Here is a 72089-nt window from a genome sequence, read left to right on the forward strand (position 1 = left end):
TTATCACAGCAACAGGAAAAGAAACTAAGACAACCTTCAAGACATTTTCTTTCTGGGATTCTGTACTATTCTTATCTGGAAACACGAGTCTGTTTGCATTTGTTGATGAATATAATTTTAACAGGCACTTAGAAAGAACTGTTCAAACGTGCTGGTTCTTTGCCAGTTCTCACAGATGCCCAGTTGGCAACTAAACCAGTCGGGTGTGCACCCTGTTACTGGCTTCCCAGTTGTTCCTAAAAGGATCAGAGCCTTGGGAAGGCTGCAGCTGCAACTGAAGTCCCATTGTGTGCCGGGTTTTCCACACAGAAAGGAGGGTCTGGAAACTTTTTTCTTAGTCCTTCTATGCTTTTTAAAAATATTTGTTAATTTAATTTTATTTTATGTGTGTATTTTACTTGAACATATGAGTGTACATCACATGTGTGGCTGATACCTGTGGAGATCAAAAGAGGACATCAGATCCACTAGGACTGGAGTTACAGACAGTTGTGAGCCACCATGTGGGTGCTGGGACCTGAGCCCAGATCCTCTGCAAGAGCAGTGAGTACTCCTAACTGGTGAGCGCTCTCTCCAGCCCCACTTTCTGTGACTTCTAAAATATATGTTCTGTGAAATAGTATGTTTATTACAGAACATTTGGAAAATAAAGTATAGAGAAGCATATCTAGCCTCCTCCTACTCCCTCACTGTCAAAAGATGAACACTTCTTATTTTGAGTTGCAGGATGGTTAGAAAAATAAGTGAGTAGATACTATGCAAAACATTGCACAGTATAGAACACTGATTGCCTTATTTAATACTATCTATCACCTTGTTAACCATCATCTTAATGGCTTTAAAATATTCTATAACATGAATTTTATTTATTCGTTTACCCACTACTGAAGATTTAGATCTTAGATGTTTTCATTTGTTTGTTTGGTTTGGTTTGGTTTGGTTTGGTTTGGTTTGGTTTGGTTTGGTTTGGTTTGGTTTGGTATAGGCTACTTAAGAGACCTAGGCAGGAGAATTATAAATTCAAGACCTATCTGAGCTACAGGGTGAGTTTAGTCTGGGCAGTTTATTGAAACTAAGTATCAAAGTAAACTTAGTGTTTGATTATAACTCAGTGGCAGAGTGCTTGCCTAACATGTACAAGGTCCTGTATTTGAGTTACCTACCCTGGAGTTACTTTATCAGGAAGTTTCTGATTACTGGTTCAATACTACTCTGTTCAGAGTGTTCTATGTGTCTGGTTCTCTTCCCATGCTAAATTCCTCATTTGTATCCCCTCATTTGTACGAGGGGAGCTGAGGGACAAGTCCGTGAGCATGCAGGAGTGGAAGGCCGCAAGAATGAATGAGAAGTAAAGAACCCCTTTTGTAATGACAACCCCTCTCTCTGGGGAGCAGTGTTTGCAAGGATGTCTTGTAGCGCAGGTACGGCATAAGAGGCTGGGGAGTCCAGAGCCCATGATCGAAAACGTGTGCATTTTAAAGAATTACTGCACATTTCCTGCTGGGCCTTATTAAAAACCATCTGTGGCATTTGATACCCAACTTCTCAAACATATAAACGTCTCAGAGCTGGCAAACACGAGGTGCAAGAACACAGTTCTTGTAAACTTCCTATGAAAGAAGGCACCGCATTGGTGTCAGCACCCATCAACCTGCTTCCAAGTCTGAACTCCTTTGTGCATCCGGCTCGGTGTGGTCCGAGGCTCCCGGGGGCTTTAGGACGTCATTACATTTTGATATGTCCACCTGCAACGTACACTGAAACTAAGAGGAAACAGCCTACGTGCCATTGCTTGAGGTCTACATTTAAGGTTAATGATAACAGCGAGCCTGATTGAACACTCTCATACTCAAAGCTGGCCCAGATCCCTACTTTCTGTCGATCAGTCTCAGTAGGAGATGCACTGTTATTCTTAAGACCTCTTGTAAGTCTCTCTCAAAAAAGCTTCAATGAAGCTAAAAGTTACTAAAGGGCAAGGTGTTTTCAAGTGTGGACACTGGGCAGAGGGAAGTAGTCAGCAAGAGTGTGCTGTGTGCTACTGAGCTAGCTGCCCACCTCCTCATCCACTCCCTCCCCCTTACTGGGCACTGGCATTAACCCTTTCTCTTAAGAATGTTCCAGGCCATGATAAAAACTGCATGGTATTGGTACAGAGACAGACAGATAGACCAATGGAATAGAATTGAAGACCCAGAAATGAACCCACACGCCTATGGTAACTTGATTTTTGGCAAAGGAGCCAAAACCATCCAATGGAAAAAAGATAGCATTTTCAGCATGTTCAACTGGAGGTCAACATGTAGAAGAATGCAGATCGATCCATGCTTATCACCCTGTACAAAGCTTAAGTCCAAGTGGATCAAGGACCTCCACATCAAACCAGATACACTCAAACTAGTAGAAGAAAAACTGGGGAAGCATTTCGAACACATGGGCACTGGAAAAAATTTCCTGAACAAAACACCAATGGCTTATGCTCTAAGATCAAGAATCAACAAATGGGATCTCATAAAACTGCAAAGCTTCTGTAAGGCAAAGGACACTGTGGTTAGGACAAAACAGCAACCAACAGATTGGGAAAAGATCTTTACCAATCCTACAACAGATAGAGGCCTTATATCCAAAATATACAAAAGAACTCAAGAAGTTAGACCACAGGGAGACAAATAACCTTATTAAAAATGGGGTTCAGAGCTAAACAAAGAATTCACAGCCGAGGAATGCCGAATGGCTGAGAAGCACCTAAAGAAATGTTCAACATCTTTAGTCATAAGGGAAATGCAAATCAAAGCAACCCTGAGATTTGACCTCACACCAGTGAGAATGGCTAAGATCAAAAACTCAGGTGACAGCAAATGCTGGCGAGGATGTGGAGAAAGAGGAACACTCCTCCATTGTTGGTGGGATTGCAGTCTGGTACAACCATTCTGGAAATCAGTCTGGAGGTTCCTCAGAAAATTGGACATTGAACTACCTGAGGACCCAGCTATACCTCTCTTGGGCATATACCAAAAAGATGCCCCAACATATAACAAAGACACGTGCTCCACTATGTTCATTGCAGCCTTATTTATAATAACCAGAAGCTGGAAAGAATCCAGATGCCTTTCAACAGAGGTATGGATACAGAAAATGTGGTACATCTCCACAATGGAATATTACTCAGCTATCAAAAACAATGACTTTATGAAATTCATAGGCAAATGGAGGGAACTGGAAAATATCATCCTGAGTGAGGTAACCCAATCACAGAAAAACATACATGGTATGCACTCATTGATAAGTGGCTATTAGCCCAAATGCTTGAATTACCCTAGATGCCTAGAACAAATGAAACTCAAGAGAGATGATCAAAATGTGAATGCTTCACTCCTTCTTTAAAAGGGGAACAAGAATATCCTTGGGAAGGAATAGGGAGGCAAAGATTAAAATAGAGGCAGAAGGAACACCCATTCAGAGCCTGCCCCACATGTGGCCCATACATATACAGCCATCCAATTAGACAAGATGGATGAAGCAAAGAAGTGCAGGCCGACAGGAGCTGGATGTAGATCGCTCCTGAGAGACACAGCCAGAATACAGCAAATACATAGGCAAATGCCAGCAGCAAACCACTGAACTGAGAATAGGACCCCCGTTGAAGGAATCAGAGAAAGGACTGGAAGAGCTTGAAGGGGCTCGAGACCCCATATGAACAACAATGCCAACCAACCAGAGCTTCCAGGGACTAAGCCACTCCTCAAAGACTACACATGGACTGACCCTGGACTCTGACCTCATAGGTAGCAATGAATAGCCTAGTAAGAGCACCAGTGGAAGGGGAAGCCCTGGGTCCTGCTAAGACTGAACCCCCAGTGAACGTGATTGTTGTGGGGAGGGCGGTAATGGGGGGAGGATGGGGAGGGGAACACCCAAGTAGAAGGGGAGGGAAAGGGATTAGGGGGCTATTTGCCCGTAAACCGGGAAAGGGAATAACAATCTAAATGTAAATAAGAAATACTCAAGTTAATAAAGAAAAAAAGGAGAGAGAGAGAGAAAAAAAAAAAAAGAATGTTCCAGGCCTTGTATCTGAAAGCTCCAACAAGGAACGGGGGCTACTTGGTTTTAGGACTGCATCAGAAGTCTGCAAAGAGATCGATCCATGCTTATCACCCTGTACAAAGCTTAAGTCCAAGTGGATCAAGGACCTCCACATCAAACCAGACACACTCAAACTAATAGAAGAAAAACTAGGGAAGCATCTGGAACACATGGGCACTGGAAAAAATTTCCTAAACAAAACACCAATGGCTTACGCTCTAAGATCAAGAATCGACAAATGGGATCTCATAAAACTGCAAAGCTTCTGTAAGGCAAAGGACACTGTGGTTAGGACAAAACGGCAACCAACAGATTGGGAAAAGATCTTTACCAATCCTACAACAGATAGAGGCCTTATATCCAAAATATACAAAGAACTCAAGAAGTTAGACCGCAGGGAAACAAATAACCCTATTAAAAAATGGGGTTCAGAGCTAAACAAAGAATTCACAGCTGAGGAATGCCGAATGGCTGAGAAACACCTAAAGAAATGTTCAACATCTTTAGTCATAAGGGAAATGCAAATCAAAACAACCCTGAGATTTCACCTCACACCAGTGAGAATGGCTAAGATCAAAAACTCAGGGGACAACAGATGCTGGCGAGGATGTGGAGGAAGAGGAACACTCCTCCATTGTTGGTGGGATTGCAAACTGGTACAACCATTCTGGAAATCAGTCTGGAGGATCCTCAGAAAATTGGACATTGAACTGCCTGAGGATCCAGCTATACCTCTCTTGGGCATATACCCAAAAGATGCCCCAACATATAAAAAAGACACGTGCTCCACTATGTTCATTGCAGCCTTATTTATAATAGCCAGAAAATGGAAAGAACCCAGATGCCCTTCAACAGAGGAATGGATACAGAAAATGTGGTACATCTACACAATGGAATATTACTCAGCTATCAAAAACAACGACTTTATGAAATTCGTAGGCAAATGGTTGGAACTGGAAAACATCATCCTGAGTGAGCTAACCCAATCACAGAAAGACATACATGGTATGCACTCATTGATAAGTGGCTATTAGCCCAAATGCTTGAATTACCCTAGATGCCTAGAACAAATGAAACTCAAGACGGATGATCAAAATGTGAATGCTTCACTCCTTCTTTAAAAGGGGGACAAGAATACCCTTGGCAGGGAAGAGAGAGGCAAAGATTAAAACAGAGACTGAAGGAACACCCATTCAGAGTCTGCCCCACATGTGGCCCATACATATACAGCCACCCAATTAGACAAGATGGATGAAGCAAAGAAGTGCAGGCCGACAGGAGCCGGATGTAGATCGCTCCTGAGAGACACAGCCAGAATACAGCAAATACAGAGGCGAATGCCAGCAGCAAACCACTGAACTGAGAATAGGACCCCCGTTGAAGGAATCAGAGAAAGAACTGGAAGAGCTTGAAGGGGCTCGAGATCCCATATGAACAACAATGCCAACCAACCAGAGCTTCCAGGGACTAAGCCACTACCTAAAGACTATACATGGACTGACCCTGGACTCTGACCTCATAGGTAGCAATGAATATCCTAGTAAGAGCACCAGTGGAAGGGGAAGCCCTGGGTCCTGCTAAGACTGAACCTCCAGTGAACTAGACTGTTGGGGGGAGGGCGGCAATGGGGCAGGGTTGGGAGGGGAACACCCATAAGGAAGGGGAGGGGGGAGGGTGATGTTTGCCCGGATACCGGGAAAGGGAATAACACTCGAAATGTATATAAGAAATACTCAAGTTAATAAAAAAAAGAAAAGAAAAGAAAAAAGAAGTCTGCAAAGACATGCTGAAAGGGTCAATGTGACTCTGTCATTGGCCTCTTACTCCTTTACATTTGTCCATTATTTGTTTTTAATTTCTCCTTAGAAAATAGTCATTGCCAGGTAAAATACATATATGAGTGTCTTTATTCTGAATATTATGATCTAAGTGATCTCTTGTTGCACATGATCAGTTTTCCAGTGGGTGGGGCTCAAACTGGATTATGCTGGGGTTCCCAGTTTTCTTTCCTGGAAGTCAAACTTGCAAAGATTAAGGCTGGTAGAGTGCTTGCCTAGCATAGATGGTCCTGTGTTTAATCCATTATTTAAATTTCGGTTCTTTCTTGTAGTGGCAGCATATATATTTTATGGCATAGTACTTACCTTTCCTGCATGAGATGGTGTCTGGAAATTTCAATTCTGGCCTCCAACTTGGAAGATAAACATTTTCTTTACTAAGGATTCCTTGGCCTTGAAAAGGAACAGAAATTACCATCAAGCCATTGACAGATGACAATAAGAACATCTGGGGTAAGGTCCGCTCTCCGAGCATTAGTCCCACTAAACACAACCAAGACCTTCGAAAGAAATAGGTCAGGTTAAGGACAAAAAGTATGAAAAGTGGCCAAAAATATATTGTTCTACAGGAAAGTGTCACACAGCACCAGAATCAGGTCATAGTGACCTAAGGGCCAACGAAGGGCCTCACTCACCGAAGATGAAATGGCTATGAGTTTCATAAGAGCAAAAAATCCTAATTCAATTGTCCATGGAAGATAATATGTAACCAATTTCCTAGAAACCCATAAATGAAGGAAATAATTAAGTATTTAACCCTTCTTTCCTGTATCGACCATTTTCACAGTCCCTTGAGGATGTCATGTATCTCTCTTCTTAGTGGCTATTAAAATAAATGACCTACATATTAACCATCAATGATGTCAGGTATGACTAGGTCAAAGGGGAATGCCCGAAGCAGGTGGACTCCAGTGTAATCACTGACAACTTTGACTTCAGGCAAACCAGGCACCGTGTCCTGTAATAAAAAGTTTATATCTCCAGAAAGTAGTGCTGCGGACATGGGACTTCATGCTCACCTTACTCCCGTATGTAATACTGTTATTGTTTTACTGCAAACACAGGAGATATAAGAACACAATACTGGTAAAAAGTATTAAATATTGGTAGATGTACCAATGAAACGAGTTCACCTAGCAACAATCTTAGTTTTAGGAGGTTTGTGACATAAATCTTAGCAGACAAAAAATATATGGCAGGGCATCCTCAACTGCTGTGGGCCCTTTGGATTCTGACTAGAGCTAACAAAGAGTCTTGAAAAAAAGACCGATCAGAAAGAGAAATTTAAATACAATTTGTTGAAAATTTGACTTGGTTGACTGCTTATGCGTGTTATGTTTTTTAAAATCAGGGTGCTTAAATTTTAGACACACTAATTAGTTTTATGAAAGTTACAACTGCTTGGGAATTATCTAGCATCTGCAGCTAAGAGGAGCAGGAAGGCAGATGTGCAGAAAAGAAGCACAACTGGCCTGAGGTGACGACCATCAGGCTGAGTAATTGCTTGATGGGTTACTACAGGCTTATAGTAGTAATCTCCTAGTTTTTTGTATGTTTCAAAGATTCCATAATAGACACAAAAGCAGCTGGTCCCGTTTGGACAAGCATTGATTAATAGCCTTGGAGAGGGCTTGCAGGGCAGGTCCATGCTAGAGAAAATACTCTCCAGAAAACCGGGGACATAACAGATGAGAACAGAGGCCAGGCTGTTGTCAGAACCAAAGACTGGCATTTGTTTCAAACAAATTTGGGCCACCAAGGAGAGAGAGAGAGGAGAGAGAGAGAGAGAGAGAGAGAGAGAGAGAGAGAGAGAGAGAGAGAGAGAGAGAGAGAGAGAGAGAGAGAGCAGGGGTCCTGATCTAGAAGGACGTACAGTCGGAAAGGAAAGATGATCAGCCACTGATGAGAAGCTGAGAGGAACTGTAAGCTGTTATTTACAGGTAAAGGTGAAGGGTTCCATGAGGAAAACCCCAAAGAGCCCACAAAAGCAGGTCAAGGAGAGAGGGAAGATTCGAGTCCCCTGACTGCAGGAAACTCAGTTTTGCAAGAGGTAACTAACATCAGATTACATGGACAGCAAACACACACTTCTCTTGACCGCAGCAGTCCATGCTCCTCTGCTTCGATCCTAAGGACCCCACAACATCCTAGTGGGGAGTAGAGGACAATAGAGGGTGGGCTCAGTGTCTTCAGTCTGGTCTAAGCAGGCGGGGGAGGAATCTTCGCACTAATGGAAACATAGTGCTCTCCCTCAGTCCCGTCGGTCTAACCACAGTAGTTTAGACCATCCCCAGGCCTCTTTCCCATACTCCTCGTTTTATTTCTGAGGAAGCTACAGGATCTGACTACAGACCCAGGCTGCTCTCAACCTTACTTGCAGAAGCTTCTTTTTGCAGTGGGCAGCAAGCAGCCGATGAAGAAATGGATAAGTCTTCGAAGAGAGGAGAATAAAGACCAAGTTCCCAGTCTGTATCAGCCCTCACCGCCCCCCCAGGCTCAGAAAACATTGAAGAAGAGGAGCCCTTGAAAAGAATGCAGGAGCTGGGGCTGGGGATTTAGCTCAGTGGTAGAGCGCTTGCCTGGCCCTGGGTTCGGTCCCCAGCTCCGGAAAAAAAAGAACCAAAAAAAAAAAAAAAAAAAAGAATGCAGGAGCTGAAGGAGGGAGTGAAGTGCAATAGGTGCTGCCTTGGGGACATGATGTGGCTGATACACGCATGCACTCACAAGTAGCTTTGGTTATCTGTACAAGGCCTGCAGAAGATCAAGCCAGCCGACATTCCGGCATACATAGTGGGGATGATCTCCAGACTCTAGCACTTGCTGGGAAGTTGCTGGCAGGTTTTAGTTACTGAGGGAAGGAAAATCACTCTTTGAAGATGTGACCAACCGATAGGCTTCTCACACTCCTGTGATGGCCCCCACAACCATGCACGTGTGAACCACACTAATTGAACTTGGTTGGTTACAAAAAAGAATGGGGCTGGAGAGATGGCTCCTTGGTTAAGAGCACCGACTGCTCTTCCAGAGGTCCTGAGTTCAATTCCCAGCCACCACATGGTGGCTCACAACCATCTGTAATGAGATCTGATGCCCTCTTCTGGTGTGTCTGAGGACAGTGAAGGTATACGTACATACATAAAATAAATAAAACTTTTTAAAAAGACATAAAGTTGGGAGGGGGAATCTTGGAAGGAATATAGAAGAATTAGAGGAGGAAAATGAGGGGTACTTCTTTATATGCATGTATGAAAATCTCAAGACAAGGAATTCTTTCAAAATTCATCATGAGACATAAGAAAAACAGAATCGCACAGGGCAGGTTTGACTAGTGAGTGAGGAGAAGGAAGAGAGAGTAACTGAGCTGTTTTCTACCTCAAAATCCATTCATTTCTAGATACATCTACGTCCAATAATGGTCAGCAATGTGGTACCTTCAAAGATACAATGTTTAACAATCAAATATTCAAAGTTTTTCTCTTGGTCACTGTCCACACATCAAGGGAGAAAAATGTCTCCCACAGTCACAAGAAGGAGAGCTTCATAATGACTTGGGAGAAGTGCTTTGATAACTCAAGGTGGAGTGCTATTTAGACTGTGTCTTAGTCAGGGTTTCTATTCCTGCACAAACATCATGACCAAGAAACAAGTTGGGGAGGAAAGGGTTTATTCAGCTTACACTTCCACATTGCTGTTCATCACCAAAGGAAGTTAGGACTGGAACTCAAGCAGGTCAGGAAGCAGGAGCTGATGCAGAGGCCATGGGGGGATGTTTCTTACTGGCTTGCTTCCCTCGGCTTGCTCAGCCTGCTCTCTTATAGAACCCAAGACTACCAGCCTAGGAATGGCACCACCCACAATGGGCCGGATCCTCCCACTTTGACAAGTAGTTGAGAAAATGCCTTACAGCTGGGTCTCATGAATGCATTTCCACAACTGAGGCGCCTTTTCTGTGATAACTCCAGCTTGTGTCAAGTTGACACACAAAACTACCCAGTACAGACTGCAAACTTAATGCTCAGCTCCTGCACAAAGAAGTTGGGGACAGAGAGGAGAGCAAGGCAGGTGTAGGGGACAGTGAGAGACTATGTGTTGTGCTAAGTGTCCTCCTACCTGCATTCCCATAGCTTTAGTTGGCTGGTGTAAGTAGTTAATCCCTCCGCTCACCATGAAGAGCTGAGGCTTGGCACTTTGCTAGTCCATGTAACACTTTTCTACAAATTAGGGAAGACAAGCCCCCAGGTGAAACAAAGTTCAAGTTGGAGTGCACCCTCTCTATTGAGGGGTGAATACAATTTCCTTCCTCTACGCTCTTTCTGAGATGAGCCAGGGTGGATTTCATTGCAACTCTGCTCAGGGTCGAACCTGGCTCTTTGGCCAGTGGAGACAGCCATCCTTGGTCCAGGTTCATGTCAGGAAAGAAAAAAAATGGACAAAGAGCTAAAAGGCAAAGAAGGCTAAATATTCACGTATAAGATCCCAAAAATGTGCAGGAAAAAGAAAGGCTGAGACCTGGGAATTGAGGCAATTTCATACAAGTCCTCCACGTCAGTCTGGTTTTATGTATGTCAGCTTGCTCTGTTCTCTGTCGGTTCTCCAGTCCTGTCAGAGTTTAAGTAACTCAAGAGGAGTCAAATCTCGGGATACCTCATCTGTCACTGCTCAACCCTCTCAGAAAATGCATAGTAGAGGCTCATCACGTGTACTAATGAGGTGTGTGGCCATCCCTGGATGCACATTTCCTGACATCCTGCTTCTCCCTCTACAGCTGCTCTGCCCATCGAGCGACATCTCGATTCCCAAGGGCCCATGTGGAGTCGGGCATATTCAGGATCCCATCAACTGCCTCTGTGTACTCCATACTTGGTTTAAAGAAGAGACAGACGACAGGTCTGGGTGAGGGTCCCCTGAAGAAAATCAAATTGTGCAGGCAAAGCAAATCGCTATGCTGGAGGAGAGCAGAGAGGACTGTGAACAAAGGCCTGGGGGTTGACAGTTGCTGGTGGGACTTGGTTAGCGGCTATTGGAGAGCACTTGCAATGCAAATGATTGGGCACCTCCCAGATGAAGCTATCTATGGCCAAAGACATGTCATGTCAAGCATTTGCTTAGACTGTGAAATTGTGCCGTTTGTGTAGTCGGAGGCTGGGTTACAAAAGATTGTTTCTAACTGAAAGTTAGCATGGGTGGTTCCAGGTAGAAAAACAAGGAAGAGTGACCAGAACCATGGGAAGTCACGTGTTAAATTTTTAATGGGAGAGGTACATTTATGATGGCGTGGGATTAGTGATTACTCTACAAGTTTCGAGAGGAAATGCTCAGGGCTCTGCTTTGGTGGGTAAGTGAAGGGTTGGCCCGCGCAATCACACTGAACCTCACTTTGCTAGTCTTATAGATGTACACTTGGAGAATTCTCTGTGAATTATTTCAGTAGTAGCAGGAGCTAGAGCACAAGTGCTATGGTGGCTGGACACAGAAGGCGGAAGAGATGGAGACTGAAGATGTTGGGAGTCAGTCAGTGTTGGAGGTGCTGTGTCCTCAGGTAATAGGACTACAAAATGTGTCTCTAGACTCCCCTTTGTATATTCTACACCCCCACTCTCTTTGGGAATGAGGAACTGTGGGAAGCTACAAGCATGGTATTCTGTGGTGTTCATAATCAAGAGGTATTCAGTGGTAACTTAGCAGTCTGACTCTAGGCTGTTCACACTGACTCAAAACTGCTTCCGGGTCAGAATCTCCTCGGGTCTTTCTCTTCTCAGCATGGGTGTGGGCTTCTGTCTTCCACCCATTCTATCCTAAATTGCAAGGTGGCCTTAGTGTTCCTGGCAGCCAGGGCCAGAAGAATAGCTCCTTCTTCCATATTCTTTGCAAGTGTGAGCAAATCTTTGCCCCAAATCGTCCTAGCTGACTTTGTCTCCCATCCTGCTGACACTTAATTGTACGGCAGGTTCCTGTTTACAGTAGATATCAGCAAATGAGAGAGGGCTTCGGATATGGGCAGTCAGAATGGCCTTTATATTTTAAGTGGTTGAAAAATATTAAATGGGTATTTCATGACATTGAACAGTGTACGGAGTTTAAATATCCGAGTCCACGTGTAACATTTTGCTGGAACTCACACTCTAATTTATTTGCCTATTTTCTATGATCCCTTAAGTGGCAGAACTGAGAAGTTGCAGTAGAAACGAGGCCTAAAGTCCACACGTCCCTTTGTAGGAAAAACTTGCCAATCCCTGGATTTAGATTACTCCAGAGCCATCTTCAAGCTGGACCTGAGGCTGGTCCTCACGACACATATAGCTACTTGGGGGAGGATGGGAAAAAATGATGTAATTGAGCATCTTTTGAAAGGAGGAGTTAGATACGAAATGAGCTATCCTCCCCACAAGCCAGTACTCACTCATTGAGCCAAAGAAGAGAATGTTCTGGAGCTAAGCCAACATTACCTTTTGAAGCTCATGGTGGGGGAAACAGACATCCTCTTTCTCAGGCCCTGCCTATCAGTTATGAACCCGAGAAGTTCCCACAGTCAAAATTCGGGAAAGCCAGGGAGAAAGGTAGAATGTTCCCACATTGTTGGAACCTAATTGTAGTTGGGCCCCTGTCTCATTTTTCTCATTGCTACAACAATGAAGACATTGATAAGGCAGTGTAAGGGAGTGTGGGTTTGTTTTGGCATATGTCTTATGAGTGCATTATGGGAAAAGTTATGGCAGTGAAAGTGTGAGGTAACTTGACACATTGCATCTGTAGCCAGGAAGCAGAGAGCAATGGATGCCTGCCTCCTCTGATTTTCTCCTTTTAATCCAGCCTGGTACCTACATTTAGGGTGGCTCTCCCCTCCACAGTTAACCTAATTTATAAAGTCCCCGAGTTGGGCAGAGTTTCACCCTTCATCTAGGTTCGTCATCTAGAAGGCGAATTCTAGATCCTGTCAGGTTGACAATCAGTACAGACCACTGATTCTCCACTGTGGCTCTAAAGTTTTGTGGAGGTGGAATGACTGTTTCACAGGGGGTCACCTAAAACCACCAGAGAGCACAGCTATTTATATAATAATTCATAACCTTAACAGAATTACAGTTACGAAGTAGCAGAAAATAATTTCGTGGTTGGGGACTATATTAAAGGGTCGCAGGACTAAGCAAGTGGAGAAGTACTGACCCAGATCATCACAGCCTCATCACCCACATATTTAAAACTGCCTCCCCAACACATCCCCAGGTCACCTATGCACGTTGGATGTATGTGGTTCACTGTCCGACCCCTCAGTTGCTTTGGCGTTACTGTCCATGTGGGGGAAGAGATGTTTACTCCTAAGGAGAGAAATAACACGAGAGAGTAAATGTGAAAGACGGGAAGTTTATTTGGTAGGCGGCATGAGATTTCCAAGTGGAGAGTAATGGTGGTATGTAGGGTGTTCAAAGAAAGTTTGGAAGAGCCATCGAGGAGGAGCGTCATTTCCAAGGTTGCTACCCTGTAGCTGGAGAGTCATCCTCCAGCCAGAGAGCCTAATGTGGGGAAATGTGAAACACTCAGAGCTGGCTAGCCTGACTGATTCAGGGGCTGGGTAAGTCACTGTGAGTCAAGGGACTTTGCAGGCCAAACAGATTGACGGAAGCGGTGGGCAGGTGTCGTTTGTGAAATACTGGATGTGTCCTGAATGCCCAGATCCTGAAGGAGCTTCCCTTATGTGTCTGGAACACGCAGGGGAATTCTGGGCTGCCCTCCCGCATGCGACTGAGCAATAGGCACATCCTCCTCAGAGGGACACTGTAGAAGAGAATGGCTGCTTTAATCCCCTCCCTCCGCTGCCGCCCCCAGAGCTGCAGTACAGATACGGGGTCTTGTGGTCAGGCTCAACCGAGTCGCTCAAGAAAGCCCCATCTTCCTGGCCTGCTTGTTGGACACTTTGAAAGATGAGGTGGGGGAACTGTGGGCCTCTGGTAATTGTCAACACCTGTTCTTTTAAGCATCCCCCCCCCCCCAGAGCAAAGAGGTAGGGAGGGCCAGAACTGTTTAGGTTGGTGGCCTGGTGAATGTCACTTCTAGGGACCTCTCTGTGAGGTCTCAGCCCTTCTTGTGGGAATAGATTGACTATCAACAAAGCTGGGAAATGGCTGACCCTTCTCTTTCAGGACCTTCAAGTTCCCTTTGTGATTTCCACTAAACTTTAGCGTCTAAACCCCTACTCTCGGCTTTCTCACTCACTCGGACTCCAGGAGGCCTCCTAGTGCAATTTTGCTGCCAGGACTCCCTCCTGGAGTCCTAAATGAAACACCTTATGTGTAAATTGTCTGCACCTAGCCAGCAGCCTCTGTGCATCTCTGCAGAAGCCCCAAACACACCAGTCCAATTATATAACCCACTCCTACCCAAACTCATACTCTCCCAGGATCCTACAGTCTTTGTTGAAGAGGTCCATGTTATGCTGCAGAACCGTGGTCCTCCGTGTGTCTCACTTGGAAGGATGGCATATATGTAAAAGCCAGCCCCTGCCCCAGGCCCATTGACTCAAACACCCTTGGGACAGGGGCTTTTAACAGACCCTCTTGGTGATTCTGATACAAAGTTACATTGGAGAACTTCTGGTGTCGGCTATTTGGGCCCACTGGCTAGATCAGGTTTTTGTTCTTGCCCACTGTGCATCTTAACGTTTAGCTCAAATATAGCAGAGACTTTACCAAACCTGTCCACCCTTTCCAGGATTCCATGACTCTTTTACAAAAGAATAAAGAAGTCCAGGTCTTTCTTAGGGAGAACTCATTTGGTGGCTTGTAAGGGACGGTGCCTTGTTGTCCTGGGTACTTTTCTTCCTAATTCCAGCCCTCCCGTCAATCCCCTTAGTCACAAAGGCAGCTTTGTGTTAAATTGATTTCATGGAGATCCCAGGCATCCTGGAAGGACGCATGTCCAAAGACCACAGCCTGAAGGAGCTTCCTTTATCTCTAATCAACCAGTCCTTACTAAGAAACCAGGGAGAGTAAGGATATTGGAGAAGGAGTTTAAGGGGAGAAGTTGTGTTCTGTACACTGTGCCTGCTGTGGTGTGCACGGCTGTAATTGGTTAGTGTGAGCAAAGAAGGAAAGGTCAGCCTTGGGGTAGACAGGAGACATCCACCGAAGCAGGGCCGTGCTGTCCACGGTTGCTGGGAAGGGAGACACTGTTCAGACCCCCAAGACCTAAGAGGGAATTTAAGTGTGATGTATACATTTTCCACACAGGGAAGCAAAGGGCAGGGAGGCCAGACGGGGCGGGGCCAAGGAACCCTCAGGAGCCAGCACAGCTGGAAATGATTAGGTGCTCCCTTCTAGGCAGCTGACAGGTAATAGAGCTTGGTAGAGTTACAGTTGGTAGAGCTTCAGAGACCTTTGCCCCGGAGGTGTTTGGCAAGTCCCCTCTGCTGTATTTTGACTCAACGACTGACAAGGCTGTGGAGGTTTCCACAGTGAATGCAAAAGCTTGCGTTCATCACTGTCCCACCTCTGGAGGAGGGGACTGTTTCTAAGGGCTTCCTGTTGCACGTGTTTTAACTTCATGTTACTGTTCCTTTCAGAGTTTCCTGAAGAGACATGGCTGTACACAGTCTCTTGTCTTCTCAGCTCAAGAAAGCACAACAAAGAAAGTTTGTGTCCTCTTTTGTTAAGGTGCGGAGTGCCCTAGGATTTATGCGTAATGATCCCCAAGGGGAAGAGTCTGCAGGAACGCCCACAATGCAGAGTGTGTGCTGCTTCCCCAGTGTGGGAAGAAGCGCACTGAAAACACTGAGGTGTTTCTTAGGAATGCTCCTCCACACCCCGCTTCCTCCAGCCAAGCGTGCTTTGTAGAAATAAAATCTGCATGCCGTTATCCCTAATTTTCCAAGTCCTTGCTACATTACATTGGGCCAGCCACCCTTGCTGTTAAATGTCAGTTAAAGCCTAATGAATTTAACAGCTCTGACAAGTTTAAATTAGCTCCCACAGAGACTATAATTTGCCTCGAGTTCTTACCTGCTATGGATCACTAATTCCCAATTGAAAGTGCTGAGGGCACATTTTTTCAAAAAAAAATATATTTTTTATTGACTTAACAAAAAATGTAACCAATTAGCACAGGTTCATTGTAGAGAATCAGAAAATGAAAATCAAAAGAAGGGAAATGTAGCATGACTTGTCAAACGCATCTGCCTAGTTACACTTCGGTTATGAAACTGTCCAAAAGAAACTCAGAATAAATGGCTGTCTGTGGCGCTTATTAGCATACCCAAGTGTACTCTGGCCTCCAGGCTCCCTCAGTAACTGGGGCTCCTCTCAGCTCTTCTCACTCCATGCCTGCCCAAAACTTCTCCAGCTCATGTGCTTCCCTTCCCCCCAGCTTCTCGATCCTTATTAACAGTAACCATGACATTTTGTCCATATGCTCTCTTGGTTCTCTCTCTCTCTCTCTCTCTCTCTCTCTCTCTCTCTCTCTCTCTCTCCCTCTTCCTCCTCCCCCTCTTCCCCCTCCCCCTCTTCCTCCTCCTCCTCTCCCTCCTCCCCCTATTCCCCCTCCTCCTCTTCCTCCTCCCCCTCTTCCTCCTCCTCCTCTTCCTCTTCTTCCTTTTCTTCTTTTTCCACTCTTGATCTTCCATTCTCACCCCACCCCTCCTCTGGCTCAATCTACCACTCCCGTTCAATCTATCACTCTCTCTCCCTGCTCAGGACACTTCCAGATGCCTCTGACTGTACTCCCCTTCATCTACAATAACAACCTTCTCCTCAATCATAGTTTGAACCAGTCATGCCCTCATTTTTATGCAGAATGACTGGAGAAACTATGATTCCCTATCAGCAGCCTCTTCCACAGCTTGTGACATTTAAAGTCTGAAGGCTACCATGAACAAGGGTGACGTGGCTTCCGCAACAAAGCCAAAAATTAGACAATTCTTGGTTTCATTATGTTTGAACTGTTTGCCACGGGCTGGTGGGAAGATGTTGAACCTTTAGGAGTGGGAGCTTCATTAGAGGAAGTGGTCACTGGGACTGGGTCTCCAGGTTTACCCATCCCACTTCCTGTCTGCAACCAGCTTCCTCAACCCCGAGCCGCCATGTCTTTTCTGTCATGGTGGACTTTATTCAACCTAAACCACGTAAATCCTCCTTCCCTGGCTTCTCATATTTGATCACAGCAATAGGAAACATGACCAATGCGCCAGTCTAACAGAGGGAAATTCCTCGTGGCCCTGGCCGCCGGGTTTGCGCTAATAGAAGACTCTGAGTCACTCAGCTTTCTGCCACTGTCATCAAATACCCAAGGCGCTCAACTAGAGGCACAGTGTGTTTCCGGTCACCGTTTCAGAGTTTTCCATCCACCGTTGTTTGACCTGGCTGTTTTGGACCAGTGGCAGCATCATGGCGGGAGCACGTGACAGGGGAGGCCTGTTCGCCTGCTGCGGCCCGGGTGCATCATAGAGAGAAGTAGAGATGCAGGTCTCCGCACCACCTTCAAGAGCACTCTCAGTAGCCTAACTTCCTCACACTTGAAGCCCGTCCCCCTTCAAAGGTTCCACCATCTTCTTACCAGTGATGTAGGCGGAGGACACTGGAGACAGCGACTGCTAACAGTAGCGATGCTTCTGGGGTTGTCAATGATTTTGTGCGACTTTGGGGGGGGGTGGCTTTATGAGTAAATAGAAAAATCTAACCACCTTTTCCACCTTCATTTTATAAGGAAGAAAATATGCCATTAACCTTCTCCTGTGTCGGTTTGCTTTCCTTTCAGGTGTTGTTCAGACTGTATGAACGTGAGGGGAGGAGCGGGACTGGTTCCGTCCAACACTGAATGCAGGTTGGATCTGCACACTCAAGACCGAGATTGTAGGTGAAAGGAGTTTAAGGCTGTTCTACAGGATTCACTGTAGTCCTCAGAGTATGTGATATTTAACCCATTTATCATTATCCTCATAAGATAGTAAAAAGTAATTTTACCACTACTACCTTTATTTAATCCTGGTTTAAACCTCACAGTGGATTCTCATTTGCCTGTTTGAGTGAACTAAGACGCATAGAGAGCTGAAGTGATTTGTCCAAGTGACACTGGCAGCAAGAAGCTGAGTGGGTCTGGCTTGGCCAGCAGTGCCTCTTACCCTGCCCTGCTTATCAGGCTCACCTAACCTCCAGCCCTGGTTTTCTTGCCATCCTCCAAGAAGTCTTTTAACATCCAGCTTTGTGCTTTTTTTCTGCACATCTGCCTTCCTGCCCCTCTTTGCTGCAGATGCTAGATAATTCCTAAGCAGTTGTAGCTTTCATAAACTAATTAGTGTGTCTAAAATTTAATCACCCCGACTTTAAAAAATATAACAGGCATAAGCACTCAACCAAGTCACCAACCCATCAAATCGTATTTAAATTTCTCTTTCTGATCGGTCTTTTTTCAACAGTTTGTTAGCTCTAGTCAGGATCCAAAGGGCCCACAGCAGTTGAGGATGCCCTGCCATGTTTTTTTGTCTGCTAAGATTTATGTCACAAACCTCCTAAAACTAAGGTTGTTACTAGTTGAGCCCATTTCATTGGTACATCTACCAATATTTAATACTTTTTGCCAGTATTATGTTCTTATATCTCCTGTGTTTCCAGTAAAACATTAACGGTATTACATATGGGAGTAAGGTGAGCATGAAGTCCCATGTCTGCAGCACTACTTTCTGTGATGTACACTTTTTATTACAGGACACGGTGCCTGGTTTGCCTGAAGTCAAAGTTGTCAGTGATTACACTGGAGGCCACCTGCTTCAGGCATTCCCCTTCGTATATGAGGTTTTCCTTTTACCGACTCTCCAAGGTTCCCCACGGCCTTCAGAATACTATCCAAGCTCCTCAGTTCGATGTACAATACATCGATAGCTGGCTTGTCCCACCTTCCGACTGCCTCCTCCAAGCCACAAAGTGATACTTATAATTTCTGTTTGTTTGGACACTCTCCTTACCTGCACAAATTGTTCCCTCATCCCCCAAGCCTTCCTACTGCTACTGTCAGCAGATCCATAGTCGCAATTTGATATATATATATGTATATATATTATTTATGAAATAATTAAATGACAAATTCAATGGAGGATATAAAATGTTTAAAGCTAAGTTTGTGAACTTAAAATTAAGTTATATTAAAAACAATGATAAATATTTAAAATTTATCATCTTTGTCAAAAACCTTAGATTTTCCTTTATGATTTGAAAATACTATGTATTCATTCATTACACTTTTGAAAACTGTAAAAAGACCATGAAGAAGAGTAAAGGTATCAGCAGTTGGAACAGAAGTAATGACCATCTTAACATTCTTTAACTTCCCTCCAACTGTCATAACCCACCGGACGCCTTCATCTGAATCACTGTGTCTTTGCCCTTCTTTAGGAGCTCGGGTATGGATAGTTTATAGTTCAAGTTTTCTTCCAAAAGTTGATCAGTATTGTTTAAATCTACTTTTAAAGTCTAACCCTATTAAAAACCATCTCTATTTGATAACATTTTTTCTTATTGGAATAACAATTACGCCAGAGTTCTTTAAAATATGGCTGCTAAATATTCTGATGGACATGGACACCTAATTTCTTAAATCGTCCCTTCATTACTGGAGCACTTACATGTGTAAGAACTGTCACTGACGTAAAGTTTCTGTTTACCTGGAGTTCGTTCTGTAGTAGCCATTCCTTGTGGTGGAATTTCTGGAACCAAAGCACTTCCTTTAATTCAGTTTATGACCCTCTCTGCACCCATTCTCCAGAGGGGTTGTCATATATACCCCAGGGATGAGGCACATGGGTTTTTTCCAGCAGCTAAGCATCTTTGAAGTGTTATAGCTGCAACTCCAGTATAAACTGTGGTGAAAGCAAGATGCCTCTATCCCTTTGCATTTCATTCCTCATCTGAGTATAAACCGATTTCTGCAGGTACGTCAGGAGGATACATTTTTCTTGCATGGAGAATGGATGATGTGTGCACTTTTGAAAGTTCGTAGGCTTTCAATCTGCCTCCTGTTCACCTTGAAGTGATTGCTGGATGCCGGTTCCTCATGCAGGAGTCTGAGCTTCTGCAGAAACTCAGTGAACCACTATAAGAACACAGGTAAGAAACATGGGATACACCTAACGTATGTGGCCAGCTGAGCCCACAAGGTCAGTACCAAAGTTGTATTCATCATAGTTCCCCAGAAAGATAATCGACATGTTATAGGCAGGCAGGCAGGCAGGCAGGCAGGCAGACAGACAGACAGACAGACAGATGAGGTTTAGTATAGGAATTGATTCATGAATATAGAGACTCAGGAGTATAGAGATCCCAGGATCTTTAGACTGGAAAACTGGGGCAGGTAGATGATGGTTCAATTGCGTCCAAGTCAAGAACCAGGAAGTCCAATGAAATTAGAAGACCTGACAGTTGGTACTAATTCCAGGTCTTGAAGACTGAAGAAGCCAGGAGCTTGGATCTCTGAGGGCTTCTAAGGGAAGAGCATTCTCCATCCCTCATCTCAAGCTCTCTCTGCTATTCAGGGAGATCTTGAATCTACCTCCTCAAATACTTGTCTCTTCTAGAAGCACATTACACTCCTCAAGGAACCGTTCCTCCCAGAATCTCTAACGAGCTGCCTTCCTGCCCATCTGACAAAGACCAAGGGCAAAGCCCTCCCAAATGCACACCCTTTATACCCTACCTGCCATTTAGAGGAGGAGAAGGAGTGGCCATACTCTTCGATGCAGGCCCAGTAGAGAAGGAAGAGGCACCAGCTGTCCCTTTCAGTTTGTGGAGTCTGCCTTTCTCAGGCCATCACCTCATTCAGGGACACACAAACCTGGGGACACTGAGAGCATCCCTCATTCTGCATGTTTCAGGGAAAGCTGTCTCTGAGAGAAATATAAAGGGTGAGCCCCTTTCATCTAGGCAAGCATTGTGGGAAACACTGACTTTAAAAAGCCATAGAAAAGATTCCTGTAAACACCTGCCTTCTTTCACACATTGGGCAATAGAGAAAAACAGTCTAACTAAATATGTGTAAAACTGATACTTTATTACTCTGTTTTAAGATTCTATTTCTATGTTTAGTTTAAATTGTATCGTTGCATTATAATAAATGTTAATGACATTAAACTCATAATTTCACATTCATAGATACCTGGCATTTGTGGTTATTTAAAAATCTTTTCTCCCAAGATTTTATCATATTTGTTCTCAACCTGACCTTGGTTACTTCCTCTGTGGTCCTCACACCATCCTCTTTGATTGTCTCCTCCACTGCTGAGGGACTGCTGTGTTCAGCGTTTGGGAGAAATTATTTGATTCACTTGAAAGATGTGGGAAATTGGGGTGGAGGGCAGAGGGTGAACCAGGAGAAACTCAAATCTCAAATCATGCGAACCTGCCCTAAATGGAAACTTAAATCTTAGAAACTGTCCCTGGGATACTCTAACTCTGTGCTTGCTGCATTGTCTTGGCCCTGTATAGAACAGGACTGCTGTGTAGTGTGGAACCTTGAGGAAAGCCATGGGCTACCTGGCCGGGAGGCCTGAAGACCAGCCTTCTAGAAGAGTGAGATCCCTCTTGGAAAACAAGCTCGTCCTGGCACCTTAAGAACTGGCCATCATAACACAGAGCTTGGCAGCACATTTTCTCCCCAGGAGGGGAGGGAGGGAACCCTCTCTTGATATTGTGCAGCTGCGTGGCTCATAAAGCCATCACATGACTTCATCTCTGGCCTGAGAACAAACTATGACACAAAGCAGGACACATCAACCAGCCAGAGCTAAATCAGAGAGGGCGTGATGGGAAGCCTGGGGAAGCCTGGGGCTGTCTTCAGAACTCTGCCCTGCTAAGAGTAGACTCATTTCCTACGAGTTAACGGTATCTCAAGTGAATGCTAGAGAAACTGGTAAATAGGCAAGCATCCTACGCTGGTGTCATGGACGCCAGGAATCCTTCATCTGGATAGAGGGTCCATGCTGGGGTTCTGATGGGCAGGGATTTCTTCTCATGTTTCAGTTGGTTTTCAGTCTTCCCTGCTTTGAAAGGTGAATGTGTGTGTGTGTGTGTGTGTGTGTGTGTGTGTGTGTGTGTGTGTGTGTGTGTGTAATAACCTATTTGAGTAGAAAGTTGGAGAGTGTTCTTCTTCAGAGCTGTAAAAATCCCCTGGCTTCTCTATGACTCATTTGCTGTCTGTATAGGGATGAGGGTTGGGCCTGCAAGTGCTGCAGGGTGGAGGGTTTTAGACCCTTGGATAGCTTTGTAAGGTCAAGTTCTTTCATGTGATAATACAGGTTGCCAGGGAATATGTATTTACCTATTTGTGTTACTTAGGATACTCTCTTCAATTAGTCAGACACTTTTGACATTACAATAGGTATACACGTAATTGAATTGTAATGTCTTCATATTAAGGTGTTTTCTGAACACTAGGGCAATTTGTTACTTAAAGAATACTTTGTGAACCCTTGTGCTGGGTGGACTCCTGAGAATAAACATTCACTTTCCTTGGTGGAAAGAAATATTCTACTGTAATGACAGATACTCTTATTCATACATGCAGAACTCAAACAAGGACCTTAATAAATCCCTCTACTTGTTTTTCATACAACAATGGTTTCCTTTTTACACGTTATATTTACTATTTCTCAAAGAACTTTTTAAAGAATAAAGATTTCACAAAACAGCTTTGGAAGATTTAGCACAATAATTAGAGGCTTAGTTTCCATTGTTCCCAAAGCCTGGGCATGGATGAGTGAGCCCAGCACCCAGCCTGAGCTCTGCTCCAGCTGCAACAGCTCCCTTCTGCATCTCTCCCTCTATGACTGTTTAAAGTCCCGCCTCAGGTCAGCTCTTCCTTACTTATATGTGGTTAGTCTTCTATCAGTTGGTGACCTCAATAGCTGTCACCAGGCTCGACTCTTTCCCTAATGGAGGATTCAGTGACATGCTGAGATTCCCTCTGAGTTCAGGTCAGAATCCCTGATGCATCCTGGGAGAACGATGGTGAATGGAATCATTAATCTCAGATTAACTCCCATAGAAGGTCTTAGCCCATAACAAGGTTAGACTCAACGATGTGTAGAAATCAGGGATTTCTGTCATATACATCATATTTTCAAAGACAAACAGAGGCCCAGAGAAATGACATGACTGATGCCAATAGCCAAGGCTATTTAAACACTTTGCCTTCTGCCTTGCAGCGTGCATTTGTTCCAGACACTGGCTGAGGACCTTCCATGAATCAACCACTTGTCTGCTACCACTGAGAAGGGAGCTGAGGCCCGGCTTTGAGAAGTTTTACATTTAGCGTGGACCCACAAACCAGAGCTGCTGGGTTGTGCTGTTGCTGCCTCACCCACCATGGGCTGCTCTCCTTCTCTGGTTTAAATTCAAATTGATACTTCTGTTTGGATCAACCCCATTTCCCATCTCGTATCACCCTGTGATGAGCCACCATTTATCTACACGGCCTCGGTGTCCTTCGCCCACGCACAGGCGTCTTATCTTTTCAGGAGTTTACATCAATTTGCGCAAGGGCACAGATGTTGATTCCATCCCTTGTCCCCAAGCAGTCTCTTGTCACTTATTTCATAGGTGAAACTTCTATGTGCTAACAGGCCGACCCGGGGTGAGTGTCATATTGATCACGGAAGGGGAAAGACTCAAAGTGGCAATGAGGAAAAAGCAGAAAAGGGAGAATGGGGTTGTGTAATCCGCAAGCGTTTAGTTGTTTTGCTTGCTCTGGTTGCCTAACCATGGTGAAACCAAAGCCATGTGCGTCTTTAGCTGCGTTTCTGACTCTGTCTGAGACCGTGGTCCTTGCTTAGTTCTCTTTCATCCTTGTCTTACTTTATGCCTTCCTGCTATATATTTGGGTCCCTCTACGACATCTTAAATCCCTGTTGGAACAAGACATACAGTAAATTAGTCAACTGATTGGCTTACAGCTGTGGTCGTTTCTCCATCTTCCTTCTCAGCTGACTGCCTTTTCCGTCCTCAGGTCATGGCTCTGTCATACATAAGCTTCTAGATTTATCTGAACACGACTCTTCTAGTCCTTGCTCCTTCCTGGCACTCTGTAGAGACCACCTCATCTTGGCTTTCCCCCCCATCACAGACAGTGCCTGTTGGTCTCTTATCCCTCTAACTACTTGTTTAGGCCTCTTTGCTGGAATAACTTCTCCCTGGCCCAAACTGCTAATTATAGTATGACTCTGAGATTCCCTCTTGACATTCACGTTACTGTCTCAGGGAGGACTCACTTAACTATCAGAGATGTCGCACTCTGGAGGATAAGGATGATGCATCGTTTCCTGTCACAGAGGGCTTTTACACATAATTGAGCTTGCTGACATTGGCTTGGCGTAAAAACAGAAGGTATCTGATAGTGATGATTTATATTGTCCTCCTAAAAGGTTTTGGGGAGACACTTAAAAAAAATCAACTGCTTTTTCTTTCATGTATATAATTGGTTTGCTTCCATGTATGTCTGTATACGATTGTGTGCCTGGTCTCAGAGGAGGCAAAAAGAGGAGGTCAGATCTTCTGGACCCTTAGCAACAGATGACTATAAGCTGTCATGTGGTGCTGGGAATCTGGCCTGAGTCCTCTAGAAAATCAACCAGCGCCCTTAAGTGATGAGCCATTGCTTGAGCCACCAAAGCTAACTAATTATGGGAAATGGGTAATTATTCAGAATAATGAAGTCTGTAGTCTCATAGCCATGTGAAATTGACATGAACAAGACTCTAACTGAAATGTTTTGTTATTGATGTTGTTCTTCTTATTATTATTATATTTCAATAAACCTTGCAGGTGACAATGCCAATTCTAATGTTTGTATATATTTTCCAAAAATCTGCATCATGGTTGATTTCGAGATGCCCACCACAGGCTCGCCTATTGCGTACTTAGTTCCCAGCTCTGAGTGGTGGTGGACACTTGGGGAAATTAGAGCAGGAGGAAGTGGGCACTGGGATTGTACTTTCAAAGGTGATATCTTATCTTTGCATCTCCCACTCACCCACCCCATACCTCTGCTTCCTGACTCCAGTAGGCGAATAATGTCTTCTATCACACATTCCTGCCCCCATGAGATTCTGCCTAAGCACAAGAGGCCAAGTGGCTATGGACTGAAATATTGAAAACCATGAATCAAGATAGACAATTCTTCCCTTTAAATTGCTTTCCTCAGTTATCTGCCTGTGACCTAAAGTCTAGCATAAACACTTTAATACCAGAGGTACATGTTGTTGCTGTGAGTTAGTGGAGCACCTGACTCTCAGGTGTTTGTAATGGTTTGTGAGAGGAAGATAGACATGTGAGCTAGAGAAGCCTCAGAACATGACGAGCAACTTAATGGTGGGAGTTCAAAAGACCAGCATGCTGATAGAAATGCTTGTGTGGTTTGAGATGAAAAGAAACACTCTTGGGAACTGGACTAGGGACCTTGTGTGTTGTATTCTGGCAAAGAACATGTCTACATTTTGTCTGTCGCCTGAGACTTTAAATTATGCGGAGTTGCTGAGTTTAAAAACATCTAAATGCTTATTCTGGCAGAAGAGATTTCAAGTTCAGCATTTAGGCTGTGCATGGTCACTGATGCCTTCTTTTAGTCAGGTTTACAGTGAAAATTTGAAAGCAGAAAGCAGACCACGTAGACCTGAAAAACAAAAACCATGACTTGGTTAGAATGGGCTGGGTAAAGTTGTTTCTAAGAACAACCTGGTTCTGGGTAATATTAGCCATTAAAGAAATCAAGTACTTTACAAGTAGGTGTTGGAAAGTTTGCAGGCAGCCTCCAAGAAGAAAATGCACAACTCTGCATGGGTGGATCCTAAGATGTATTAGAAGCTTGGAGAGGCTAAGAACATGAGAAATGTGCTGAGGAAAGTCAAAGGCAACCAGGTCAGACAGTCAGGAGAAAGGCTGTGTAGTCTGCAAAGGGCAGTGCCACCGGGGCAGGGCTACCCAAGACCATCAGAGCCCACACTACACCACCCTGTATCCTGGATGCTGCACATAGGGCTTTGACTTAATGTTTCTCCTGCTTTGCTCTGACCTTTGCTTTTCATTATCCCATTTTCCCCTTTGGGAAGGAGACTGCTTATTTTGACTCATTGTATATTGGAAGAATGTACCCTTAACTGTGGTTTTACAGAGCCTCATAGCAGAGGTCTTGCCTGACTTTGAACACTGTGCCTTTGAATGTGGTACTTTGTTTCCAGTCCCTCCCTCTCTTACCTGCTTTCCACCCACAAGGCAAGGCCCTCCTGCTTCATGGGTTTTACCCACCATTCTGTCTACCCAAGAACATAACTGCCAAGCAGCCATAGATGGGAACATCTAAACCACAAGTCAAAATAAATAAATCCTTGTTAATTGTGTTTTCAGCATCATCTTGTCATCGCAACCCAACGTCTTACTAGAACAACCTAATTGACTCCTTTTCTCCTTTCCATCCTTGTTTCCACTGGGCTACAAGCTGCTTTCCTGACCCATTACCTCACAGCCAGAAGGCTGAAGCAAATATACACGCTTTCTCCATCAAAAGCTAGAGGACGCTTTAAAAAGTCACTGATCTGCAATCTACCTCAAGACACAGCTACGTCACTTATTATAGTTAGGATTTCCATTGCTGTGAAGAGACACTATGACCAAGGCAACTCTTACAAAGGACAACACTTAATTGGGGCTGGCTTCCAGGTTCAGAGGCTCAGTCCATTGTTATCAAGGTGAGAGCATGGCAGCATCCAGACAGGCTTGGCACTGGAGGAGCTCAGACTGACTACATTCAGGGGAAGACTGGTATCTTCAGGCAGCTAGGGGAAGCTCTCTCAAAGTGCAGTCCCACAGTGACACATTTCCTCCAACAAGGCCACACCTCAACCAACAAGGGCATACCTCCTAATAGTGCTACTTCATGAACCAAGCATATTCAAACGACCACACCAGTCTTGGGCATATAACCAAAGAACATGCCACCCTGCCATAAGGTCACTTGCTCAACCATGTTCATTGTGGTTTTATTCATAATAGCCAGAAACTGGAAACTGTCCCTCAACAGAAGAACGGATAAAGGAAACATGTTACATTTACACAATGGAGTATTATTCAATTGTTTAAAAAATCATGAAATTTGCATGTAAATGGATGGAACTAGAAAAAGAAATCATCCTAAGTGAGGTAACCTAGACATAGATAGGCAGATATGGTATGTATTCACTTATATGTGGATGCATAATAAGTATGTGGATACCATTAAGTAAATGATAACAAAGTTACAATCCATAGACCCAGAGAGATTAGGTAAAGAGGGGGGGGGGTTAGGTGGGAATGCATGGATCTCCCTGGGAACGGGAAAGAGATTTTATGGTTGGACTGGGGGCAGGTGGTAATGAGAGTGTGGGGGGATCAGGTTAGTTGGGAGGAGATGGGATGGAGGGAAAGAGTATGGGGAAGGGCAGGTGGGAGTGGTGTGGAAACCTAATGCAGTGGAAACGTCCTGGAATCTATGATGATTCTAGTGAGGACCAGTGATGGGAAACAATGTGTTCCAAATGGACATTTCTTGTAGCCAGAAATGTAGGCAGAACTGAGTTCAATTAAGTTGTTGGCCAAGGGGGTCCCATAGAAATCCCCAAACAACCCAGGCTGATGCTAAGACAAAAGGTTACCTTATGTAAACTGAAAGCAAGACCCATTGCCAAAGACAACATATGCACAACACATTGAACACAGAGAAATCTAGCTGGTGCCTATATGGAGCCTTTACCCCTGCATTCTAGTTTCTTCCGTGATGAAAGGTACTCTGAAGGCTCCTACAAAAGAAACATGGACACCAACCCAGCCACAAAACCTTTGACCTACAATCTGTCTTGCCTGAAAAATATGTTAAGGCAAGGGTAGACCAGAACTTGTGGGAGTAGCCAAGCAATGTCTGATTTGATTTAAAGACCACTCCATGAAAAGGGATATATAGCCAATGCTGCTGAGGTAACCAAGAGCCAGAGACTAGAATGCCTACAGACCTATGGAAAACCAAGCACTATTGGTCATAAAGGGGGTAGAAACAATAAAATGATTCCTTATGGTATTCTACTATACTCATAGGTCAGTGCCTCATCAGAGAGGCTTTCTCTGGCAACAGATGGGAGCAGATACAAAGACCCATAGTCAGACATTATGCAGAAAGAGAGAATCTAAACTGGAGGTCTCCATTAAATTCTTCTACTCAGGGCTCAGGAAACCTTGTGGAGGAGGAGTCAGGAAGAGTATAGGAGTCAGAGAACATGAGCACTAGGAGAACATGACCCTCAGGACTAAGGGAGCAAGCACAGGGCCTACACAGCCTATACCATGTCCTTTGTGTATGTAGTCAGCTATGAGGTCAGTGTTTTTTATGGGACTTCTGATGCAAGGAGTGAGTCTCTGACTGTTGCCTCCTCATGGGACTCTTTTCTTCTAATGGCTTGCCATGTCTAACTTCAATATGACAGCTTTGCTCCATTTCATTATATTTGCTTTGTTGTGTTTGGTTCTTATCTCTTAGAAGTCTGTTCCTTTCTAATGAGAGACAAAAGGGAGTGGACCTGGAGGGAGGGAAGGTGTGGAGGAACTAGGAGTTGTGGGGTGAGGGGAAACTATAATCAGGATATATTGTATGAGTAAAGTCTATTTTCAATAAAAAAATTAATTTAAAAATGTATTTAGAAAAGGAAAGAAACTGCCATATAGAGAAGTAACTGTATTTCTGAGTACCCTTGTAGATTAGATTAATAAACCAAAATACTATAATGTATCCCAGTTTCACTAATTACAATTTATTGTACTTCCAAACACATCTACTTCCAAAGGCTTCAAGGGGGGAAGATGTCATTATTATGACACTATGTACTAGACATTGTCTAAGTGTTCTAAACATTGTCATTATTATTCATGTAGTACTCTCTAGAAATTCTGGAGACAGATATTCTTTTCATCATTGTACAGATAAGGTAGATGGGTTAGATACGTCTTACAGGTAAGATGAGAGGACGAATGGGATGTTCAAGGTCACACTTCTCACAGCTGCTCAACAGGAACTGACACTTCCTCCTCTTAACTATGTGCATCTCTTCAAACTATGTTTCACTATGTATTCCTCCAAATATACACTGGCTGAGAAGAAATGATTTCTAATCAATTAGGATAAGTTAATGCTGTTTTAAAACCATATAAACACAATTGTTTCCTAACCTGCCCGGGTCACAGGGACAAGTGTTGACAAGCCATAGTCCAAGAAAGTATTAGTGGGTAGTAAAGGCAGGGACACAAGTGGGTCTAGTGGAATATAATCAGGGAGGAAATGTTGCCCTGGAAAAATTGAAGTTTATCTATTGCAGTGAGAATAGTTGTCCTTGATATTAATAATGCTTTAATAAATATACTTTTTAAAACTGAAAAAACAAAACAAAAAACAGAGCTGCAATCAGGATAGATTATACTCCTGCTTCAGAGCTCCCCACAGTTTTCTCTTGCTCACTTCACAAATCCTACTTTGTTCTGTTACCTGGAGGGTTCTGCATGATCTCATTGTGTGTCTCCTTCCCTTCGAGTGCTCAATGTGCACCCTACCCTCTTGTGGTCTGTCCATCCCACCTGGGCTGTCTAAGTTCACTCTCACAGCATGGCTTCCTTGTCAACCTTCCTTGGATCCTCAGCAGTTCAGGAATGCTGTTTACCGTCATTCTGTACCATTCTTTTCCTTCATAGGATTTATGGTGAGCATAATGAAATAATCACTTGGATATTTCTCTGGGTGATGTCTGTTCTCCTTCATGGGATGGCAAGCACTCTGTGACTGGGATTAAAGCCCTACTCAGCATTTCATCCATTTGAACTGGCCTGGGACACAGTAGATGCTCCATAAATGATCACCGAGTGTACAGCTCAATATAAATCATAAGGTAATTGGCCCTTGATAGTCTAAATGAAATCCTTGTGTTTAGAAAGATGTTTCTTGAGCCAAGAGTTTAAGAGACAGCTGAGTTGGAAGTAGTATGGTGAAGGAGTACATAAAACATGTCTCATTGCCCTGAGGAGCTGACTGGAATGTAACTGAACAAGGATTTGGGTGTAAAGTCTGGGCCAGGAACCACCCCTTCTTCTGGCTAGGGAAAACATTTTTATCCTGTGGTTCCCCACCTGTTAAACCTGCATACAAATATCATGGCTGTGTCCTGGTGTCTGTACTATGAGTTAATCCGCTCCGTTCTTCCAGGGATCCTACTAAGTTGAAAACAGCACACTAAATGAGCCCAGATGTTGATTCCTTTTAAAATTATCACATATCGAATTTCACTTGATCTCTTGCTTATCTTGAAAATTCTGACATCTTTTCTTTTTAGCATTTCAAATTAAATGACAGTATCCACAGTCTAAGATATCTAAAAATAAATGTAAAGAAACCAATAATTCCTAATAGTCTCATCTTCAACTGTTTTTTATTTTGTTTTGTTTTGTTTTGTTTTTTATGGCCCAGGAGTTAACATGAACGTCTAATACACCTGAAGAGGTTGATTTTGTCATTTTGCCTCCAGAAGCTGTGGATGAGCAACTACAACAGTTTTTCAATCTCAAAACCATTTCTTTACAAAGTAGCCCTTTTAATCTTGAGACAGATTTTAATGGATATATTCAAATATAAGCATGATCATTCAAAAAACTAGTTACCTACCATAAGTATGGGCTTCCATTGGGTATTAAATGCTCCAAAAGGCCAAGAAAGGTACTGACTCAGTTTCTGCTCTCAAGGAACTTAGAGTCTAACTGTGGAGGGCAGGAGGCATCGACATGTTCAGAATTCCAACCCAAGGAAGAAAGTAGTAAGCCTCGTTAAAGAGATGTAGCTGCAGTTGAGTACAAATATCCAAGTAGTCCTTGAGTGGACTATATTGAGCCACTCATTCAAAGAAAGACTCCATGCTCTTGTGTGTTCTTGAAATAACCCACTCCCCATTGGCTGCCAAGGAGAAAGACACCATGCTGGATTTGTGCACTTTATGTGTCTCTTCCAGAGCTCGGTAAGATAAGGACTCTCTGGGAGTAACAAGATGAAAGATCCTGAGAGGAAGCAAGATTTGAAAGATGGCCCTGAGCGCTGTTCAGTTTCATTTTATTAGATGGCCTGTTTTACTTATTATAAAGAAATAAACGCAGATTGACAGTACAGATACATAGAAAGGATCCATCAACCCTGTGAAGGAACCTCACAGAGATAACAGCTAGCTAGCTCACCTCTGTGTGGATGTGCCATCCCATCCCCTGCTTTTCTCATCCAACAATTTACCATGTGCAACTCTATGCTCACCTGTGGGTCAAGGCATGCTTGTTGTTAGCTAATGACTGGGAGGGAAAGCCTGAACCTAAGCCATGGAATTTTCAAGAAGAATGATAGGGAGAAGACACAGGCTATGTGTGTGTGGGGGGGGGCACTCTTCAGAGAGTATAACTTTTGTTCCATGCACAAACCAGCTTGATGTCTCTTCTCAGTAGCCAATGGTGGGTAGTTTATTTCAAGGACACAGCAGATCATGGAGTCTTCCTGTAGAAGAGCTGCTCAATGAAGTCCCCCACAAGGACCACTCAGATACTTGGGAACTGAAAACTCATCCGGAAATAGCATGTCTCTTCTAGAGAACAAACTGTGGTTTTTGCTGGGAGTGGCCCTGCCTTCTGATTTGCTGCCAACTGAAGGAAACATGGTATGTGGATTGTACATTTTTATTCAGAACAGAACTGCCAATTAGATAGTAAAAACCTACAATTTTCTTCATGCTTATAATTTAAGTGGGTGTGCTTGGGACAGAGACCACTGGGAAGCTAGGACATGGACAGACCCAGGCAAAGTGCAGAGTGTCTTTCTCTACAACAGAAATAAAACTTCAAGAGCCCTATACACATGCACTATTTCATGAATGTGGAAGACAGTTAAACAATGTTTGACCTTTAAGGCAAAAAGTTAGTTTATGACCAATTCCAAGAATTGTTGGAGGACTCAAGGTCACGATGTTATGCATTATGAAGAAATAAATATGTGCAAATAAAGCAGATAAATAGAAAAGGTTCAATAAAATCCACTCACACCCCACGGTAGAGGCTATTACCAACCAGGAAGTACAATGTTATGGCTAGATTTGATGAACATAGAGAGCTCTCTACCTGTGGTTCCATTTCCATTACTCACACACACACATCCATGCACACACACATAAACACACATATGCATGCATACACACATATATCCACAAATGCATTCACACACATATATACACAGATGCATGCATACACATATATATATACACACATACATGCATGCACATATATACACATTTGCATGTACATACACATACAGTTCTTACAGGATTTATTAAGAGCAAAAAGTATGAGAAAATGCAAAATCCCACAAGGCAATTATCAGACTCACTCCATCTGCCTTATTCATGGGGAACGATGAAAAAATGGGTACCAGGTCACACATGGTCCAAGCACAGGACAAACCAAGAGAGTGGGCTTGACCCAAGCAGAGCAGGTGGTACAACCACAGAAGAGACTCAGTTTGTAACACCAGGGTTCTATGCCCACACAAAGACAAGTTTCTTCATGAGATGCTTGTGACTTATAAAGTCTTTTTGGAATCTTTTCCAGAGACACACAGAATATAAGCAACAGCCACAGGTCAATTCTTGCACTGCTGGGGGAGAGGATGGTTTATCTTATGTGTCTCAAAAGGGGCCCACAATCTCCTTATTTAACTGCCTGTCACAATTTACAGCAGTATTCTCAACCTTCCTGATTCTGTGACCCTTAAATACAGTTTCTCATGCTGCGATGACTCCTAACCATAAATTTACTTCATTGCAACTTCATGACTGTAATTTTGCACTGTTATGAATTACAATGTAAATATGATATGCAGGACCTGATATATGACCCCCGAGTGGAGAACCGAGGGCTTAGCACTTTTCGACCTACTTAGCAAAGGATAACACCCTCCCTTCTGATGTACCATGGAAGGGAACAAGACAGGACCCATTTCCCTTCACTCTCCTGCGTTCCCTCTCTATATCCAAAACCACAAAGCCTTAGGGTCATGTTTCCAGAAATCAAAAGAAAACCACACTATAGTAAAAAGTTAAGATTTATATAAATATGAGTTCTCTCTCTATTGAAGACAGTAACCATGGATAACTTCTTCTAAACTTGCTCCAACGTCCTCTGGAGTAAGGTCTATCTGTCTGTCTATCTATCTATCTGTCTATCTATCTATCTATCTATCTATCTATCTATCTATCTATCTATCTATCAACTATCATCTGTCTGTCTGTCTGTCTCTTTAAAAAATTCCAACTACTAACTTCTGCTGGATCCTGTCCGATCCCGTAGGACTTGAGGTCGAGCTACTCAGCTCATCTAATGCGCAGTTGAAGGCTCAGTAGAACAGCAAGTGAAGCTAAGAGCACAACTTTGCAAGAACACAAGAGACCCAGTTAACTCTGAACGTGCGACAGTGAGATTCGCATATGAGACAAGTAACAAATGAGCATAGTTTATAGTTTATACATAAGTGTGGTCTCCACAGTGTTTGGGACATACTTAAAAAGTATTTATAATTGACCCAAAATTCAAATTTTCCTGGACGGACTGAATTTTATCTAGCAATGCCTATACATAAACCACCTGTCTGTGGGACTTCATTATGACAACCTGGATGTGTCCTGAACTCTGACTCCACTCCCCAGTGTGCAAATAATGTGGTTCAGCATGTACACGTGTGAATGAATAGCACAGTCCACAGTAGCATAGGCTCTGGGGGGCGGGATGGTGTAGAGCAGTGTAGGTGTAAATTATGGCTTTGCTGTGAACTAACCTTGTGGCCTTGAACAAGTTATTTACACTAGTTTCTCTATCTGAAAGGGGAGGGAGGTGATAATATCCACCTCCTAAGGTGATTGCAAAGACAAAATACTCATAAAATACCCAGAGATGTTCAAATATTTAATGAACACTACATATCAGCTTTTATTATCATTTCAAAAAATTGTAATTATTACTAAATTGGAAGGGCACTTAAATAAATGAGATCGGTATTTCAAAAAGAAAATTAGCCATTGTAGCCTTAATTGCTCTCAAAATGTAGCCTCCTATACAGAAATGTCTCTACCCTTTTTGTCTAGTTCAGTGGGCCCCAGTCTTCCTAATGCTGTGACCCTTTAATACAGTTCCTTATATTGTGGTGGTCCTCAATCATAAAATTATTTTCATTGATACTTTATAACTGTAATTTTGTTACTTTTATAAGTCATAATGTTAATATCTGATTTGCAAGATATCTGATATTCAATCCCTGTGAAAGGGTCAGTCCACCCGAGGTGCTCAAAACTCACAGGTTAAGAACCACTCCTCTAGTTGCTTTCCCCCACCGTTCATCAGATGATGAGTAGAAACCCGAAATAAAGTTCCTACATTGAATCTAAACCCAGATTAATTCCCACTTCAGCCTCACCAAATGTTGAGGCCGCAAGACACGCAGCCGTCACAGGATGTCTCAGTGGCAGTGATAGAGAGTGATAGTGTGGTGGAATTAAGCCCCACACGAGAGTCTGTGAGAGGAGAGGCAGGACCCCTGAGCTTCCTGTGGCACAGCGCATAGCCATCTCCCCTGTGCCTGAAAGAACTGGTGTCCAGGAATCTCCATCACCCTTTCTCTTTGCTAGAATTGGAGGTGTTATTTAAACACTGCCTGTGACATCTATTCTGTTTTTGCCAAATGACATAAACCATCCATTCTTCCACCATCATTTTTTTTATACCATCATTTTTATGAGCAACTGTGCTAAATATTTTTCCCATGCCCTTATGTCTGGACACACCTATCTTTCAAGTCAAGAACATGATCTCTGTTCCATGACTAGGATGCCCCAACACACTATGTTAAAACTCAGAGTGCCACGTATCATTACACAGGCCACAATAGACCCTAGTGGCTTTTGCAAGGACATTGCATCCCAGACAACTTTGGCAGAATTTGCAGTAGGTATGAAGCTGCAGGGATAAAGTTCTTTTAAATGCTCACCGGATTCTGCAAAAACACTTACAGGGTCATAAAAGTCTTACTGTAGGTTTTCAGTGCGAGTCAGAGTAGAACACACTGAAAATGTTCGTGTTTGACTTTCCATACAGCCCGATACAGCAGTTACAAGCATTGCCTCTGAAGGCGACTTCCCGGGTTCAAGTCTTGGCTCTACAACTTGCTCTCTGTAAGATATAGGACAACTTGCTTTCTTGGTTTCTTTGATTAAATGGGTACAGTAGCATTGCCTTCTAGGGCTAAGAAAGAATAAAGCATATTACTGTTACAACGCCTTTAGGTCAACGCTTGGTTCACAGTAACACCTCAGTTGATGTGAGCTTTGAATATAATTGTAATTTTAAAAGCCTGGTCAATTGCCTATTTTAAATTGCATGCATAATTATAGCTTTATTTATTTATTTATTTATTATTTGCTTATTCACTTTATATCCCACTAACTGCTCCCTCCTGGTTACTTCCTCCCGTAATCCTTCCCCCATCCTTCTCCTCTTCTCCTCTGAGCAGGTTGGGGCCCTCATCCTGGCACATCAAGTCTCTGTGAGGCTAGGCGCATCCTCTCCCACTGAGGCCAGACAAGGCAGCCCAGCTAGAAGAATATATCCCAGGTACAGGCTACAGCTTTTAGGACAGCCCCCACCCTGGTTGTTTGGAAGCCACATGAATACTAAGCTAAACTAATCCCTTATGGTATTAATGATCATTAATATGCTGTTATGCTTGCAGACAGGAGTCTAGCATGGCTGCCCCCTGAGAGACTCCACCCAGCAGCTGACTCGGAGCAGACACTCACAGCCAAACAGTGGGTGGAGCTTGAGGACTCTTATGGAAGAATAGATGGAAGGATTGAGACCCCTAAGGGGATAGGAACTCCACAGGAAGTCCAACAGAGTCAACTAACCTGGACCTCAAATACCTTTAATCCCAAGATTAGTTTATGATAAATAAAAATTACAGTAGTGCTTCTAATTTTTTTCACATATGAACGAATACCATGAAGGATGATTTCAAAATATAGACTTGACAAAAGTACTTTATTAAGTAAAAATAACATTAAATATTCTCTTCGTCCTAGTGTAAGGAGGAGGAGAGTTGGATTCTCAGCTCTGGACAGATCTATATTTATGGGATTCCCTGTGCGGTCCATCAGCTTACTAACCACATGGCTCACTAGATTCTGTACAGCTGTAAGTATACAGGGCCCAGGCCTGCCAACTTACGGCAGTCAGAGCTTCGTATGGGTCTATTCTTCACCTCTAGGTTTTTAATCTGAATCCAGATATGCTTACGTGAAACTCTAAGTCTCAATCTAGTTTATAGATTTCAAGCATGATTTCAGTTATTGTCTCTGAAACACCTGTGTATTTATAACTCAAACACAGCGACGTGTTAAGCTTTCAACTCTCTTTTATTTAACACGTCTTCTTGAAATCCCCAAAGAAACTTATCAAATGTAAAATGGAACTCTCCATCTTTTGAAAGCTGAGCTCATTAGCTGGCTCACGAGCTGGATCCTCCTCTGTGGTGATTACAGTCAGCTCAACCTTGATGCCTGCTTCTCCCTCTCCTTGCACCCAACCCTTCACCAATCTTACTGGTTTAATTCCTTCAGCACGGTGCAGACCCAGTCACTTTTCTTGTCCCTCCAGGACTCAGCACTAGCACTTAACTTCCAGCTGCCACATCTGGGCCACTGGCTTCTCACCAGATACTCTCAATCACTCTGGGACCCTCTAGTCTATTCTCTGTATTGAAATTGGAGCAATCCTTTCAACTTGAATTAAAATTGCTATTCCCTATGCTTCAAACATTCAAGTGAATTGTTATTGTTCTTAGAACAGGTAACTTTGTAACACCCCCCCCACACACACATGTATGTGGTGTGCATGTATGTGTGTGTGTGTGTGTGTGTGTGTGTGTGTGTGTGTATGTGTGTGTGTGTGTTGAGACAAAGTAGCTTCTCTATATAGCTCAGTATAATCTGGCTAGCCTGGAATTCAATATATAGAACAAGCAGGCCTTGAACTCACAGAGACCTTCCTTCTGAGTGCTGGGTTAAATGTATGTATCACCATGCCATGTGCCTTCCTGCCATGGGGTCTTTGACTTAAATGATCTTCCTCCTTCTCAAGCTAGTCAATGCTAGCTTGTGCTTTCCGTTCAAGCACCAATTCTGCAGGGAAGACTCTCTTAGCTTTCCAACATGGCTGAGTGCTTTTAGCATAGGACCCCTTAGCTCCTGTGTACCTCTCTTTACTGTGCTCACTAATGCCCTCGTGGAACAAGTGCTAGAGAGATGACTCAACAGTCAAGAGAGCAGTGGCGTTTGTCTTCCATGGGAGTTGCCCTCTCATTATTGCCCTCATGGCCCCTTATCAGTGGCTCCATTTCCAGATGATTTCACACTCTCTTCTAGCTTCCAGGTGCACAAAGCATTCACATGGTACCCAGACATGCATGCGGACAAAACACTCATATGCATGAAAGAATAAAATAAACATAACAAGGAAAAATTAGAACCCAAATATTTATCGAGGACTTACCAGAGTGAGAGTCTACTCCAACACTGCAAGATAGGAGACAAACAGTAAACACACAAATATGGGCATGTAGTAAGGTCAAGGGCTTTAACAACGGAGCACAGACACAGGGCAGAGGGAAAGAGACTTGCACTGTCTCAAATTTTAAAGCTTACTTTGCATCCCAATCATAGAGCCCCTCCCTCTTCTCTTCCCTGTCTCACCCTTACAAGTCCCCCCCAGTGGCCCCCTTGGGTACCACCCTGTTGTTGTAAAATATAAAAAATTTAAAAAAAATGTATTATTGTCTTTTACCTCGCTAGGTCTAGCACCTCAGTGTCCCAAGATGTCTCCTAGATATCTTGCGGAAACACATCCCAACTCCGTGGCACCCAGAGTCTCCTGCCACCGCACACTTTCCTACATTCAAACCGTCACATAAAAGAACACACAACACACTAATCTTTGACCCAAATGGTAAGATATAATTGCCCACCTAAACACACAAAGCCCAGTACCATCCATCCCTTAAGAACATTAATAACAACCTGTAAATACACAGAGCAGAATCTTAACGTCACCTGCCATGGCTTCTTGCCTCCTCCCTCCTGTCTCTTCTCCTTTCTGTTCCAGTCTTCTCTTCCTTCAAACTTCTCTCCTGCCCATCCTCCCTTCTTCTCCAATGACAGGCTTCCTTCTATCCTGTACCTGCCCCTCACCTGTGTTTTACACATTCAATGGGGAGATGGTTCTAGTAAAGTCACCTGATTCATGAGTAGTGACTAGGCAGCTGTCCTTGGGGCAGTGGAATTAGCATCAAAATACAGATAACTCCAGGGCAAACCACAATACCACCCCATCCTGGGACATCTAGTCCCAGAAGGTCTAGGCACATCCTCTTCCACAGAGGCCCAACCAGGCAGTTCAAGTATCGGGGAGAGCAGTGGAGGGGGCATCTAATGGCAGGCAACAGAGATCAAGACAGTCCATGCTCTACCTGTTAGGGGACCCACAGGAAGACCAAGCTGCACATTTGCTACAAATGTAGGGGGCCCAGGTCCAGCCCCTGAATGCTCCCTGGTTGATAGCCTAAGTTCCACGAATCCCCACGGTCCCAGTTAGTTGACTCTCTGTGTCTTCTCATGCCCTTGACCCCCTCAGACGTGCTCACTTCTAGCCTCCACTCTTCCACAAGACTCCTTGAGCTCTGTCTGATGCTTGGCTGTGAGTCTCTGCATCTACCTCTATCCTCTGCTGGATGAAGCCTGTTAGGAGACAGGTATGCTAGGTTCCTGTCTGCAAGCACAGTAGAATATCATCAATACTGTCAGGGGTTGGCTCTCTCACATGGGATGGGTCTCGAGTTGGGGCAGTCATTGGAGGGTCATTCCCTCAATCTCTGCTACATCTCTATCTCTGCACATCTAATAGGGAAGGCAAACTTTGGGTTGAAGGTTTTGTGGATGTATTGATGTTCCCTTTCCTCCTCCGGAAGTCTTGCCTAGCTACTGGAGGTGGCCACAACAGCCTCTCTATCCCTCTCTGGTAGGAATTTAACCTAGGGTCACCCCAATAGAATCCCCATATCCTTTCCCATCCCAGGCCTCCAGCTAGTCACCACAAATGTCTGATATTCATTTACCTGCCAACCAGAGACTCTGAGGGAACAGGGCTGTCTTCAGCAACTAGCTCAGAGCCTATTTCATAATAGTGCCGACTCCTTCTCATGCTACTATGAGAAAATGTCATGGAGTAGGAAATAAACCTGTGGGGGCAGTCTCATGTGAGAAGGCTAGCCTACAGGAATAAAACGTGTGTGCAGGCTGCGTGCAGCAGTGTGCCTTTGTGGGGCTCGTGATTGCATGTGAAATGGCAGCTTTGGGCGACTTCAGACACTAAATGCTCTAAGTGTCCTTCATTCTCGAAAGGAAAGCAAACTCTAAAAGTATCTCCCACATCAAAAAGCATCAACACACAGTGAAATGATTTTGCTGCCAATGTTAGGGGCAGCAACGATATCAGCAAGATCACCAAGGCTGGAGAAGCTAAAACGTGGTCCCGCTTCAACCACCACCCCCACCCCACCCCACACCCCAACCCCCACTCCCACCCCACACCCCACCCACACCCCACAAAGAGACCCACCCTTTGGTAAGGACAGTTTTCTCCCAAGGGAAGAGCATAGCTCCGAAGCCCATGTGCTTAATTAAGCAAGACCCCCCGAGGTTCTAAGAGATTTCTTCTCTGTAGACCAGTGATTCTCAATCTGTGGATCACGGCCCCTTTGGGGAGTCACATATCAGATATCCTGCATATTTACATTACAATTCATAACAGTAGCAATGTCACAGTCAGAAAGTAGCCAGGAAAATAATTTTGTGGTTAGGGTCACCACAGTATGAGGAAGGGTTGCAGCATTAGGAGGGTTGAGACCCAGCTGCTGTAGAAATTTTGCTCGATGACTACTTCTGAGACACACAAAGCCAGCTCTTGAATTTCTGCCTCAGTCTCCATCGTTACGAGAGATGAAACCTGAAATGTGGCTGTGACAGCTGAAGGCTGAAGAAGGATAGAACACAGAGGCTTTGAAGAGATGCTTAATTGGAACAGCATTGACTTTGTCTACAGCAAGTATCCTTTGTGACATTGCCCTGCATTTAAAAGAGAAAAAGGATTTGTTTTCCCCCCTCTTGGGTTTCGTGCTTTCCGAACAAATTCTTGGAGAACAAGAAGACTGGAAGAATTTCTCCAGAAAACATGAGTGGGAAGCTTCAACATAGTGGCCAGTTGTGCTGACATGGAATTCTAGCCAGATGGCTGAGGTGGAGGCAGGGCAGAGACACTACTGCAAAATCAGCAAACTACAATGAGTACATTTGGGAGGTGTTTTCCGTGAAGAGAGCACACCAACGCAGGGCCAATTGACTGGTAGGGCTCTGCTGACATCTAGTGTACAAACACACATAGTCTCGTTGAAGGGAAGCATCTCGGGCTTAGGCATCACTGCAAGGAAGGGAAACCATAGCATTGAAAACCTTATGCACTAGCTCATTGACTTTTGCATAGTAACTCTAAGAGGAAGTCAGAGAAACTCATCCGTTGTGTTTCGTACAGGGGGAAACTGAGGCTTGGAGAAAGAAATTTTGTGAAATACTAGAAGAGAGCACTTGAAGGAAGAAGGATTCTTTTTGCTCGTGTGACAGAAAAGGTATGGCGGTGTCACAGCCCATGGTTGTGGCAGTGGAAGCATGGGCACCTGAGCAATCTAGAATACAGAATGGATTCAGTCATAACTACAAGCTTATGCCATAAAGCCTACCCACTGTGATCCACTTCCTCCAGCAAGGCCCCACCTCTTAAAGGTCCCCAATTCTCCTAAAAGAGCACAGCTGGCTGGGAACCAAGTATTCAAATATATGATCCTGTGTGTGTGTGTGTGTATTTGTGTGTGTGTGTTGTGATATGTGATGGATGTGTGTCTGTGATAGATATACACACACACACACACACAGAGACAGAGACAGAGACAGAGAGACAGAGACAGAGACCTAACCCCTAACAAGGGTAGAGCCAGGCTAAACTGTGATCATTTTGTATCTGGCTGTCCTTCAACCCCCTCCAATCTACAGCAATAGCTTTGCTGTGCCCCCCCCCACACACACACCAGCTTCAAAGAAAGACATCCTGGCTGATGGATATGAGGTCTTTATTTTTTCACTCAGGAAGAGAGAAGGAGAGCAGAATACTACTTTAGCCTTTTGGAAACTGGGACTGAATCTCCTCTTTGGATAAGTTCCTAACCTGGCCTCTAAAACCACAAATTTAAAACATCTAGTTCTTTAGGGAGTTCAAACATTGCTGGACATGAATACAAAGGGAGAAAACTGTAAACTCAGGAAGAATTTAAAAAGTCCCAGGCAACAAAGTCCTAAACTAATCACACAGGCACACAAAGGGGAGGGAGGGAGGGAGGGAGGGAGGGAGGGAGGGAGGGAGGATCCTGACCTATAGGTAACTGAACAGATAGATAATACTGGTGATCAAGATGGCATAGCTAGTGACAGACTTAGATAAAGACAGACACAGAGACAGACAGGCATAGATAGAAGAAAACATGCAAAAGGTTGTCTTGGAGCCCACTGCTGTACCCCATACCATTCTCAGATGGCAGCCACCAGCTGATATTTCAACTTTAGTCACCAAGCAGCTTCTGCTGTGAAAACTGTGGCAGGAAGTCTCTGTTTGAGCTCGAGTTTCTAAGGACTTTATCTGGGGATAGCAGTTCACACCACGTCAGATTTCTGACCCACCTCTTACCCTTCCAAATGACTTTTTAAAAATTTAGATTCACAGCTGAGGTGTTATAAAATCACTTTTGTTTTGTATAACATTTAATATCAAGCAATAAGAACTAGTTTTTATTAGGGCAGAGTATTTAGGGTAAACTCTATCTTCTTTGATCATCTGGGGGCACCGTTGGTTTAACATGTGAGCTTTCTAAGAGCTCATTTGCTGTCAGAAACTCATGGGTTGTGAAGGACACCATCTCAGAGTTTTAAACTGTAGCTTAAAGAACAAAGAGAATAAGTATTTTCTCTTCCTCTGACCCACAGTCAGCATTAAACTATTAGTGAAAAAATAATAAAGTTGTTTTAATAATTTAAAAGTCAGATTCATTTGTGCTGAGTTGACTGAAACACCATCAACCGAAAAACATCTCCGAAAGATCACTCCAGAAAATTCCAAATCAGAGGGAAATCAGGAGATGTTCACTTTTCTGGGCACTAAGTTTCAATATTTATTGAATTCAATAGTAAGATATATTTTATTGGGTTCTTAATAGCAAGAAAAGGCTTTATAACAGGAAAATCATGGCCACGTGCTGAAAAAAAATGTAACTATTTATTTGTTCAACCAGGAAATTGCTGTAATTTTCTAAACTCCTACCCAACCCAGGGTTCGTTTTCATATTATATCATTTCTCGTCAGAAGAAAAGCTAACTAGAAGCTTCTGGGGAAGTTATTAGAATATCTTTCTTTGAGCAAGGAAAAAGTAGAAAATGGCATCTAGAAATTATTTCGGGAACATTGGTGTTTTGTGCTTGTAAATAAATTTTCTAACACCATCAGTAGGAACAGGTTAGCAACTCCACTTTCACAGGTCGAGACGGCAACCCAGGCCATCACTGACCATCCGGCAGAGGTCATCGGTCTCAGGAAAGAAGATGGCCGGAGGAATTGTAAAATATCTCTTACTGCTGAAGAACTGGTAAGAATGGCTGAGTGACAGCCAGGGGTGATGAAACACTTCAGAAAAGGTCCCTCTCCCATTATTCCAGCCAACTGTGTGAGATAGAAATGGAGGTGGACATCAGAAACTGGAGACTGAAATCTCCCCACACTCAGAATAAGGGCAACTAACTCAGCCTTCCAAAAATGCAGAGCCGAATTGGGTCTCCGCAAACTGCATTCAACCCCCGGGGTTTAGGTTTCGTATGCCTGACTCAGAACAGCCGGGTTGCATGTCGGCTTTGCACTTCTTGGATATGGATGTATGTGCTTATGTGCACGGGAGTGCAGATGTACATGCTTTCTCCAGTTCGATTATACAAAGATGCGTCAGAGGAACAAAAATGACAGCAAGAACAAAAATCATTCTGCTTGGCTGGTCATGTGCAAGTGAGTGACAGATACAGCCAGGACCCTGAATTTTGGAGAGGCTAACAGCATCCGTCTCCTAGATCCTCCCCACCCCGAATCCTTCTCAAGCTCCCACTGACAATCAGCTCCTGCCTTTGCCTTGCTTTATCATCTAACCATAGTATGTGGAACTCTTCTGGGGGACAGCCTTAGACCAGTTTGCTGACTAATGCAGACCCCAAAATCTATCCTCCTGAGGCAGACAGCCCTTAAGTGGTGGCTTTTCAGGGGTGGGAATGGAAAAAGGTTTGGGGTGACTTTGAGAGATGACCTACTCCAGAACCCGACTATGGGGTTGATTACACTAAGGCTCTCTTCTCACAGGCTGACCCCTACTGCCGTCCTTCTTAGCCTCCTCCACCCCCACCCCGCTGTCCTGCTACCCTGCCACCTCCCATCTGTCCCTTGATAGCCCTGCATACAATTCCTTCTCTCGGGATTCTGCTGAAACCCCTCTGTGTTTCCAGGCCTCTTCTTTAACATGGGAATCATAATATTCAGTTCTCACAGAGCTGTGGTGATTACATCAGTGTGCACAGGGAAAGAGCTTACGTAGGACCTCGTCGGCAACCATCGCTATGCAAGTCGGGGCTAACATGATTCCCTTGTGATGTTAAGATGAGAAATAAATAAGAAAACATTGTATCTGTCAGCAAGGCCTTATTTTCGGATGGAAATGCATAGGATTTAAAGTTTGTATAGGTCATGTATATTATATACACACCATATACCATATACAATATGGAATATGCTCATAGGCACACACACTTACTTATTCTCAAATTACTCTAGGATGAAATGAGACCTCAATAGCAAACCTAATCTAAATGGTGTGGGGGGGGAGGAAGAGGGAGAGGGAGAGGGAGAGGGAGAGGGAGAGGGAGAGGGAGAGGGAGAGGGAGAGGGAGAGGGAGAGGGAGAGGGAGAGGGAGAGGGTGAGACAAAACCACTAGACCATGTGGCACAGACCCCTTAGCCAACCAAAGGAAACATGGCAGTTGATTCAGCTGCAGCCCGTCTATCACGTGAATGGCCACAGTAAACTTGCCTCTCATGGTCCATTTGTTTGCTCCATGCTGACTTGACCAAAGTTTCCTCTTTCCTGCAGAAACATGCAACTCCTGCCACACTGCTGACAGCAGCAGCGTCTTGCTAATCCCTTGAGGTCACATGCTTAAAATCATTTCTTTCCAACATCGTCTCCCCAAGTCAACATTTTTGTCTATTGTTTTCTCACAAGATCTAGAAGATCTTCTCCTCCCTACAGCCCTCACTGTCACCTACTCCCTGGAGTTTCCTGTTTAGAGATCCTGGCTGCCGACCTGTTCTTGGACGGTCTTGCCTCTTCTGTCTTCAAATCATTTGCTGATAGAGTATTCTTCAACATAGTGTGCATGACGGCATTACCCCTTTTAATATACATTTTAAATCTTAAATACTTTGAGGATTACAAGTAATTCTTCCACCATCACTATGTTAATATATATATTTCATATGCAGAACACATGTCCAAATTCTTACTGAACTTCAAATAAACTATAATTTGGCCACAATTGTAGACCTTTATTCATTTGCACTCTTTGTACCAACTCTCTCCTAATTGATTAAAAAATGTAGATTAAAGGGGTTGTAATATGTTCCTTAGGTATGCATGGGTAATGGCTGACGACTTTAAACAAAACAAAATGAATAGGAGTGGCTTTCAGTAAACAGTTACTGGGGGAAGTGCCAAAAGGAGACAAACATTCAAGGTACTCACGAGTGTTACAGTGCGGCTATCAAGCTGGATAAAATAAATACAAGATTATTTCAAAAAAGATGCTGTTTGGTTAGCATCTGGAATGATTTAATATAGTAAAATAAAAATATACCATAGAGTGCATTTTATTGAATTTCTTCAAAATAATTCAATTATAGACCTTTGCAGTGGGAGCAGGCGGTGGGTTATTCAGTTGGGAGAATGTAGGCTATTAAGTTTCTGTTTTTATTTTGAGCCCAAAGGGAGAACATTAATCCCTTCACATTTCCCCCTTGGGAGAATGAAGCAAAGAATTTTATTTCATTGTAACTGAAACTTAATACCAACATGGCTTCCCCAGTTGGATCAATGTGACCTACATCAGAGTCTCGGCCTGAAGACGGGCTGGGGACATGGGGCAGAAGAGCATAGCCCAGCAGTCTGGGTCAAACATTTTCAAGGTATAAATACTGTTGAGGTCTGATGTGAGTGGCCCAGGATTCTGAGCAGGGTGGCAGGGAGTCTGCTGTGTGACTCACAGTTCCTGGCTGTTCTTCCTAGGGGGGACCCTCAACAGGTCAGCTAAAAAGCCAGGGTCCGACTGGAAGCATCAGTTGTAAATAGAGTGCATTATGTGTTAACTTCGGGATAAGTGATCTTTATTTGAGTGTGAAATTATTTATACCATATCACATTTTAAACAGGCCTAATACAACATCATTAAAACGTAAATACAGCGAGAGTCCTAGACTTACAAATACACAAAGTCGTGTGTATGTTGATGATGGTGAAAGTGAAAACTTCTGGGGAACACAGAGGACCGTGGGACACAAGAGTGGAGAGAAAGGGGGAGGGAGGGGTGAGGTGTGAGGAGGGAAGGTGTTCAAAGATCATGCACGAACAGTCCTTCATAGCTAAGAAACTAAGTACAGCAGGGCGTGGGCACGCCTTGGTCCCAGCACATGGAGGCAGAGACAAACGGATCTCTCTGAGTTACGTTGAGGCCAGCCTGGAATACACAGCGAGCTCTGAGCCTGCCAGGGTTACACAATGGCACCCTGTTTCAAACCAAACAAATAAAAGTACATACAGGCAAGGCATGAACATGTAAACAAAAGTTAGGGAATGCTCAACCCAGAAATGCGTTTAATCCACAGTGTGTTCAAAGAGAACACAGCCGTGGTGAACAAGAAAATAGCCTCTAAGTTCCAAAGCAGTTGAGTAAAGAGAAACAGACCTTCCCACGTAAGACTTTGGCGCATTATTGGAAAGATAGGTCTGCTTTTCACTAGAAACCTGGTGATTGTAGGTATTGGGTCTCAGAGAAAACTCGGTAATTCCTGGTAAAAGAAATCTGGCCTTCTTCTTCTTCCTCTTCCTCTTCCTCTTCTTCTTCTTCCTCTTCCTCTTCTTCTTCTTCTTCTTCTTCTTCTTCTTCTTCTTCTTTTCTCCTTCTTCTTCTCCTTCTTCTTCCTCTTCCTCCTCCTCCCTCTTCCCCCTCCTCCTCTTCTTCTTCTCCTCTTTCTCCTTATTCTTTCTCCTCCTCTCCTCCTTTTTCTTCTTTTTTTAAATTTTCTCCTCCTCCCCCTCCTCCTCCATGTAATAAATGGGGCAATGTGGTCAGTGCTATAATAGAAAAACTGAAGGGTACTATGAAAAGTAGCTGCTTATTCTATCCAGGAAAATCAAAGACGGCCTCCTTGGGGAAATAAAGTTTGCAGTTGGAACTGAAGGCGGGCTCAGTACCATGTCATTTAATGCTACATTGTACCCGTTTGTTTTCTGTTGTTTAAAGGGTATGAAAGTCTATGTTGCTTTCCTCCCTCCCCCATGGATGCTGAGCTCCTACATGCACCGATCATCTTTCCTCTGTATCTCCCATCCTGTCTCCCCAACACCAGGGATGTTGCAGTCAGTCCTCCATGACCCCTCAATTGAATTTAATGCATTTGGATGGAAGTAGAATATAACGTAACCTGACCCCCACCAAGAGTTCAGCAAGGAAACACAGCTCCCTTTAGCCCCCGACTCTTCATTCTTTGAACTTAGGGATGCTGTGATTGACAGGAAATTGAAATATATTTTCCAAGCACTTTATTTTTGTGACATGTTTCAGGTGGAGATCAGAGTCCCCCCAGAGAGAAATTAAAACAGGAGTTCTGGAAAAGCCCAGACTCTGGGCACACTGGGAGTTCCTCTTTGCATGCTGTTTTCCTCCTGCTCGCTGGTATCTGATCCTCCAATAGTCCCTGCGCGCAGACAGCCTATGCAACACCTGCAGACCCGTACTCTGCTTCCTTCCATAACGAACAGCTCATGAGTCACTGATACAGTCAAATTGCTTTAACATTCGACTGCACTCACTGGGCCGGGTCCAGTTTTTCTCTCTTCTCTTTCCCTCCTTTTCCCTCCCTACTTCTAACTCTTACACTCCCCTTCTCTACCTCTGCTGGCTCTCTGTACAGGATGTAAAAACAGTAAAACCTGACACTCAAGATGCTGTGTGACTCAAAGCCCTGTGGAGATTGTTGTTATGTGCTTGGTGACTTAACCCCAGTCTCTCTGGTACTCAGACTGGAGGGTTTTTTTTTTTTTTTTCTATCTGGAGCTACAAAAGATGAGATTGGGCCCTCAAAGGGTATCTGCATATCTGAGGCATGCAGCATGTGGTCCAGGAAGAGAAATGAAAGGCTGGCTGGACAAAAGAGAGCTGGCGTTATAGTTAGGGTTGAGTGCTGTGATGAGACACCATGACTAGAAGCAACTTGGGGAGGAAAGGGTTTATTTGATTTATTCTTCCACAGCACTGTTTACCACTGAAGGAAGTCAGGACAGGAACTCGAACTGGGCAGGAACCTGGAGGCAGGAGCTGATGCAGAGGCCATGGAGGGGTGCTGCTTACTGGCTTACTCCTCACAGTTTGCATAGCCTGCTTTCTCCCAAAACCCAGGACCACCAGCCCAGGGATGGCTTCACCCACAATGGGCTGATGCTTGCCCCTGTCAATCACTAACAGGCTTGCATGCATTCCAGTCTTATGGCGGCATTTTCTATATTGGGGTTTCCTCTTCTCTGAAGACTCTGGCCCGTGTCAAATTGGCGTACAACTAGCCAGCACAGCTGGTGTCCCCGTCTGACTCGATAGAATAAATAGCAAGGGAAAGCATAGGCAAGGAAGCCTGTGGGAGTGGCCGGGCAAGACTAGATGTGAAGGAAAACCTCAGTGAAGACTGACAAAGCGGAGGTAGCAAGATGAAGGTGTTTAGGGCAATGAGGGGCAACACCATAGAGGAGAGAGCTTGTCTTGGGCTGATCTGTAAGGAAAGGGCTGTAGTCTGTACAGACATTCCGATGCTAGTCAACAAAGGGGCATGAGGATATTCTATGGAATCCTGCTTTCAAATGACCTGGCTTCCTCACCAGCTGTGTGAGCTTAGACAGGCAGTGAGCCTTCCGTAAGACTCATTGGCTAAGCTGTAAAATGGGGAGAATAATCCAAAAGTTGGACCTATCTGATTGTAACAGCTGCTGTGATCTCTTCTACCTCAGCATCAGGAGAGACTCGGGAGACTGCCAACTTGGTCTGCTGATGTCTGTGCAGGTAGATGTATGGGCTGGCTCTGAAGAGTTGCCGAAGTTTGCTTACAGGCAAAGTACAATGCATCAGCAGAGATTGTTAACAAGGTGGGCTTTTTTTTGCCACAACTACAAATTTTGGCTGGACATTAAAGAGCCCCCCTTAAGCATCAACAGTCCACATGTGGCCAGAGCATATGTCCGGTGCTTATTTTCCTGGATGTCCACTTATCACAAAATCAGTTGGCCTCATTCTTTGGGAGGTACAACCTGCCAATGGAAACATAAGTTTCCTCTCCCCTTGGGCTACGCTAGCCATGCTTTGGAAAGAAAAACAGGACCATCCTGTCAGTGAGCTGCATGTCCACGCAGCCCTGATTTCAGGCTGGCCGAGGCTCCAAGGCTGGGCCAGTGCGTTGATGGTCTCTGGGTGAAGAGCACACTCTTGATGCTGTAGATTTCTATTCACAACATGGCAAGAGAAATGGCTGCATGGGATCTGCCCTCCCTGTGACCCTGACAACGTTATTGTTAGGATCACTCATGCCAAGTTGGATGACTAACACAGACAAGAGAGGCCTCAACTAAACTAAACAGAGATGTCAAAATAGCCAGTTGGTCAGATCCCATCTGGAATAATAGAATACTGTGTTGAGTTGAGGACACCACGCTTTAAGAGAATACCCTAAACTGTTGTGTCCCCATAGACAGCGACAAGATGAAAAGGATACTGACAATTTGTAGAACACAGAGCATAAACATCCTGCGCTCTGAACAAAGAACTAAAACACACATTAGCAGCCTTTATTGTCTAGAGCACGCATCATGGTCCCATTAGACAGCTAATGTGGCCCCTGGAAGCCGGGTGAAATGACACAGGCAACCGGCTTTGAAGACGACTGGCAAACTCCATGCTGAATCCCTCTGTGCTCTCTGTAAGTCTCAGGCAATGAGGCGTGACCTGCGACGTTTCAGAAGGATGTGAGAGAAGATCTCACGCCCAAACAGACACATCGTCTATCTGCATTGTAAAAGGAAGCTTTCTAGTTGGTTTGTGTTTGTTTGTTTTATTGCAAACTTTATGTCCATGGTAGAAGGTTTGGGAAGCAGATTTGACAACAGAAGTAGGGATTCGTTAACAGCCCCACTCTCCTCACAAGAGACCTGCACAGACTTGAGAAGTTCAGACTATGCCAACACATTCAAGCAGGGACCTTATGCTCTTATGACAAGGACGTAGAGGTTTCTCACGCTATCAGGTGACAGCTCATCACTTACTAATGTGCCCACAGTGCCCAGATCCTGGACACTAAATTGGTATATGCAATGAGTCTTAGCAGACTCTGAAACATGCCCAGCAGGCCAGCCTTCACTCAGAGCTGTGTCTAAATGACGTCTTCTTTGGTCTCTCATGATAAAGCCCAGCTAAGAGCAGCTTACTCAAACATAAATACAGAAACAGATAAAGATGTAGTAGACATTGGCTAAAGAATCCAAGGGCAGATGGGCTGGAAACATCACCATGTCTTGTTATTTGACCTGGAGAAACAAATCAGGGTCTTTCAACATCCTTCCCGTCTTTCAGCTCTGGCCCATCTTGGCTGACGAGCTCACAGTCAGACCTGCTTATGATGGCTTGTGATATCAACATGGCAACCAGGACTTCTGGGCTCCTGGGCTTCTAGGAGTGTTACCAGCAAAATAAATAGCAAAAAGCATAAGTGAGCACGTTTGTCTCTGCATTCTCAGAGTCCTGTGACCTACCTTCATAAAATGGGGGGTGTGTATCATGTAGAACACGATATGTGGTCCAAAGAGATGGGATATCTGACCAGTGTGAGTCAGCCCATGTGTGAATTCCCTTAGAGCCACCCAGAGGGGCAGAAGAGGCCAGTGAATCTTTTTACTCATTCAACCATTACACTGAGCACATGCTTTATGAATAGAATCTTGTGTTGAGTGCCACAGTGCTCGTGAAGATGCCTAACAATTCCAAACTGTCACATGTGACAGGTAACAGGGAGACAGGTTCATTTCCCATGAATGGCATTTAGGACCTGGCTTAAAAACACCACTCCACCTTAATGCAGAAGCTCATATATTATAAACCTAGAGACCCTACCACTGGTTTTAAATAGGGTGATTTAACCTCTATTCCCCATCCCCATTTCTACCTCAGAGTCACTTGAGACATCTTTGATTACCACAATCAGAAGGATGCTCCTGGCATGTGGGAGGTCTAGACCAGAGTACTGAAGTAAACATTACAAATTTGCTAAACAGCACCCCGAAAAGAATGACCCAGAGCATCTCAGTGATGTCATGGTCAAGACATAAATAAAACACATAAATATGCTTCTGTGGTGTCCCCAAGCTTCCCAGGTGAGGTTGAAACTCTCTGGTTTTTAACAATCTATAGCAAAGCTCTCGAAGCGTACCACATGTGGAGACAAGAAATAGAGTACCAGGCCTGGTTCTGTTTCCATGGAACTTTCATTGTCCCTAAGCACCCAGCTGGGACTCAGGCTATGTTACCTTCCAGCTTCCAGACTGAGCATCCAACAATCAATAACCAGAGTCACAGAGATGCATACCTGCTGGAAATGGCATGGCGAACCAATGAGGTGTAACCAATGAGGGCTCCTGTCATCTTTAATTGCCTGAAAGACCTCACTTCATTCCAAAACTATTTCCTTGCATCTCAGATGGGTGTTCCAGATGTCAGGGATAGCACCCCACTGCTGATCCAGGAACTGTGCCAAAAACAGTTGGCTAGATGTGTGCCAAGAAATTGACTTCACATTCTGGTGGGCTAGCTGGTCGGTGTACTGTCAGGATTATGGCTGAATTTGTGCCGGACTGACTTCAACAGTCTGTTGAAGCCCAGACTGTAACATGTTAGCAGCTTTGATGCAGACAGACAGGCAGAAGGCCAGAAGATGAGAATATCAGGAAAATAGTTTATTCTCGACCAGTAGGGTCTCTATCTACCTCTCTGACTCATTCTGAGTTTTCACAAATCTGCAACATGACTATGTTACTGATTAATTTTGCCAACAGTGACACAAATCAGGACAATTACTTGAGTAAATCAGCACTAATTTTTTTAACTTAACCTTATAGTTTTCAACCTTGACCTCAGTGTAGAACTACTTACAGAATTTTATACATTGAGATGACCAGGCCACCTAACACAAGAACTAAGTAAGACCCTCCGGAGGTAGGATCCAGGAACTCATACTGCTGATAGCTTTGTTGGGGATCCCCCCTAACATATGCTTGACCATACCTCATACTCTGTATCCCCAAAATAGCAAATACTACAGGGTGCTTGATCTATAAGTATAAGCATGACTTGAGCCTTACCACCAGAAGGAAGGAGGGAGGGAAGGGAAAAGAAAGAAAGGGTGGGGAGAAGATGAGAGTGTTGGCTTTTGACTCTTGTCATGGGCATTATACTCAGGATGGGGATGTCTTTACCATCCTCTCCATTAGCAATCAGGAAGTAGCCATTTAGTTCTCTTGTTCTGCAGCAGCTAGAGAGAAAAACATGATTTCTTCTCATTTGTGCAACTGGAAAAGAAGTGGACATTATAGGTAAGAGAGCATGATCAATGCCGAGACGCATGGTTTTCTGGTGTTTGTCCATGCTAGTGAAACTACACAGTGAAAGTCACCCTTGGGGTGCTACAGAGCAGGAGAGAGTCTCTCAGTTTCATGGCGGTCATTACTTCTGTACATACATACATCCTGTAGAATGGGCCCAGGCTCTGTGAAGTGTTCTTGGGCTCCCTTGGGTCAGAAGAGCCAAAAAACACTGCACACTCCTCAAGGTCACCTTTCCCCAAAGCAATGGACCATGCGCAGAGAAGCAATTCTTTTCTTTCTGGCAAAAGAAAGTATTCTCCATCAATTAGCTCCTTAACAGGAACTAAACTATACTTGAGTTTTGTAAATTCCGCCTAAGAACTGTGTTTTTATAAGCTTAGGTCTCCAGGACAAACTATTTCCTGGGATTAATGAGCACTGGGAAGAAGTGTGTCTGGAGGCTGTACACAGGCTAGTCATCAATCTAGCTGGGGTCCGGGTCCCCTTTTCCCTGGGGCAGCTGCCCTCTGAGGCTGATTGAAAGAGATCTCTGTCAATGTCTTGCTGTCATCTTGTGCGAATACAGGAACATTAGATATCTTTCACATCTTGAGAAGGGAAAAAAGTAAGGATGATATGGGGTAGGAGGTCCAGTGAATGGAGGCCTCCCATCTTCAGCAAGCTCATTTTCACACTCTGTCTCCAAGTTACACCCATACGCATAGAGTTAGAAAAATGAATGAGAGAATTCAAAGATGCTCTGGGTAACACTTTTATGCTTCTCTAGTGCACTGTGAGTTGACATTTTTATAAATCTTGAATCTCTTGTCAATAGCATCATTACACCACACTGCTTGTTCAGAGGTTAAATGGATCAATTTGTTTAATGTAAATATTTAAGACATACTATCATTTTTTTTAAACTAAGAGTTTGGATGTGCCTACCATTTTAAGTTCTGCTTGGCACATGAGATTTGGGACAGTGCCAAATCTTCATTAGTGGGACAATCTGACTTTACAGTACATGTGTTCTGTATGCAAAGAGCGAAGGAGGGTAATAATTAGCATTTGTATCACCTTACGTGGTTTTCTTTCTTACAGTGAGGGTAGAGGGTTGGCCCGATGCTGCTCATATTCTAATGCAAGAACACAAGTTCCTCAATATTGGTTCCTCAAGACGTGGTTGTTCCCGCCCTATGAGACCATCACACACTCAGGGGATGCCATGTGAACCTTCTCCCCATTTTAACTGGTCAATAAAAGGCTAGAGCCTGTGATTGGTCAGTGGAGAGGAAAGATGGGACTGGAGGTTCGAGAGGGAGTTGCAGGTAGAGGGAAAGAAAGAAGACCGAGGTGGACCAAACTGAGTAGCCAGGAGAAACAGCAAGTAACAAGGGTCCTTATAGCTGGGAATAAATTACTATAGCCCTAGATCTGCCCAATCTAGGCATCTGGATTATAGTTAAAATATCTGGATTGTGTGTCTTTTATATGGGATTATTAGGATTGTAAAATCTGGCCTGTAGATGCCTCTAGCTATTCTAAGAACTCTAGAGTTGGTCAAGGTCTCTTTCAAACTCTGCAAGGCCAAGGGTCATCACAGGTCTTGTTGAAGGAAGCAGAGCTCAGTGGGGTGCTTATTTCTCAGAGTGTGTCTGTTTCGGGGTGATGCCTACTGGCCCTTTGATCCCTCCCTGAGTCAAGGCCATATCCATTTTGAACTATCCCCACCCAACCGACTGCAGAATGCCGACAGATGGGGCTGAGGGACATGAGCTGCTGGCACAAATCTGCATCTTTTCATGTTCCCAGGGCTTACCAGAGACTCATTTCAAAGGCTGTTCATGAACAGCCCCACCCTCCACCACTTAGAAGCCAAACTTTCACATCCTGAGAGGCCACCTTAGACCCTGAGCTGAAGATCACAAGGCCATTCCAATGTTCTTTCTGATGCCCTGACACCCCACTAGAGTACCGCTGACAGGGGAGTGAGGCTAAATAACAGCGGGAACCAGCTCTACAGTCATTGGATGGAGCACCAGTTTCCCAAGGCAGTCCTAACAAATGAACACACGCTTGGTGGTTTCAGACAGAACAAATGTATTAGCATAGCACTCAGGGGGACAGAATTCCAAGCTGGGTTTCACTGAGTTAAAATCAAGGTGATGGCCATGTTTTGTGCCTCCTGAAGCTTCAGAGAACCCTGGTCTCCACACGACATGTAGAGGCCAAGCACATTCCCTGACTTCCCTGGCTCACGGTCCCTTTCTTCTTCCTCCAGAGCCAGCTCCTGTCATGCTGCTGACTAAGATTCCCTCCCTTGAAGGTAAAGACTTTGATGATCCCACCAGGGCCAGTCCGGATATACCAGGAATATCTTAGTAGTAGCCCCAACTCAGCCTCACTGTGTAATCTTACACGTCAGACACAGACCTGGCAGATTAGGATGGAGACATCCTTAGATGTCAGCATGCTGCCTGCCTGCTTCCGGAGCATTCATAAAATATCACTGGGGAGCAAGCTATCCTTCATCCAGAGACATGTGCCGAACAGTAATTTCTCCAGGAATATAATATAAATTAATATAAACACATGAATTTCTCCATAAGAAACATGAATAAAGAGAGCTGTGTGTAAGAAACATGATGGTGGTTTGTAAATAGGGTGACAAATGGCTGACCCCACTTGGGTCGGGCAGGGCTTGGGACGGGGAAGCCCTCCTCTTAAAAGCGTGGTTGTAAAGATGCTGATTCTTATCCAAGAATCTCACTTGTTCCACTTCCTGCATAACTATGTCAGCATCGCAATAAAGAACGGATGAATGGGTTAATGTTAATGTCATCTTCATCATAGCTACAGAGAGTTGAACACCTACTGGGCTCCACATAGTGTTCTAAGAAGCGTTACCCATGTCAATCATTAATTTGTCCAACCCTCCAACCAGAATGCCAGGAGTGCATCCATTTGGTACAGTGGGAATCAGTTCAGTCTGTGTAACTGGCCCCCATTCAAAGTTCTGGAATGTTTGTACTCACCCTCCTTCCAGTGGCTAGATTTAACATTTGTGTGACAGAAGGGACCGGAAGGGCATAGTTATGGTAAGAAGTGATTATTGAGCATTTTCTCTTTGCTGCATTCTAAGCAACATAGTCACATTCATTAACTTATCTACCCTCAGGTAACGACACTGACACATTATCCTATATTATACATTGTATGTTATCATATATCATATATGTCATATATTACATATTCACTATAAATTATGCTATATAATAATATACATTATTGAGTGTGTGGGTGAGTGGAGGCCAGAGGCTGACATGACATGGGGACACACACACACACACACACACACACACACACACACACACACACAGGATTTTGATGTAAGTTAATGCCTATACACAAGTGAGGACTGGCAGGTTAGGGTGCGGCCTGTACTTAGACAGTGAGGAAGTGGGCTGGGCACAGAGTTCTGGTAAGGGAGAGAGAGGAGAAAGAAGAGGAGAACCAAGATGGAGGCAGAGAAGGACGACCCAGACCTGTGTGGCCTTCACAGGTCGTTATGGATACTTCTTAAGGGATAGATTTTTATAGGTCAATTTATCTTATCTAGGGGGGGGGCGGTTTATATCATTATCAATTGGTTGTGAGTTCTGATTGGTAAATTGTAAACATCTGGAGTTCTGATTTTAACAGGTTGTTGAGAGTTGATACTATGACCTTTAGGGAGCGATGTAAACAGAGCAGTGGCAGACAGCTGCAAGAGGGTAGCCTCAGCTGGGACCTCTAGAGTCCTGATTTTACCAGGTTGCTGGGACCAGAGTGCTCCCAGCTACAGAGAGACAGCTGGGAGAGGGCAGCTAGCAACTGGGGCTGAGAGACCACCTGGACCAGACAATGGCTAGAGGTGGCATGGTGCTTCGGAACCAGCCACTGAGATGAATGTATCCCCTGCTAATGCCATACTGCTAGATGATACGACGACAATCAAGAGAATAAGGGTGTTTTTAATATAAACAGCAACATTTTAAGAGTACCTGGATTTACTTAAATCTGAGATCATGAGACATAAAAACATGAAAATGATGATCTGGAAGAACTATGTTTCTCAAAGTTGTAGAGCCCTAGAAACAGTGGTGGTGTCTGGGGACCCTGCAGGGTCAGTGAGGAGGTGGGGGGAGGGGCAAGAACCCTCTGTGCTTTCTGCAGGAAGAGATAAATGTAGTCAGCAGGTTTAGCTCTAGCTAGTCTGGATGGCTTGGTCAAGCTCTAGGATGCAAAGGTTCTTTGGTTAGTACACTGGGGGGGATAAGACCAGGTGGATAGTGGTCTAGACTGTGAGACTCTGACCAAGGCTGTAGCTAATGGCTTGGAGTACCAATCAGAAAGTTCAGCTCTTAGACCATCATCTTCCTGAAACTCCATCCACACTCTTCCCACCACCCCCACCTCCCAGCTGAAGTAACTACCCTAGGGCTTCTCAGGAGGCATTTCTGGGTTCAGAGCTAGAATTGTAGAAAAAAAAAACAAAAAACAAAACAGGAACACTCACTGAATGCCATACCAAGCACGGTGAGATACTTTCCAAAGTTTATCCCTTCTATGTTGATCTTCAAAGTCCCCCACATGAGGTGACATCTTCTATCCTTCCTTTTAAGTCCAGGGAAACTGAGACATGAGGCAGTTAAGGCCTGTGCTTGTGGTCACAGGCTTCTAGGAGGCCAGTGTGGCCAGCCTAACTCATGAGCCCTGCGCTTCTCTAGGACTGCCTACTGTTGGGGGGAAGGTGAACTAGGGCAGATGAAAACCACTGTTTCCACAAGGAATTGCTCCCCGCTGTTCATATAAAACCCAAGTCACAGAGGTGGCTAATTTATATAAGTTTAGGAAGTTGAGGGTTTTATTGTTTGTTTGTTTGTTTGTTTTGTCTTACATGCAATTAAGTCCAAGGTTGACAGGCCAGGACCAGACAAGAGGGTTCTCTGTGTCAAAGGATGCAGGATATTTTTGGTCTCCATCTTTGAATGATTGCCTTCTGTACTTATGCTGTTTCATTTTCTAAGAAGCAAGATGGCTGGACAACAGGACAAGGTGATTCTCTCAGAGATTCTACCCTACAGCTCGTTCTCCGGTCTTGTTGGCTACTCTGGACTGAAGGTGATCTGGAAATACAGTCTCAGGGAGGAAATGGCTAAGGGTACCCAGTCTCTGTCATAAACACATGTGCATTCTATCAAGGACAGTCAAGAAGGAGCACCCATGTGTCCAACTCACTAGTTCATAGAGGCAACACTGGGAAAAGACTCCTCCTCCGAGATCCTGCCAGGAATTATCGTCACACAGAAAACTCCTTGAGCTTGGGAGCCGGTGCTGAATTGGCAGCCATTCAGCCTGAGGGGGAAGTGGATCACTCTTAAGAGAACCCAGCATCCTCTACATGTCATCTTGACATACATCAAAGCCTGGTGCAAGAAAGCTCGGTTGCCAGCAATGATGCACACAGTAGGCTCATGCCAGTTCTCTCCAGGAGCTACCAGCCTGCACGGTCTGATGTCCCAGGTAGTGATCACAGCTGGCTTTGAACTTCTGCTGCCTCTTTAATCCATGCCAAAGGACTCAAGCCACCAAAACTACTCCATAAGGTCCTAATAATACAGTGTAAAGAAGACCCCAGAGCAAACAAGAATGCTTTGCACACCAAGTCAAAGAGCCCTTGGAAGCAGACCCCAGAGCCAGCCTCTCTGTATTTTTGAGCACAGTGATTTTATTACAGTTTCACATATCAAATCAGAATGGACAGCTCGTGGTGTTCACAGACCCTCCCTATGTTATTCTTCCCTTAGTACACAGTCATATGCCCATAGCATTGGGTAGGTTTCACTCATTGTTCAGGAAACAAATCAACACAGTAAGAGGGAAAACACGGTTGGTAATGAATGCTAATTCCTCTTTGTGGCTCTAATATGAAGGGACACACAGGTCCCACACTGATGTGTCCACACCCACCACATACACCCAGATGGTCTTTAATAGCCTCAGTCAGATTCCATCCATACCCATAAGCACTTTTGTCTGTGTGCCCTTTTCCAATTCCCCAAGGCTTTGCAAGAGCAATCTTTTTGGACTACAGTACTTTTCTCACCTTAAGTCTGCTGAACTCCTATTTGTCCTTCAGAACCATTTTGGAGCTCACAAGTAAATGCATTGCTTTTCTTCTATCCCACTCAAATATTTTGTTTTACTTTGGGTTATCCTAATAAATCATGACCTGTTCATTTTTGTGGGTTTTGCCTCCTTGCCTAGACTGTGAGTTCAGGAGCAATGCTTTCTTTGTTTCAGAGGCATGTAGGGAAAGGTGCTCATGAGTGTGGTCGACTTTTAAAATAAATTGAAATTAATATTAGAATCCTATTTTGCAAGTTTCCTGAGCTTCTGGCCTTATGTTGTGATTTTCATCCCATTCATGTTTGCCTTCAAAGAACCGCACTGAATCTTGCAATGCCTAAGTTGGCCCTGAGCAACTAAACCCAAGACTGAAAAACTAACATTGTGGTTCTGGGATTCGGCCCCGCTCTGTTCAGTGGCTTATTTTTATCGGCCCATCTGATTCTTCCAAAGTATCTGAACTTGGAAATTCAGAAACCAGAACTTCTACCTAAATAGGGCTGGGTAAGAATATTAGCTAAAACTCTCTGTCTCTCTCGGGAAAGCAAAGCTATTACTGAATCAGAAAAGATATACAAGAAACCCAATCTAAGCCACACACGATGATGTAAGTTACACTGGCAAGTTCCAGGTCTTCCAGACCCACCAGGCTGTGTTTGCTGAGCTCTTGTCGGTAGAACGGGTAAAGTGTTTTGGCAAAAATTACTGAAAGAAGATGGGTGGGGTGCCTGGATGGGCTGGGGTTCATCTATGAGGTGGCTCGACTTGGTCTTTGAGAGGGATTTTGTACGTCTGGTTTTTATGTTTTGTATGCATGTTGGATTGTGTGTGTGTGTGTGTGTGTGTGTGTGTGTGTGTGTGTGTATGTGTGTGTGTGTGTGTGTATGTGTGTGTGTGTGTATGTGTGTGTGTGTATGTGTGTGTGTGTGTGAGAGAGAGAGAGAGAGAGAGAGAGAGAAGAGAGAGAGAGAGAGAGAGAGAGAGAGAGAGAGAGAGAGAGAGAGAGATTCCCAAAGTGTGATGGTCAGCTAGTATAGCTTCATCAGTGAGCTCCTGAATCAGTGGGAAACATTCTCAAATAACAAGGTAAAGAGTGACTGTGGAAAAAACTTGCTGTCTCTGGCCTTCATATAGACACACAGACACATATATACACATACAAACAAACAAACAAACATACACACAGACAGACACACACACACACACACACACACACACACACTTCCTTATCTGTTAGGTTACAATACAAAGTAGGCCCCAAAATGGCAAGGCTACTGACAAAGTCCTAAGATGATGATGACCCAGGCCCAACCCAGACCTGACCCTTACCATGTACACAGAAGGGTCTTACCAGGGAAACAATCCCGAACTCAGCATTCCTCAGAAACCCTGTGATTGGGTTTCTGTTGTTCAGGAATGCCACCCTTTCCCACCCATGATGGTCAACTACTGTGGGCAAAATGCATGTAGTTCCCAATTAACCCACCAGCCTCATGGGCTCCAAGAGCCCCACCCTCTTGACTAGATCCACTTGCTTCCCTGTCAAGCTGCTGATCTCTGCTCTCATGGGGCCATCTGAAAGTTTGTTCCCATAGAGTGGTCTAGTTCAGTGGTTTCACTGCTCTCACCTACAGTTTGCCCTTCCACCTTACCCTCTCCACCCCTCTTGGATAAAAAGATCCTACTCTCCTCTAAAATCAGCACAGGCTCTTGGCTCATTCCACGAGTGTTCCGTGGTCATGAATTGAACTATATTCCTTCCTCTCAAAGATCTCACAGTCCAGGGCAGGAGAGTAAGGAGACAATGGAGAGCCACTGAAGCGAATCACAATGTCTGTGTTGGTGGAGACTGGCCGTGGGGTAGCTATGGTACCGCAGAGGGCAGACCTCTGTGGCTTCCTGCAAGGAGTAGCGGCGGAGAAGAAATTGTGACGGTAGAGTGGTGCAGGATGCTGAGCAGTGGTGCAGGATGCTGTGCAGTGGTGCAGGATGCTGTGCAGTGGTGCAGGATGTTGTGCAGTGGTGCAGGATGCTGTGCAGTGGTGCAGGATGTTGTGCAGTGGTACAGGATGTTGTGCAGTGGTACAGGATGCTGTGCAGTGGTGCAGGATGCTGTGCAGTGGTGCAGGATGTTGTGCAGTGGTACAGGATGCTGTGCAGTGGTATAAGATGCTGTGCAGTGGTGCAGGATGCTGTGCAGTGGTGTAGGATGCTGTGCAGTGGTGCAGGATGCTGTGCAGTGGTGTAGGATGCTGTGCAGTGGTATAAGATGCTGTGCAGTGGTGCAGGATGCTGTGCAGTGGTACAGGATGCTGTGCAGTGGTACAGGATGCTGTGCAGTGGTGCAGGATGCTATGCAGTGGTACAGGATGCTGTGCAGTGGTACAGGATGGTATGCAGTGGTGCAGGGTGCTATGCAGTGGTACAGGATGCTGTGCAGTGGTACAGGATGCTGTGCAGTGGTACAGGATGCTGTGCAGTGGTACAGGATGCTGTGCAGTGGTACAGGATGGTATGCAGTGGTGCAGGGTGCTATGCAGTGGTACAGGATGCTGTGCAGTGGTGTAGGATGCTGTGCAGTGGTATAAGATGCTGTGCAGTGGTACAGGATGCTGTGCAGTGGTGCAGGATGCTGTGAACTGATGTGGATACTGTGAAGTGATTCAGGATGCTGTGCAGTGGTGCAGGATGCTGTGCAGTGGTACAGGATGCTGTGCAGTGGTGTAGGATGCAGTGCAGTGGTATAAGATGCTGTGCAGTGGTACACGATGCTGTGCAGTGGTGCAGGATGCTGTGCAGTGGTACAGGATGCTGTGCAGTGGTACAGGATGCTGTGCAGTGGTACAGGATGCTGTGCAGTGGTACAGGATGGTATGCAGTGGTGCAGGGTGCTATGCAGTGGTACAGGATGCTGTGCAGTGGTGTAGGATGCTATGCAGTGGTACAGGATGCTGTGCAGTGGTGTAGGATGCTGTGCAGTGGTATAAGATGCTGTGCAGTGGTACAGGATGGTATGCAGTGTTACAGGATGCTGTGCAGTAGTACAGGATGCTATGCAGTTGTAAAGGATGCTGTGCAGTGGTGCAGGATGCTGTGAACTGATGTGGATACTGTGAAGTGATTCAGGATGCTGTGCAGTGGTGTAGGATGCTGTGCAGTGGTACAGGATGCTGTGCAGTGGTGCAGGATGCTGTGCAGTGGTACAGGATGCTGTGCAGTGGTGCAGGATGCTATGCAGTGGTACAGGATGCTGTGCAGTGGTGCAGGATGCTGTGCAGTGGTGCAGGATGCTGTGCAGTGGTGCAGGATGCTGTGCAGTGGTGCAGGATTCTGTGCAGTGGTGCAGGATGTTGTGCAGTGGTACAGGATGTTGTGCAGTGGTACAGGATGCTGTGCAGTGGTACAGGATGCTGTGCAGTGGTATAAGATGCTGTGCAGTGGTGCAGGATGCTGTGCAGTGGTGTAGGATGCTGTGCAGTGGTACAGGATGCTGTGCAGTGGTACAGGATGCTGTGCAGTGGTATAAGATGCTGTGCAGTGGTGCAGGATGCTGTGCAGTGGTGTAGGATGCTGTGCAGTGGTACCGGATGCTGTGCAGTGGTCCAGGATGCTGTGCAGTGGTACAGGATGCTGTGCAGTGGTGCAGGATGCTGTGAACTGATGTGGATACTGTGAAGTGATTCAGGATGCTGTGCAGTGGTGTAGGATGCTGTGCAGTGGTACAGGATGCTGTGCAGTGGTACAGGATGCTGTGCAGTGGTATAAGATGCTGTGCAGTGGTGCAGGATGCTGTGCAGTGGTGTAGGTTGCTGTGCAGTGGTGCAGGATGCTGTGCAGTGGTGTAGAATGCTGTGCAGTGGTATAAGATGCTGTGCAGTGGTGCAGGATGCTGTGCAGTGGTACAGGATGCTATGCAGTGGTACAGGATGCTGTGCAGTGGTGCAGGATGCTGTGCAGTGGTCCAGGATGCTGTGCAGTGGTGCAGGATGCTGTGCAGTGGTACAGGATGCTGTGCAGTGGTGCAGGATGCTATGCAGTGGTACAGGATGCTGTGCAGTGGTGTAGGATGCTGTGCAGTGGTATAAGATGCTGTGCAGTGGTGCAGGATCCTGTGCAGTGGTACAGGATGCTGTGCAGTGGTGCAGGATGCTGTGCAGTGGTGCAGGATGCTATGCAGTGGTACAGGATGCTGTGCAGTGGTGCAGGATGCTGTGAACTGATGTGGATACTGTGAAGTGATTCAGGATGCTGTACAGTGGTGTAGGATGCTGTACAGTAGTATAGAATGCTGTAAGGTCCTTCATGTTGTGCAGTGGTGCAGGAGGCTGTGCAGTGGTACAGGATGCTGTGCAGTGGTGCAGGATGCTGTGCAGTGGTGTAGGATGCTGTGCAGTGGTGCAGTATGCTGTGCAGTGGTGCAGGATGCTGTGCAGTGGTGCAGGATGCTATGCAGTGGTACAGGATGCTGTGCAGTGGTGCAGGATGCTGTGAACTGAGGCAGGATGCCATGAGGTGGTGCAGGATGCTGTGAGGTGGTGCAGGATGCTGGGTAGTGAGATAGCTGATAAAACAGGAATTAGGTGTAAAGTGTGAGAGTGAGTGCTACCTGGTATAGATCAACACCGAGATAGATTTCTAACTGCCCTGGGCACCACACTTAGCTCAGTTCCAGACCTCAATCAAAGAGAAATCCTCGGTAACAGAACACATTATCTCTAGGTTGGTAGAAGGAGAAGATGCTCTGGGATAATATGTGGCTTTTACTATGAGAAAGGTGCTTAGCTAACAGTCAGGACCCTAAGCTTATGTGCCCACTTTGTGATGAACCGTGAGTGGGGCTGTAGTTATAGGGGAGAGGGGAACTTGTTAGCACACGGCTGCTGGACTTACTGAGGGACAAGACCCGGGGCTGCAGAGAGCTAGATCCCTCCCTAGTTGCCATGTCTCTTAGAGTGACTGTGTCTTGAAGCAGTGGGGTCCATGATCTAACAAAGTAGACAAAGAGTTAACAGTTTTCTCCCAACACAGTGCATTCATCAGTGTTCTCTGGACAGACAGAACTGATAGAATGAATTACATTCTGTACAAGGAGATTTACAAAATGGATGATTACAAATGCCATCTTCACACTGGAGAGCTGAGATCCCAGTATCTCCTCCTTGGTCCGTGAAGTTGCATCCTCCTGCAGTCCCATCTGGTACGGGCCTGGGAGACGACTGCTGGGTCACTGGACTTCAGCCCATGTCAGAAGGCCAAGGCAGCAGAGTTCTTATGACAGTGAAGGGTGGCAGCAGCAGAGGTGGTAGTGGTGCAGATGCATTCACCAGCCTTCAGTGAAGGAAGACAGGCAAACCCAAGACGGCCTTTCCCTCAATTGGAAAGCGTTCCCCACTCTGGGGAATGCATTCCTATATACATTAAACCTCCAGGACACTAGATAGGCATTTGTAATAAACACATATTGGACGCAAATCTTACATGTGTAGGTTATTAAGTAGCATCCAGTAATGCCAACATTGGCAGGCCTGTTCGTCAGGGAGTCTCGCATTAAGAAGAAGAAACACGGTTTATGGTAGGTATAGATACCTTCCATTGTAGAACGGGATCCTCAAAGACTGGGACATGGCTATTGTCCTCTTGAACTATCAGTAGCTGTGGTCACCAGAAGGAGGCCTGCACACGTTTGAGCCCATTAAGTTCTCATCGCTGAGGGTGAGGGCTCATGAGTCCCACCCCAAGGATTTAGAGACGTTTAACAGTTACCAGGGGCCAGACTTTCCGGAGATCTGTAGGCAGTTAACAGTTATTACAAAGAGGCTTCACAAGGCCCTGCCCCTCCCCAAGCATAGGCATTGATGATTGCTAGAGGGAGTGGTCTGTGAGGCCACACTCCTCCCCAAGGGTATATAGATGGTTGCTGGGAGAGGGACTGTTCCTCCAATAGAATAGCTCCCAGAAGTTGCCCATGTTCCTGTAAGCAACCTCTCACCCAGGCTCCAGAAAAAGCCCAATTAGACTCATTGGTTCAACAAGCCGCACTGGGTACAATCATTTCTTTGACTCTTTCATGATGCCCTGTATCCTGGGTGAGAAGATGTTTGTTTATGTCTCCTCAGTAAGGATTCACAGGACAGAGCCTCATAAAATAACCACCTAGCGTCCACCGGCTCTGTTGCTATACAGATTGGCTTTAACCTATGACTTCATACCTCTTAGCGGTGACCTTGGGTCTCTGTTTTCTACTCCTTACCATAGTAACCAGGCTGGAGATGTGTAGCTGCCAATCCTGGGGAAAGCCCAGTTTGAGCTCCAGGGCCACACAAATTTAATAAAGCAGGTAACAATCTTACCTTCTCTGTTTGGTTATTGTTATCAAGTGAGTGTGAGGTTTGCAGTACTTAGATCATGGCGAATAATCAATCAATGTTAGGGAGCATTATTTATTCCTGTGACCAGTCTTTAGCTTCCTTCTAAAGCAAGCCAAATGCGTTGATCTCAGATTCATCAAGGAAGACATGAACGCGGGCTTAATTAGGAAACAGTGACCAAGTGCATCCTAAATCTGCTCTGAGCTGCAGTTGGAAGGATAGCTGCAGACAGTCTGCCTGGCGAGAGTTGGTGGAAGCTGAGATCACCACTGGGTTACAAAAAGGCCGAACACACTACACAGAGTCCAGTCATCTCTGACAAAACCGCGTTCTAGTGACCTAGGCACAAATGAGTCAAAAACACATGGACTGGATTTCCTTTCGGATACACACGGGCTTAACAATTAAAAGGAAGGGGGTGTTTGCCAAAGTGCGCTCGGTAATAAGCCCTGAAATAATAAATGGCTCACTTACGGAAACATCAATGGATCATCTGTGAGGCTCATTAGCCTCAAGAGACAGAGGTTGAGATCCTCAGGAAATACTTAGAAAGAAATCTGTCCTGAGAGTCATTGCAATCCAAAACATGCATAGATGTGGGAAGGCAGACGTTTCTGAACTTTAGGAAGTTGCCCTAAGAAAGAGCAGAAAGCGGGAGTAGGAAAGTGACTACGCTGCTTTTCGGACAAATGCAGCAGTGCATTCTGGGAGACTGGGCTCCCACTCCCGTATTTCCTTAGCTAGCTACTGGAGGTTTCTGCCTCTTTGTAAACCGAAGTCCTTTAGGAGGGGAGTTTTGATCCAACTACATCGGTCAAGGGCAGCTGCCACTAACTGGTTCTGACAGCATCAAAAAGAATTACAGTGAATGAGAGCTGGGGAAGGCTCCATCAGTAAAGTTGCTTGCCTGCCTTACAAACACAAAACCCCGAGTACAACCCCCAAATCCACATAAAGAAAGCCAGGTGCGGTGGTTTAGGCTTGTGATTCCAGAATGAACTGTTTCCAGGGATATCTGGGGTTCTCTGGCCTGCTAGCCTAGCCTACTTGGAGAGCTCCGGGCAAGTGAGAAAGTCTGCCTGGAGAAAAATAAATAAAAAAGATGAAGGGTACCTGAGGAATATTGCTAGAGGTTAACATTACTGTAACAATATTAGACCTCTTATTAGCTAAATTTACCAACTTACCCCAGTGTCGCCTGACTATTGGATACACTGAATAGTCACACACTCTTTAAAGTGACGGCAGACATGAGGGAGGGACTCCTGTAGACAATGTATCTTCTCTGGCACTGGCACTTTCTTCTTTCTTCTCTCTCTCTCTCCCTCTCTCTCTCTCTCTCCCTCTCTCTCTCTCTGCCTCTCTCTCTGTCTCTCTCTCTGTCTCCCTCCCTCTCTCTCTCTCTGCCTCTCTCTCTGTCTCTCTGTCTCTCTCTTTCTTTTCATTCAGAGAAGATGATTTTATTAGAGTTTAAGAGAAAGACTCCATGGTTAGCAATGGCTATGTGTAAACCTCGGCTGCTGCCCAGAGGAGGAGAATGGATAAGTGGGCAGGGAGCAAACAGCCAACAAAACAGGGAACGGGCCCTCTGAGTTAAGGTGAGTTAAGGAAGTCGGGCTCACAGCTGACAGCATCCACAGCAGGGGTGGGTGTGGGAGGACAGGAGCTTTGAAGGAAGGGTGAGGGAGACCAAAGTACCAGATAAAGAATACCTAGGCTCTGACCAGAGGAAGAAAACAGAAGGAGGAAAGGTTACACTTTTCACTCAGAGAGGTGGAAGGACTCAAGCGAGCCTCCTAGAAGCTTGAGTGATTGCACGAGGGCTGGGGATTCTGGGAAGGAAAAGTTAACAGTATCTCCTTAAAGGGATAATCATTCTGTCTCTCTCTCCAACATGGCTGAAGGTGAACCTGACTTCTTAGGGACAGTTCCACCTCCTGAGATGTGGCCACTGGCCAGATGACTGACCAGCCCAACAAGATCAATTCCTTCCTCTTTTGGATAGCTTGGAATTGTTGCAAGATATATGGTTACTTCGTGAGCCCCAGGACTGTAAACTGGAAAAGCCTTGTTGTGGAATGGTCCGGCCCTAGCACAGGCCCTTTATCCCAGAGCTTTCTGTTTATTGTAAACAAGATGTGGGGTAGGTCAGCCCTGGCACACACATTTAACCCAAGAGCTTTCTGTAAACAAGAGCTAAATAAAGTCAATGAACCATGGGCCAAGAGGCAGCGCAAGCAACCAGTTGACAGGGAGTGAACATGAGAGAATCCAGGGAAGAGAAACGAAGGTCTTTGAATTGAAGGCTATTTAAGACAGCCTAGAGAAGGAGAAGGGACTTTTCAATTCTGGAACATCAGTGGAGTAGGAAGGTCAGCTGGGTGCTTCCTCCGCCTCTCCGAGCTAACAGGCTTTCACCACAGCATCTGGCTCCTGGGTTCATTTGGTAAATTGAACATTTATGGTTTTATTTTTAAAATCAGCATTGAGTGTTTCACCATATTTTATATTCCTTCTCATATCCTGACCCAAGAGCCATTATAGTTGCTGCCGCACATGATAATAAATATTTCTTTTTTATAAAATCTTAAAAGAGTTAGTTTTCTAAAAAGATTTATTATTTTTATTTTACCTGTCTAAGTGTTTTGCCTGCATTTATGTGTCACATGCATGCAATGCCACTGGAGGCCAGAAGAGGGCATTGCATTCCATGGAACTGGTGCTGCAGGGGGCCGTGAACCACTAAGTAGGTGTTGGGAACGGAACCTGGGTTCTCTGCAAGAGGAGTAAGTGTTCTTAGCTACTGAGCAGTCTCTTCTCTCCAACCTTCTGTTTGAAATTCATTCACAGAAACCTAAAGTTCTTTTTCTTTAAAGAAATTGTACCCCCATTGAGAGGAAAGCGTTCAAAATTAATTAACTTACGGCTATTTTGCTTCAGGCTGGAGATGCCAGTGCTCAAAATGATTCCACAAAGACCCAAGCTACACACACACACACACACACACACACACACACACACACACACACAGATGGTCTCTACTATTCTGCCTTGTATTACCATTTTAATTTTCATAACCATCTATTGGTTAGAAAAAGACATCATGTTCTTCCTGTCTGACTAACACATACTCTTAATGTTCATATGAACAATAAATTGATTTCTCTATTTAAAAGTCTGACGTTTTTATTGCATGTAAGAATAGTTTAAATGCTTTGTGCATTGTGCTAGCAGCTTTTACAAATGATCAGTAATTATCACATTATATTCCTGTAATTAATCAGCGTACAAAGACTTCAAATAAATAATAAAGTTCCTACCTATGAAACACATAGATTTTTTACTCTGAATTAGAAGAATGCACTCCTCCACCACAAAGCCAGTATTCAAACAGTAATACGCCTGACTGGCAATGCTTTGTTCTGGATGTTGGTTTTACGATAATCAGATATGATAAATAGGTTGTGGCATTCCCCATCACAAACCGTTAAGCTTAAGGAGGCCATACAAGATGCAGAAGGAGACACTGGGCTATGCAGCTTCCAAAGATGGCAAGCCATTCAGCAGCCCCATGGCAGCTTCGGCCTGACCCGGCACGTAGCATCTCTGTTGCCTGGTTCACGTGTCTTCTCTCCAGATCTCCTCTGCATTTCTGAGCCCACAGTCCATGAGTCAAGATCATGAGGGACAGGACGCTGTCTGTTGTAGGCAGAGTGGTCCATCTCCTGACTCCTCAAATGAAGCCATTTCTCTTTGGAGATGTCGATGTGAAGTTTCTGTTCCTTCTGCTCTAGTCGTCTTATTTTTGAGAACATGAAAGCTGAGTCTCCTTTAGACAGCAAAGGAAGCTGACTCTTCACTCTCTGCAAAGGCCGTCATGTCTAAATACATCCCAAGAGCTCTGGCAGAAGTGACAGGTGGAAATACGTTTCAAGCCTGTTAGAAATACTCATTTCGACTCAACAGTGCCGTTGCTAGTGACCTGGGCTGGCAGAAATCTATGTGCACAGGTCTTTACTGCACCACTCTTCATAGAAACAAACAAACATAGGGAATCTCCAAAAGGGACATAGCTATGGAAATCACATACAACCACAGGAGGAAAGACTATGTAGCTATTAAAATGATGTGTACAGAGAATTATTTATTGGCTTGGAAATATCTTGTGCATAATGTAACCGCTTTAACTGTAAAATTTTATGGTTCTGTGATATATTTTCACCAATATGAAATATATACGTCTGACGTCTGACAGTGCTTGCTTTGTGTCTTCCTGAAGGATTCCAAGATAGAACTTGCTCAGCCAAATGAATGGAATAGAACTTAGGGCCTCACTGACCTGCCTGTCTCTGCTTTGTTGTCCCCAGCTCTGATAGGGGACAATGACTTCTTCAGCTCACTTAAAGCAGAGACCTATAGTTTCCTAAAGAGGTAAGTTGGCTTAGGGCACTCCAGGTTTTTTTTTGTTGTTGTTGTTGTTGTTGTTGTTTTGTTTGTTTGTTTGATTGGTTAGTTGGTTGGATTTTTGTTTTTGTTTTGTTTTTTTAATTTATTTATTTTTATTCTTTAATCCCTTTTTACAGTCCAGACTTCAGCCCCCTCCTGCTCTGCCCTGGCCAACTGCTTTCCATCCCATACCTCCTCTCCTGACCCCAACTCCAAGCGGATGTCCCCACCCCAACCCCAACCCTCACCCCATCAGGCCTCCCCACTCCCTGGGGCGTCAAGTCTCTCAGAGTTGGGTGCATCTTCTCTCACTGAGGCCAGCCAGGCAGTCCTCTGCTGCATATGTGTTGGAGACCTCATATCAGCTGCTCCAAACTGCCTGGCTTGTTGCTCAGTGTCTGAGGCATCTTGGGGAATCCAGGTCAGTTGAGACTGCTAATCTTCTCATGGGGCCGCCCTCCTCCTCAACTTCGTCCAACCTTTCCCTAATTCAATCTCAGGGGTCCTTGACTTCTGTCCATTGTTTGGGTGCTATTTGCATCAGACTCTTTCAGCTTCTTGTTGGGCCTCTCAGAGGGCAGCCATGCTCGGCTCCTATCTGCAAGCACACCACGGCATCAGAAATAGTGTCAGGCCTTCGGGTCTCTCCCTGAGCGGGATCCCACTCTGGGCCTGTCACTGAACCTCCTTTCCCCCAGGCTTTTCTCCATGTTTGTCCCTGCAGTTCCTTCAGACAGAAAAAATTCTGGGTTAGAGCTTTTGACTGTGGGATAGCAACCCCATCCCTCCACTTGATGCCCTGTCTTTCTGCTGGAGGTGGGTTCTGCAAGTTTCCCCTCCCCACAGTAGAGCACTTTATCCAAGGTCCCTCCCTTTGAGTCCTGAGGGTCTCTCACCTCCCAGGTCTCTGGTACATTCTAGAGCATCCTCCCAACCTCCTTCCTCCCGAGGTTGCCTCCTGTTTCCATCCTTTCTGCTGACCCTCAGGGCTTCAGTCCCGTTCTTCCTACTCAATATCATGTCCCCCCTTCCCTCACTGTCCTCTCTCCCATTCTGGTCCCTCCCTCTACCCCCTCCCACGCCCATGACTACTTTGTTCTTCCTCCCAAGTGGGACTGAGGCATCCTCACTTGGGTCCTTTGGCTTAACCTTCTTGAGTCCTGTGGAGTGTATCCTGGGTATTCTGTACTTTTTGGGATAATACCCACTTATTTAGTGAGTACATACCATGCATGTCCTTTTGGGTCTGAGTCACTTCACTCAGGATGATATTTTCTACTTCCATCCATTTGCCTGCAAAACTCAGGATGTCCTTGCTCTTAATAGTTGATTAGTATTCCATTGTGTAAATTGTGTAAAATTCCACATTTTCTGTATCCATTCTTCCATTGTGGGGCATCTGGATTGTTTCCAGCTTCTGGCTACCACAAATAAGGCTGCTATGAACATAGTGGAGCATGTGCCCCTGTGGCATGGTAGGGCATATTTTGGGTATATTGCCAAGAGTGGAATAGCTGGGTCTTCAGGTAGATCCATTTCCAATTTTCTGAGGAACCTCCAGATTGATTTCCAGAGTGGTTGTCCCAGTTTGCAATCCTACCAACAATGGAGGAATGTTCCTCTTTCTCACATCCTCAGGGCACTTTGTTTTTAATGGAGCATTTTTATGTAAATTTTATGTAACTGTGTAAATGTGTGTGGAAGAGAGGGTGTGCACGAGCCTGAGGAGGCCAGGAGTGGATGCCTGATTCATTGGAGCTGGAGTTGCAGGTAGATATGAGTGCTGGGAAATGAAGTCACGTGCTCATCAGAGCTCTTATGTCATCGGAGCTGTGACGTCTCCAGCCCAGCATGTTCTGGGGACTTGTTTTTGTGGGTTTGTTTTTGTTGGTGGTGGTAGTAGTGTTAGTGTTGGTGGTTAGTTGGGTTCTAGCTTGGTTGGTTTGTTGGTTGATTGGTTAATTGGTTGGATTATTGATTGTTGGATGGTTGGTTGGTTGCTTGGTTGGATGGTTGCTTGGTTGGATGGATGGATGGATGGATGGATGTTAGGTTGATTGGTTGGTAAGATGGATGGTTGGTTGGATGATTAGTTGGTCGCTTACTTGGTTGCTTAGTTTGTTGGTTGGTTGGTTAATTGGTTGGATGATTTGTTGGTTGGTTAGATGGTTCGTTGGATGATTAGTTGGTTGCTTGGTTGCTTAGTTGATTAGCTGGTTGGTTGGTTAGATGATTGGTTGATTGGTTGGTTGGATGATTGGTTGATTGGTTGGATGATTGGTTGATTGGTTGGATGATTGGTTGGTTGGTTGGTTGGTTGGTTGGTTGGTTGGATGATTGGTTGATTGATTGGCTGGTTGGATGATTGGTTGATTGGTTGGCTGGTTGGTTGGATGATTGGTTGATTGGTTGGCTGGTTGGTTGGATGATTGGTTGATTGGTTGGCTGGTTGGTTGGATGATTGGTTGATTGGTTCGTTGGTTTTCTGAGACAGGGTGGTCACTTTACAGAGACCACATTGGCCTTGAACTCACAGAGATCCTCCTGCCTCTTCCTCCCAAGTGCAGTGATTAAAGACATGCACCAGTGTGCCCAGCCTAGATGCTCAGTTTTAAAAGATTTCAACTCTACCCTTAGTATTCTGCTCTCACTCCACTTACCAATATACCATAATCACTGTAAATGGTCCCTTAGTGCCCACGGCATGTGTCTGCAACTAAAACTACCTCAGGTGGTCCCCTAGGGCCCATGGCTATGTATCAGTGAGAATAAACACAAATTCTCAGGCCCCATTCACCCTCCCACCAGAACCTGTGTGTAAAGTGGTGACATAGGTTTATATTTTATTTATTTTTTTTACCAAAAAGAGTAGCTTACTTATTTCTAAGGTACAATGTGGTGCTTTTATATATGACTACATTTTACAACTAATAAATCTGAACAGTTAGCTTTCACTACC

General features: G+C 44.7%; 1 protein-coding gene across 26 annotated transcripts; it reads left to right on the forward strand.

The window, feature by feature from the left end:
- The first annotated feature begins 16915 nt into the window (after positions 1 to 16915).
- Positions 16916 to 43895, forward strand: LOC148001311 (uncharacterized). 26 transcript variants are annotated; one of them, XM_087584542.1, is made up of 10 exons: positions 17347 to 17502; positions 17661 to 17807; positions 19828 to 20002; positions 29648 to 29841; positions 31455 to 31638; positions 35532 to 35632; positions 36100 to 36211; positions 42705 to 42812; positions 43143 to 43222; positions 43711 to 43895. In XM_087584542.1, exons 5-10 carry the CDS (start codon positions 31558 to 31560, stop codon positions 43721 to 43723), a joined length of 495 nt encoding a protein of 164 aa, XP_087440668.1. In that variant the 5' UTR covers positions 17347 to 17502; positions 17661 to 17807; positions 19828 to 20002; positions 29648 to 29841; positions 31455 to 31557; the 3' UTR covers positions 43724 to 43895. The 26 variants fall into 26 exon arrangements, 1 of the variants encoding a protein (XP_087440668.1); XR_015637000.1 differs by lacking the exons at positions 17347 to 17502; positions 17661 to 17807; positions 19828 to 20002 and adding exons at positions 28858 to 28916; positions 35117 to 35193; positions 40658 to 40751 and having other exon boundaries at positions 43032 to 43222; XR_015637001.1 differs by lacking the exons at positions 17347 to 17502; positions 17661 to 17807; positions 19828 to 20002 and adding exons at positions 28874 to 28916; positions 35117 to 35193; positions 40658 to 40751 and having other exon boundaries at positions 31465 to 31638; positions 43032 to 43222.
- The last annotated feature ends 28194 nt before the right edge of the window (positions 43896 to 72089 follow it).

This window comes from Rattus norvegicus, chromosome 14, assembly GCF_021556685.1.
Source record: "Rattus norvegicus strain SHRSP/BbbUtx chromosome 14, alternate assembly SHRSP_T2T, whole genome shotgun sequence".
In the NCBI taxonomy this organism is placed as follows: Eukaryota; Metazoa; Chordata; class Mammalia; order Rodentia; family Muridae; genus Rattus; species Rattus norvegicus.

Bases quoted from the DNA above. Each gene is read 5' to 3' on its own strand.
- LOC148001311 (XM_087584542.1), top strand. From the start codon at position 31,558: ATGTCTCTTCTAGAGAACAAACTGTGGTTTTTGCTGGGAGTGGCCCTG. The intron at 36,212-42,704 runs GTAAGTATACAG...CCACTTTCACAG, and splicing joins TCACTAGATTCTGTACAGCT to GTCGAGACGGCAACCCAGGC. The intron at 42,813-43,142 runs GTAAGAATGGCT...TGCTTTCTCCAG, and splicing joins CTCTTACTGCTGAAGAACTG to TTCGATTATACAAAGATGCG.